This window comes from Oncorhynchus gorbuscha, unplaced genomic scaffold, assembly GCF_021184085.1.
Source record: "Oncorhynchus gorbuscha isolate QuinsamMale2020 ecotype Even-year unplaced genomic scaffold, OgorEven_v1.0 Un_scaffold_1431, whole genome shotgun sequence".
Lineage (NCBI taxonomy): Eukaryota > Metazoa > Chordata > Actinopteri > Salmoniformes > Salmonidae > Oncorhynchus > Oncorhynchus gorbuscha.
This window is the reverse complement of record NW_025746213.1, coordinates 40931-112571: the sequence shown is the minus strand read 5'-3', so window position 1 is coordinate 112571 and position 71641 is coordinate 40931. Positions and strand designations below refer to the sequence as shown.

Here is a 71641-nt window from a genome sequence, read left to right as displayed (position 1 = left end):
GTACCGAAGCCACTCCTGCGTTGTCTTGGCTGTGTGCTTAGGGTCGTTGTCCTGTTGGAAGGTGAACAGTCACCCCAGTCTGAGGTCCTAAGTGCTCTGGAGCAGGTTTTCATCAAGGATCTCTGTACTTTGCTCTGTTCATCTTTCCCTCAGTCCCGACTAGTGTCCCAGTCCCTGCCACTGAATAACATCTCCACAGCATACTTCCACCACGCTTTACCGTGGGATGGTGCCAGGTTTCCTCCAGGCGTGAGGTTTGGTATTCAGGACAAAGAGTTTAATCAAATCAGAGAATCTTGTGTCTCATGGTCAGAGTCCTTTAGGTGCCTTTTGGCAAACTCCCAAGCAGGGTGTCATGTGCCTTTCACTGAGGAGTGGCTTCCGTCTGGCCACTACCATAAAGGTCTGATTGGTGGGGTTCTGCAGAGATAGAGATCATTGTCCTTCTGGAAGGTTCTCCCTTCTCCCCAGAGGAACTCTGGAGCTCTGTCAGTTAACATCAGGTTCTTGGTCACGTCCCTGACGAAGACCCTTCTCCCCAGATTCCTCAGTTTGGCCGGGCAGCCAGCTCTAGGAACAGTCTTGGTGGTTCCAAACTTCTTCCATTTAAGAATAATGGAGGTCACGGTTCTGGTCACCATAGCAGCACCGACCCGTAGCACGCGCTCCAGCATGTATATTTCACTGGTCACCCCCAAAGCAAATAAATAAATAAAAATTAAATGATCACTGGAGCCTCATATCTCCCTCACTAACTTTAAGCACCAGCTGTCAGAGCAACTCACAGATCACTGCACATAGCCCATAGAACTACCTCACCCCCATACTGCATTTATTTTTTTGCTCCTTTGCACCCCAGCATCTCTACTTGCACACTCGTCTTCTGCACATCTATCACTCCAGTGTTTAATTGCTATATTGTAAGTATTTTGCCACTATGGCCTATTTATTGCCTTAACTCATTTGCACACACTGTAGACTTTGTTTCTATTGTATGTTTGTGTATTCCACGTGTAACCCTGTGTTGTTGTTTGTGTCGCACTGCTTTGCTTCATCTTGGCCAGGTTGCAGTTGTAAATGAGAACTTGCCTACCTGGTTAAATACATAAAAATAAAACATAAAATCACTGGAAACAGGATGCAGCTCCATTTGAGTTTCATAGCATAGGGTCTGAATCCTTATGGAAATTTGATATGAATTTGCAAAAAAAAAAAAAAAAAAAAAAAAAAAAAACTGTTTCCACTGTCATTATGGGGTATTGTGTGTAGATTGAGGATGCTTTTTTATTTAATCAATTTTAGAATAAATCTGTAACGTAACAACATGTGGACAAAGGGAAGAGGTCTGAATACTTTCTGAATGCTCTGAATTTAGTCATTTATTTTCAAACCAATGATGGGAAGTGAACACTGAGCTGGTGGGGATAACTGGGACATAACTCTCAATTAAATTGGCTGATCCCTCCTACTGACCTGGATGGCAGACGTGCACAGACAGGGTTCTACCTGCGCCTGAGCGCCTGTCTCTTTGCCCTCCCACTTGGCAGTGGTATAATTAGATTTTTTTTGTTTACAGTTTGTCTTTGTTGTTCTGAACCCACCGCCCCCCAAGTTGTGACATCTTCAAGTTCGCCACCCTGACCCTGGTATGCCCTGTACGGAGCTTGCGTGCCCAAACAGGCTTTGTGACAAGTGCGCCCTCGGTCAACACCCTCTGTTGGCCTACCTTATGACGACATCACTGGAGTCTATGAGGGCTCCGTAGTAGGAACCCTTGAGTTTCCCAGAGTTCCCCACCACAGCACAGCTTCCATGGCGCTCACGGCCCGCGTCCATGTGTAGGTCAGCATCAGGGATGACCTGGAACAACTTCTCCACCACCTCGCTGAATTTGGCTGTGCTATTGTCATTCTGGATTTCCTGGTGATAAGATGGTACTTCATTTGATTGCGCCAACACATGAAACACCAATAAATACACAATGGACAAGCAGCACAACTCAGATGACAATCAGAACGTCAGCCCAAACCAGACAGATCTGATGATGTATATTGTGTGATTTGTATATAATGATTTCATGTTCACCTGCCCAGAGACTGCAGAGGGAACTGAGCTGTTAAATCTGCTGCAATGCATCATTTCTGAGTATTCTGAGACTTATGTTTGGATTGTACATGGTCTCTGTCCAGAAAAACAGGTTATTGTTGATTACAATATAAGCGTTGTCAGTGACAACCCATGTATTGCAGCGTGTGAAAGAGCTGGTCTTGCTACATCACTTAAAGAAGCTTAAAAACAGAAGAGTGGATATTTATTTTTATTATAAAAAGGGCAAAACAAGCAAAACTGACAGCTAAAACTGTGGTTCACCAGCTGCAGTCACACAGGCAACCAAATTCTGACCTTTGTTCCACTGTGTAGTGTGACCAATAACATGTCTTTTTCTGAGCTAATCTGATTGGTCAAAAGACTAATTAGTGCAACACATATATATATATATATATATATAAAGTGGGCTGCCCGTCTAAACAGCTACCTTACACCCACAAGGATCTCTAAACACTGACACACCAGTTCATTCAATAATTAGGTCAGAGGGATCACAAGTGTTCAATTAACTAGCCAATCAGGATTCACAACCAATTAACATGGAATAGGCACAATTTACATTGTCGCTATAGTATTGCCTGGAATGACAAATGGTTCAAATGAAATGTTACCATGTCATGTGCTGAAGGTACAAACTCTGCCTCCCCGGTGGGCCTGGAGAGGAAATTCAGTGCACTATGCTGGTGAATCAGATTGCTCAAATGACCGAGTCTGCAGTAACGTAGCAGGCATAAAAGAAAGCTACGGCAAAATTGATACTATGATATTTCAAAACCATGACTAGATTGACACTCAACGCATACAGCAAAGAGCTGGTGTTTTATGAGTGAGTTCATGTTTCAGTTCTTACTCAGCTCTGTCAACACTTTGTATTCAACACTTATAACCAACGCTACATCAAGCAGTGCAGCAGTAATGATTGAGTATGAAGTGCATCTATAGGCTTGCGTTGTATTTTTAGCAAGTTGGGTCTTTAATATCAATGAATATTTCACTTTCTCTGTTCATAAGAGGAACAACATGAATTTGTACATGAGGCAGAAATAATGCGGTGAGACTCCAGTTTGGCCATCAGCTGAAACACGGTGTCTCTTTGTGGTCAGTGTCAGTGGAGGAAAGGGAGAGCAGAGGGATGTTGAGAGACGACCCTCAGTCTGCTGCTCTTTCTCTCCACTGAGACTGACCCTCAGCTGAAACACGGTGTCTCTTTGTGGTCAGTGTCAGTGGAGGAAAGGGAGAGCAGAGGGATGTTGAGAGACGACCCTCAGTCTGCTGCTCTTTCTCTCCACTGAGACTGACCCTCAGTCTGCTGCTCTTTCTCTCCACTGAGACTGACCCTCAGTCTGCTTCTCTTTCTCTCCACTGAGACTGACCCTCAGCTGAAACACGGTGTCTCTTTGTGGTCAGTGTCAGTGGAGGAAAGGGAGACAGAGGGATGTTGAGAGACACCCTCAGTCTGCTGCTCTTTCTCTCCACTGAGACTGACCTCAGTCTGCTGCTCTCTTGCTGAGACAGACCATCAGATGAAACACGGTGTCTCTTTGTGGTCAGTGTCAGTGGAGGAAAGGGAGAGCAGAGGGATGTTGAGACTGACCCTCAGTCTGCTGCGCTCTCTCTCCGCTGAGACAGACCATCAGCTGAAACACGGTGTCTCTTTGTGGTCAGTGTCAGTGGAGGAAAGGGAGAGCAGAGGGATGTTGAGAGACGACCCTCAGTCTGCTGCTCTTTCTCTCCACTGAGACTGACCCTCAGTCTGCTGCTCTCTCTCTCCGCTGAGACAGACCATCAGATGAAACACGGTGTCTCTTTGTGGTCAGTGTCAGTGGAGGAAAGGGAGAGCAGAGGGATGTTGAGAGACGACCCTAGTCTGCTGCTAAATCTCTTCCGCTGAGACAGACCATCAGCTGAAACACGGTGTCTCTTTGTGGTCAGTGTCAGTGGAGGAAAGGGAGAGCAGAGGGATGTTGAGACTGACCCTCAGTCTGCTGCGCTCTCTCTCCGCTGAGACAGACCATCAGCTGAAACACGGTGTCTCTTTGTGGTCAGTGTCAGTGGAGGAAAGGGAGAGCAGAGGGATGTTGAGAGACGACCCTCAGTCTGCTGCTCTCTCTCTCCGCTGAGACAGACCATCAGCTGAAACACGGTGTCTCTTTGTGGTCAGTGTCAGTGGGAGAAAGGGAGAGCAGAGGGATGTTGAGAGACGACCCTCAGTCTGCTGCTCTCTCTCTCCGCTGAGACAGACCATCAGCTGAAACACGGTGTCTCTTTGTGGTCAGTGTCAGTGGAGGAAAGGGAGAGCAGAGGGATGTTGAGAGACGACCCTCAGTCTGCTGCTCTTTCTCTCCACTGAGACTGACCCTCAGTCTGCTGCTCTTTCTCTCCACTGAGACTGACCCTCAGTCTGCTGCTCTTTCTCTCCACTGAGACTGATCCTCAGTCTGCTGCTCTTTCTCTCCACTGAGACTGACCCTCAGTCTGCTGCTCTTTCTCTCCACTGAGACTGACCCTCAGTCTGCTGCTCTTTCTCTCCACTGAGACCGACCCTCAGTCTGCTGCTCTTTCTCTCCACTGAGACTGACCCTCAGTCTGCTGCTCTCTTTCTCTCCACTGAGACTGACCCTCAGCTGAAACACGGTGTCTCTTTGTGGTCAGTGTCAGTGGAGGAAAGGGAGAGCAGAGGGATGTTGAGAGACGACCCTCAGTCTGCTGCTCTCTCTCTCTCCGCTGAGACAGACCATCAGCTGAAACACGGTGTCTCTTTGTGGTCAGTGTCAGTGGAGGAAAGGGAGAGCAGAGGGATGTTGAGACGGACCCTCAGTCTGCTGCTCTCTCTCTCTCCGCTGAGACAGACCATCAGATGTAACACGGTGTCTCTTTGTGGTCAGTGTCAGTGGAGGAAAGGGAGAGCAGAGGGATGTTGAGACTGACCCTCAGTCTGCTGAGCTCTCTCTCTCCGCTGAGACAGACCATCAGATGTAACACGGTGTCTCTTTATGGTCAGTGTCAGTGGAGGAAAGGGAGAGCAGAGGGATGTTGAGACTGACCTCAGTCTGCTGCTCTATAACCTCTACGCTGAGACAGACCATCAGATGTAACACGGTGTCTCTTTGTGGTCAGTGTCAGTGGAGGAAAGGGAGAGCAGAGGGATGTTGAGACTGACCCTCAGTCTGCTGTCTTCTCTCTCTCCGCTGAGACAGACCATCAGATGTAACACGGTGTCTCTTTGTGGTCAGTGTCAGTGGAGGAAAGGGAGAGCAGAGGGATGTTGAGACTGACCCTCAGTCTGCTGCGCTCTCTCTCTCCGCTGAGACAGACCATCAGATGTAACACGGTGTCTCTTTGTGGTCAGTGTCAGTGGGAGAAAGGGAGAGCAGAGGGATGTTGAGACTGACCCTCAGTCTCTCCGCTGAGACAGACCATCAGATGTAACACTGTGTCTCTTTGTGGTCAGTGTCAGTGCGAGAAAGGGAGAGCGGAGGGATGTCATAAGGTGAATGCACCAATTTGTAAGTCGCTCTGGATAAGAGCGTCTGCTAAATGACTTAAATGTAAATGTAAATGGATGTTGAGACGGACCCTCAGTCTGCTGCGCTCTCTCTCTCCGCTGAGACCGACCATCAGATGTAGGCACCATCAGTCCAGTAAAATAAATAGCTAATCATTTAAAATGCATGCTCACTCAGCTGTGCCTCACAAGTAATACAACAATAGATCTATTACCGGTGTGATCATATCATCCACCTCAAATTATGAAATCATCTCTTTTTTAAATGTCCCGAACAACAATGCATTCATTGGGAGGTAAATTCAAGCAAAGCCAGGATGCGGTGACAATGGCCTATAGTTTACTGCACAAACCTCATTGCTACAGTACTGTTTTTAATAGGTTATTGTTGCATAGGCTTAAATTTAAATAATGTTAATTAAAATCAGAGCGGTAGATCTCGGCATTCATTTTGACTCTGATATTGTCTCAAAAGGTTGGTGACCACTGGGCCAATCTATATTGGAGGCTACTGTGACAGATGATCAGTCTCATGGGCAAAAACTAGTTGAATAAATGTTTCCACATCATAGGTCTATGACCTTGCATCAAACTGGAAAATTGATTGGACTTGCATAAAATCAATGTGAGGGAATTGAGTCTTCACCCAACGTTTAATCTAAATCCAATGACATGGTATAATGTTTTGTTGATTTCACGTTAATTGACAGTTGAACCCAAATGTAAATCAAAACGGAAAAGTTTTAAATGATGTCTGCGCTCAGTGGGGTTGTTCTTTAGAGATGGGGTAAGTTAGTGCAATAAGGTGTTGAATAAGCAATCATTTACCCGCCACACGCCATTCTGGTGGGATCGTGGTATTTTTCCTATTTGTTGCTAGGGTCAGTGTATAGGCTATAACTTTCATTAATTATAGGCCTATTACCGAATGAGAACGTGTTGGACTTGCGCTGGAAATGATTTTATTTATCCAATGTTTGTCATAGCTTTTTGTTTTGTAACGACCATGGGTTTATAAACGCGGATATAGACTCTGCCGCTCGGGCATGCTTTTTTGAGGCACAGTCGATAACGCACTGGACTTCGGGCTAGAAGGTTGAGGGTTCGAGGCCTGCTCCCTGCCAGTTTCATTACCCTGGTGTCAGAAGTGATCGGACCTTGCATCCACGACAGTGCGTGTGCTTGGCCGGTGAGCGCGTTCCTAGAAGACGTTGAGTCGCAAACTAGCACGAAGACGCGCTCTTTGAAAGGAGGGAGTAGTGTAACGGCCCTGGGTGGATAAGCAAGGATATCGACTCTGCCGCTCGACCATTCTTTTGGGGCACAGTCGATAGCGCGCTGGATTTCGGACTATAAGGTCGAGGCCAGCTCTCTGCCTGTTACATTAGTTAAGACATATTTAAAAAAATATATATATATATTAACAAAAAATATATTTAGCCTACCCGCCACCACGTTCTGGTATCATTGGATAGTTTCTTGTTCTCTCTCGTCAGAAATGGTTTGATAGATCTGATGAAGCGCTTCTGAAACCATGGGTCGTCGTCCGGCGGTGGAGAGAAGATTCCGTCCAGCGGCCGAAGGGCATTTCTTAGAAAATCCACAAATGAATTGGAGGATTGCTGTCCAGAATAAAACACAATGATGGTAGTGATGCATATTAGAACAGTGGGTAGAAGGCATTTTCTAATCCTGACGCTCCTAATCATTTCGTAGGTGGCATAGAATCCTCACCACCTGTGAAGACATCAATAATGACTATGTGAAAACACTCCTAATAATGCTGGTTTTCTAAGCTTTCAAAACGACTGCGAACTTGGAAAGAAAAATCGTTTGATTCTTCTTCTATCAGGTTTAACGGCGGTTGGCATCCAATTTGTTGCATTACCGCCACCTACTAGACTGGAGTACAACTCCCTTTTACCTTGCTTGAAAAATACAAATGTACTAAATAAATACCCTACCATCTAACACTACACTCACTCATTTCAAAATTATACATTATAAATTATTATAATATTATAAATAAAATTAACACCACCCTACTCCATTAAATGTATTCCTACCTCATGCCATCATCCTGAAAGGTATGGGACATCACCACTTAACACACCCTGTAACACATTTACATTTAAGTCATTTAGCAGACGCTCTTATCCAGAGCGACTTACAAATTGGTGCATTCACCTTATGACATCCAGTGGAACAGTCACTTTACAATAGTGCATCTAAATCTTTAAAGGGGGGGAGGGGTGAGCACACCCAAATACCTCTTTGCAGCTGCCAACACAACCTCAATTTTCTGTGACTTGCTATAAATTATACAAATCTAATCTTATTGAAACTTATATCACTTTTTGGCCGATCCCTTTGTACTGGTATACCTCTACGACTCTCCCCACTCCTCCCTTTGTACTGGTATACCTCTACTACTCTCCCCACTCCTCCCTTTGTACTGGTATACCTCTACTACTCTCCCCACTCCTCCCTTTGTACTGGTATACCTCTACTACTCTCCCCACTCCTCCCTTTGTACTGGTATACCTCTACTACTCTCCCCACTCCTCCCTTTGTACTGGTATACCTCTACTACTCTCCCCACTCCTCCCTTTGTACTGGTATACCTCTACTACTCTCCCCACTCCTCCCTTTGTACTGGTATACCTCTACGACTCTCCCCACTCCTCCCTTTGTACTGGTATACCTCTACTACTCTCCCCACTCCTCCCTTTGTACTGGTATACCTCTACTACTCTCCCCACTCCTCCCTTTGTACTGGTATACCTCTACTACTCTCCCCACTCCTCCCTTTGTACTGGTATACCTCTACGACTCTCTCCACTCCTCCCTTTGTACTGGTATACCTCTACTACTCTCCCCACTCCTCCCTTTGTACTGGTATACCTCTACGACTTTAACCACTCACATTGACAACCTGAAAATCTGCTCAGCAAGGAAGAAGACACTGCTCCAGAACGGCCATAAAAAAAGCCAGACTACGGTTTGCTTCTGCACATGGGGACGAAGATCGTACTTTTTGGAGAAATGTCCTCTGGTCTGATGAAACAAAAATAGAATTGTTTGGCCATAATTACCATCGTTATGTTTGGAGGAAAAAGGGGGATGCTTGCAAGCTGAAGAACACCATCCCAACCGTGAAGCAGGAGGGACTGGTGCACTTCACACAAAAAAAAATGTCATCATGAGGAAGAGAATTATGTAGATATATTGAAGCAACATCTCAAGACATCAGTCAGGAAGTTAAAGCTTGGTTGCAAATGGGTCTTCCAAATGGACAATGGCCCCAAGCATACTTCCCTGACCTCAATTCTATAGAAACGTTTTGGGCAGAACTGAAAAAGTGTTTGTGAGCAAGGAGGCCTACAAACCTGACTCAGTTAGACCAGCTCTGTCAGGAGGAATGGGCCAAAATTCACCCAACTTATTGTGGGAAGCTTGTGGAAGGTCACCCGAAACGTTTGACCCAAGTTAAACCATTTAAAGGCAATACTACCAAATACTAATTGAGTGTTAACTTCTGACCCACTGGGAATGTGATGAAAGAAATAAAAGCTGAAATAAATCATTCTCTCTACAATTATTCTGACATTTCACATTCTTAAAATAAAGAGGTGATCCTAACTGACCTAAAACAGGGATTTTTTGCTAGGGTTAAATGTCAGAAATTGTGAAAAACTGAGAAATGGAAAAACGGATGATGACACCTACAGTACCACTACCAGGTAGAGATCTCAATCCATCTCTATGGTGGCCCACCAAACGGATGATGACACCTACAGTACCACTACCAGGTAGAGATTATCAATACATCTCTATGGTGGCCCACCAGACGGATGATGACACCTACAGTACCACTACCAGGTAGAGATCTCAATACATCTCTATGGTGGCCCACCAGACGGATGATGACACCTACAGTACCACTACCAGGTAGAGATCTCAATCCATCTCATGGTGGCCCACCAAACGGATGATGACACCTACAGTACCACTACCAGGTAGAGATCTCAATACATCTCATGGTGGCCCACCAAACGGATGATGACTCTACCAGGATGCTTTAATATGAACTTCCCCCTGACACATCCTCTTCATGAATCAACTATTGTGTAGCAGCTGCTGTGACGTCTCTTGCCAAGGAACAATAAGCCCACACATTGTTGTTAAAACACTGGTTTGCCTACATTTCTTCAGCTTGATGGCAGTCTCCCAATGCTTCTTCTCCCTCTCCTCTTTTCTGCTAAGACTTGGCTTACCATTTCTCCAATATAACCATCACATCATAAACATACTTTCAATCAACTGCTGTGCTACTGCTATCCTTATTTCAAATTTTTTATATATTTTTTGTTATTGTTGAATACTCGAAACATACAATATCCTTGCAATGACGCTGCATTCTATCTCTCACACAGCAACTCCACTCCCTCTTGTCTTCTTTTGCTGTTATCTTTGACCATCATTCTATCTCTCACACAGCAACTCCACTCCCTCTTGTCTTCTTTTGCTGTTATCTTTGACCATCATTCTATCTCTCACACAGCAATTCCACTCCCACTTGTCTCCATCTCTGCTGGCCACCCACTTCGGGTTTCTACCCAACACATATCTTTCAACTATCCTGTGATGTTTAACGTACAATTTCAATCTATCAAATAGAATAGAATCCACAGATTGCGAGTTGAAGATAAATACTTTTACTAAGAGTATTAGTATATTAGAAATTGACTCACCCGGTCTCTCCAGACCTTCTAACAGTACAATTTCTAGGGTCAATTTTAGATCAATGCTATGCATTTTCAAGCCATTCCTGAACCTGAGACCAGAAACAGGCTACCTGAGTGTCACGTTCTGACCTTAGTTCTTTTGTTATGTCTTTGTTTTAGTATGATCAGGGCGTGAGTTTGGTGGGTTGTCTATGTTCTTTTTTCTATAATTTGGGATTTCTGTGTTTGGTCTGGTATGGTTCTCAATCAGAGACAGCTGTCAATCGTTGTCCCTGATTGAGAACCATACTTAGGTAGCCTGGTTTCACCTTTGAGTTGTGGATGATTGTTTCCTGTGTCTGTACCACACGGGACTGTTTCGATTTTCGTTTGTGCATTCACGTTGTTATTTTGTATTTTTGTAGTGTTCAGTTTTCTATATTAAAATGGACACTTACCACGCTGCACATTGGTCCGACCTCTCTTACTCTTCCTCAGAGGAGGAAGAAGAAATCTGTTACACTGAGGGCAATACCAAAATGAATGGTCTATTGATTCTGTATCCTCACAACAAAATCTGCAGAGCTTCTATGATTTTATGCCACAAATATTCAACATTTCGTTGGTGGCAAGAATTCTATATAATAATTTTTGCTGAAAAGCATGAAGTCTTAAATCTCGTGTTTTATATATCAACTCATACACCCTGTACCATGGAATCAAAAATCTCTTCCCAACTATTTCGCAATCTGTATGGCACGGTTGTAAACATCCCGGTCCTCAAATGAAACTGGTATACTTTCCCATTTATGCTATTTTTATTCCTCCACTAGTTTTGATCCTTTATATTGGGTAGATAGACCAGTTCCCGACCTCCTCCCACTGCCACCCGCCTTCTTCGTTTTTGGGGCGATGCTGTAATCAATTGGTTGTACTCTTGGATTGAGCAGACCTTTCCGTATAATTCTGATAACTCCATTAAGGTCAGAACTCTACCATTACAATTTACAATATCATTTAAGAAGAAAATACCCTTTTCTAACATCTTTCCCATAAGTACAGGTATTTTATCAACCAGCACATTTGAGTTCAGCCGTAATATTTGTTCTATCTTTTCAGGGGGATGAAATTGAAATTGTAGCCAGCTCTGCAATGATTGTTTGAAAAATAGTTACTTTGAAAAAAGTATAATTTTCAATTAATCAAAAATGAGACATGGCAATCTGCACAAAGGCAAAAAGAACAATTTTAAACAATGGATGAGCTTTTCTTAGTAATCTACTTGAGAACCGTTTAGGGTTCAAATAAAACTTTTGAATGAGTGAAGCTTTTAGAGAGAGGTTTATTTTACACCTGGGGTTGCTATATATTATTTCTACCCATTTTATAAGAGAATTACCGAAATTGAAAAATCCAGGCATTTATAAATCAAATCCAGTCTTTATCAAATGCCCTTTCAAAATCTGCTATAAATACTATTCCTAGCTCTTGTGTGTTTCATGATGTTCCTTTATTGCTAGTAGTTGTTGTATATTATCTCCCTCGCGGCCGACCTCTCTGTCTGATCAGGTTGAACAGTACCTGGTAAAACCCTTTTAATTCTGGGGGTTGCCCCCCCTGTGCTTTGGCAAAGTGGGTGGGATTTATCCTTCCTGTTTGGCCCTGTCCGGGGGTATCATCGGATGGGGCCACAGTGTCTCCTGACACCTCCTGTCTCAGCCTCCAGTATTTATGCTGCAGTAGTTTATGTGTCGGGGGGCTAGGGTCAATTTATTATATCTGGAGTAATTCTCCTGTCTTATCTGGTGTCCTGTGTGAATTTAAGTATGCTCTCTCTAATTCTCTCTTTCTCTCTTTCTTTCTCTCTCTCGGAGGACCTGAGCCCCAGGACCATGCCTCAGGACTACCTGGCATGATGACTCCTTGCTGTCCCCCAGTCTACCTGGCTGTGCTGCTGCTCCAGTTTCAACTGTTCTGCCTGCAGCTATGGAATCCTGACCTGTTCACCGGACGTGCTAACTGTCCCAGACCTGCTGTTTTCAACTCTCTAGAGACAGCAGGAGTGGTAGAGATACTCTAAATGATTGGCTATGAAAAGCCAATTGACATTTACTCCTGAGGTGCTGACTTGCTGCACCCTCGACAAGTACTGTGATTATTATTATTTGACCATGATGGTCATTTATGAACATTTGAACATCTTGGCCATGTTCTGTTATAATCTCCACCCGGCACAGCCAGAAGAGGACTGGCCACCCCTCATTGCCTGGTTCCTCTCTAGGTTTCTTCCTAGGTTTTGGCCTTTCTAGGGAGTTTTTCCTAGCCACCATGCTTCTACACCTGCATTGCTTGCTGTTTGGGGTTTTAGGCTGGGTTTCTGTACAGCACTTTGAGATATCAACTGATGTACGAAGGGCTATATAAATACATTTGATTTGATTTGAAGATCCCATCGCATTCTGTCTCCTATTAAAACGTTTTAACCTTTGATGCAAGAGAGAAAGAGACAAGAAAGTAGTCAAGACAACTAGCTTGATTAAGTCTCCTCCATGCATATCTGACTAGGTCTGGGTTTTTTTAGTTTCCAAATATCCACTATTTCTAATGTGTCCATAATATTTGTAATTTCCCTAAGAGCACGGTGATGATAGTTTGTAGAGTGATTACCTTTAAGGTCCATTGAGGTACTTAATACTGTGTTATAGTCTCCTACCATAATGATTAGATCATTTGTTGCCTGTAAGTTCCAAAAATTGGTATAAATGTTTTTGAAGAAGTGTGGATCATCCTGATTTGGACCATCTAGATTAATGAGCCAAATCTCTTTTTCGTCCACTTTCTTATTCAAAGGATCCACCTTCCTTGCGATTCATTCCTGACTATTTGCACATTCAAATCAACATTTTTGTTCATTAATATCATCACACCCTTTGGGTTCCTTTGTCCATGACATAAAATTATTTCACCATGTAGAGTGAGTTTCCTGTAAACAATATATGTTATATTCCTTTTCTTTGAGCCACGTAAAGACTCATCTTTTTATATAATCTGCTAAACCAATTATAACTGGCTATACTTATTTCACCCCTTACCATAACTAGATACTATTCTCAGTCTAAATTGGCCATAATGAGTGCTTGTAAAGTTACTGCCATCAAGGGTATTATGAAGGTCAAAACTAGAGCTTTGAAATGTCTGATATTTACAATTCAAGAAATAGGTTCTAGCAATATTGGTTTTATTCCCTTGCCTGTTTGCCTGTGAGACAATGCCACAGATGGTAGAACATTGAGACAAGATATTATGTGTGTAACAAATCTGAGTAGGTTGATGTGTATGATATTGGATGTGATATAATGAGAGTGTGTACAATGTCTGTATAAGAGTAAGACTATAATGTGTGTTGTCCAAATAAATAATAACTCTGCCAATTTGCATGGTTGAGTGTCTATGTGTGTAACATGTAGTGCGTATTGTCGTGGAAATTTCCTCTATTTACCAAATCATGGGAGCAAACCACACACACACGTCAGAGTTAGTTATAAAAGTCCATCTTTAATTCTATGAGCTCTTATCACAATCCTGTGACTCTCAGATAAATTCAGTGTCTCCCCAGTGAATTTTCTCAGAGTTCCCTTACAATGCAACTGAGTTCCTTTAATAGCAAAGACACACATAGTCAAACAGCATAGACATAACTCATCATTCAGCTTTGTCTCCTTTCATAAACCAAATCCTCCATATCAACAGGCATATATCAAATTGTCATTTATATACAACTCACTCTAAACACAAACTCCTGGACAAACTCACGGAGAGGAGAGTGACCCTACAGGTCAACAAAGAGGGAGAATAGAATGATTCCACACACTGCAAACCCTCCTTTCCCCACTCGGAAAGGTAGGGAGTAAAAGATATGTTTACACATGATGACACTTTGACCTCTCCCCTCTCATGTGGCCCATGCAACTTAGTCCTGACATAGAACAGATAACTGCCAATGGCCACCACTATAGCACAACAAAATACATTCTTATGAGAAGTAACTTACACACATTAGATGAATATTAAACATCTTACAAATGTTACCAACAAATTCTGATAATTCCACGACAGTATAGCCTTAATATTCATGATGATAATTGTAATCCATATCGTATCCCCTTCATAGTTGCATCATAATTACCTTTAACATAACTGAAAAACACATCCCCAGCATTGCCATAGCAATTGACGTTTTACATGGTCATGAAAGAGACCTTGCATTACTCTAGAGACGGCTTCACTACAGTACAAATGTATTCCATACAATACTGTATGTTATTATTCCCCAATGCCCCTATTCTGATATCTTCCCCTTGCTGGTTGTAAAACATATATAAACTTGTAGACAAATACATATAAAAGATAGACAAACAAACACATTAAATTATAAAACTGTTCTCGACAATAGGGAGAGAGGGAGAGAAGAGAAAAGAAAGAGAGAGTGAGAGAGCAAGATCAGGTGTGTGTGTGTGTATGTATAGTCGTGGCCAAAAGTTTGAGAATGACACAATATCAATTTTCACAAAGTCTGCTGCCTCAGTATGTATGATGGCAATTTGCATATACTCCAGAATGTTATGAAGAGTGATCAGATGAATTGCAATTAATTCCCTCTTTGCAATGCAAATGAACTGAATCCCCCATTTGTATCACATTTTCACTTCATTTCATTACAGTACAACGGTTTGATTTGTTTGATCGTAGCTAGCTACTTAGCTAGCTACATAGCCGTCTTTGTATCAAAGATAATTGTGTAGTCTAGAGCGATTTTCTAGGTTCGCTAGCCATCTATTGTCGTTCTTTTAACGCAACGTAATGTAAACAACACTGCTAGCTAGCCTGCTAGCCCCCGAATAGCAACACTGCAGAAACTATTACACTCAACGGAACGACTTGATTAGTGTAGTGTCAACAACGCACCCACTGCCAGCTGGCCTACTTCAGCAGTACTGTATCATTTTAATCATTTTAGTCAATAAGATTCTTGCTACGTAGCTTAACTTTCTGAACATTCGAGACGTGTAGTCCACTTGTCATTCCAATCTCCTTTGCATTAGCGTAGCCTCTTCTGTAGCCTGTCAACTATGTGTCTGTTTATCCCTGTTCTCTCCTCTCTGCACAGACCATACAAACGCTCCTCACCGCGTGGCCGCGGCCACCCTACTCTGGTGGTCCCAGCGCGCACGACCCACGTGGAGTTCCAGGTCTCCGGTAGCCTCTGGAACTGCCAATCTGCGGTCAACAAGGCAGAGTTCATCTCAGCCTATGCCTCCCTCCAGTCCCTCGACTTCTTGGCACTGACGGAAACATGGATCACCACAGACAACACTGCTACTCCTACTGCTCTCTCTTCGTCCGCCCACGTGTTCTCGCACACCCCGAGAGCGTCTGGTCAGCGGGGTGGTGGCACCGGGATCCTCATCTCTCCCAAGTGGTCATTCTCTCTTTCTCCCCTTACCCATCTGTCTATCGCCTCCTTTGAATTCCATGCTGTCACAGTTACTAGCCCTTTCAAGCTTAACATCCTTATCATTTATCGCCCTCCAGGTTCCCTCGGAGAGTTCATCAATGAGCTTGATGCCTTGATAAGCTCCTTTCCTGAGGACGGCTCACCTCTCACAGTTCTGGGCGACTTTAACCTCCCCACGTCTACCTTTGACTCTTTCCTCTCTGCCTCCTTCTTTCCACTCCTCTCCTCTTTTGACCTCACCCTCTCACCTTCCCCCCTACTCACAAGGCAGGCAATACGCTCGACCTCATCTTTACTAGATGCTGTTCTTCCACTAACCTCACTGCAACTCCTCCAAGTCTCCGACCACTGCCTTGTATCCTTTTCCCTCTCGCTCTCATCCAACACCTCCCACACTGCCCCTACTCGGATGGTATCGCGCCGTCCCAACCTTCGCTCTCTCTCCCCCGCTACTCTCTCCTCTTCCATCCTATCATCTCTTCCCTCCGCTCAAACCTTCTCCCACCTATCTCCTGATTCTGCCTCCTCAACCCTCCTCTCCTCCCTCTCTGCATCCCTTGACTCTCTATGTCCCCTATCCTCCAGGCCGGCTCGGTCCTCCCCTCCCGCTCCGTGGCTCGATGACTCATTGCGAGCTCACAGAACAGGGCTCCGGGCAGCCGAGCGGAAATGGAGGAAAACTCGCCTCCCTGCGGACCTGGCATCCTTTCACTCCCTCCTCTCTACATTTTCCTCCTCTGTCTCTGCTGCTAAAGCCACTTTCTACCACGCTAAATTCCAAGCATCTGCCTCTAACCCTAGGAAGCTCTTTGCCACCTTCTCCTCCCTCCTGAATCCTCCGCCCCCTCCCCCCTCCTCCCTCTCTGCAGATGACTTCGTCAACCATTTTGAAAAGAAGGTCGACGACATCCGATCCTCGTTTGCTAAGTCAAACGACACCGCTGGTTCTGCTCACACTGCCCTACCCTGTGCTCTGACCTCTTTCTCCCCTCTCTCTCCAGATGAAATCTCGCGTCTTGTGACGGCCGGCCGCCCAACAACCTGCCCGCTTGACCCTATCCCCTCCTCTCTTCTCCAGACCATTTCCGGAGACCTTCTCCCTTACCTCACCTCGCTCATCAACTCATCCCTGACCGTTGGCTACGTCCCTTCCGTCTTCAAGAGAGCGAGAGTTGCACCCCTTCTGAAAAAACCTACACTCGATCCCTCCGATGTCAACAATTACAGACCAGTATCCCTTCTTTCTTTTCTCTCCAAAACTCTTGAACGTGCCGTCCTTGGCCAGCTCTCCCGCTATCTCTCTCTGAATGACCTTCTTGATCCAAATCAGTCAGGTTTCAAGACTAGTCATTCAACTGAGACTGCTCTCCTCTGTATCACGGAGGCGCTCCGCACTGCTAAAGCTAACTCTCTCTCCTCTGCTCTCATCCTTCTAGATATATCGGCTGCCTTCGATACTGTGAACCATCAGATCCTCCTCTCCACCCTCTCCGAGTTGGGCATCTCCGGCGCGGCCCACGCTTGATTGCGTCCTACCTGACAGGTCGCTCCTACCAGGTGGCGTGGCGAGAATCTGTCTCCTCACCACGCGCTCTCACCACTGGTGTCCCCCAGGGCTCTGTTCTTGGCCCTCTCCTATTCTCGCTATACACCAAGTCACTTGGCTCTGTCATAACCTCACATGGTCTCTCTTATCATTGCTATGCAGACGACACACAATTAATCTTCTCCTTTCCCCCTTCTGATGACCAGGTGGCGAATCGCATCTCTGCATGTCTGGCAGACATATCAGTGTGGATGACGGATCACCACCTCAAGCTGAACCTCGGCAAGAGGGAGCTGCTCTTCCTCCCGGGGAAGGACTGCCCGTTCCATGATCTCGCCATCACGGTCGACAACTCCATTGTGTCCTCCTCCCAGAGCGCCAAGAACCTTGGCGTGATCCTGGACAACACCCTGTCGTTCTCAACTAACATCAAGGCGGTGGCCCGTTCCTGTAGGTTCATGCTCTACAACATCCGCAGAGTACGACCCTGCCTCACACAGGAAGCGGCGCAGGTCCTAATCCAGGCACTTGTCATCTCCCGTCTGGATTACTGCAACTCGCTGTTGGCTGGGCTCCCTGCCTGTGCCATTAAACCCTTCAACTCATCCAGAACGCCGCAGCCCGTCTGGTGTTCAACCTTCCCAAGTTCTCTCACGTCACCCCGCTCCTCCGTTCTCTCCACTGGCTTCCAGTTGAAGCTCGCATCCGCTACAAGACCATGGTGCTTGCCTACGGAGCTGTGAGGGGAACGGCACCTCAGTACCTCCAGGCTCTGATCAGGCCCTACACCCAAACAAGGGCACTGCGTTCATCCACCTCTGGCCTGCTCGCCTCCCTACCACTGAGGAAGTACAGCTCCCGCTCAGCCCAGTCAAAACTGTTCGCTGCCCTGGCCCCCCAATGGTGGAACAAACTCCCTCACGACGCCAGGACAGCGGAGTCAATCACCACCTTCCGGAGACACCTGAAACCCCACCTCTTTAAGGAATACCTAGGATAGGTTAAGTAATCCCTCTCACCCCACCCCCCCTAAGTTTTAGATGCACTATTGTTAAGTGACTGTCCCACTGGATGTCATAAGGTGAATGCACCAATTTGTAAGTCGCTCTGGATAAGAGCGTCTGCTAAATGACTTAAATGTAATGTAATGTAAATTTCCACAGCATTTCAGCCCTGACACAAAAGGACCAGCTGACATCATGTCAGTGATTCTCTCGTTAACACAGGTGTGAGTGCTGACGACGACAAGGCTGGAGATCACTCTGTCATGCTGATTGAGTTCGAATAACAGACTGGAAGCTTCAAAAGGAGGATGGTGCTTGGAATCATTGTTCTTCCTCTGTCAACCATGGTTACCTGCAAGGAAACACGTGCCGTCATCATTGCTTTGCACAAAAAGGCCCTCACAGGCAAGGATATTGCTGCCAGTAAGATTGCACCTAAATCAACCATTTATCGGATCATCAAGAACTTCAAGAAGAGCTGTTCAGATGTTGTGAAGAAGGCTTCAGGGCGCCCAAGAAAGTGCAACAAGCGCATGGACCGTCTCCTAAAGTTGATTCAGCTGCGGGATCGGTGCACCACCAGTACAGAGCTTGCTCAGGAATGGCAGCAGGCAGGTGTGAGTGCATCTGCACCCACAGTGAGGCAAATACTTTCGGAAGATGGCCTGGTGTCAAGAAGGGCAGCAAAGAAGCCACTTCTCTCCAAAAGGTACAGGGATTAGACTGCTGCAGAAGCCACTTCTGCAAAAGGTACAGGGATTAGACTGCTGGGGACTTGGGTAAAGTCCTTTTCTCTGATGAATCCCCTTTCAGATTGTTTGGGGCATCCGGAAAAAAAGCTTGTCCGGAGAAGACAACGTGAGAGCTACCCTCAGTCCTGTTTCATGCCAACAGTAAAGCATCCTGAGACCATTCATGTGTGGGGTTTCTATACCTGCATTGCTTGCTGTTAGAGGTTTTAGGCTGGGTTTCTGTACAGCACTTTGAGATATCAGCTGATGTAAGAAGGGCTCTATAAATAGATTTGATTTGATTTGGGGTTGCTTCTCGGCCAAGGGAGTGGACTCACTCACAATTTTGCCTAAGAACACAGCCATGAATAAAGAATGGTATCAACACATCATCCAAGAGCAACTTCCCCCAACCATCCAGGAACAGTTTGGTGATGAACAATGCCTTTTCCAGCATGATGGAGCACCTTGCCATAAGGCAAAAGGGATAACTAAGTGGTTCAGAGAACAAAACATCGATATTTTGGGCCCATGGCCAGGAAACTCCCCAGACCTTAATCTCATTGAGAACTTGTGGTCAATCCTCAAGAGGCGGGTGGACAAACAAAAACCCACAAATTCTGACAAACTCCAAGTGTTGATTATGCAAGAATGGGCTGCCATCAGTCAGGGTGTGGCCCAGAAGTTAATTGACAGCATGCCAGGGCGGATTGCAGAGGTCTTGAAAAAGAAGGATCAACATTGCAAATGTTGACTCTTTGCATCAACTTCATATAATTGTCAATAAAAGCCTTTGACACTTATGAAATGGTTGTAATTATACTTCAGTATTTGTGTCATTCTCAAAACTTTTCGCCAGGACTGTATACGTCCGTATGTGTAAGCAAGCATGTAATTGAGTACGTGTGTGTTCATATCCACTTCATAATGTTCAGATATTTTTACACTTACCATACCTTCTTTTTTTCCGTAACCTGTAGTCCCTGTAGAATTTAGTACAGCCACTGTGTTATGGAGCTGTCTCAGAATAGCTGTCCATCTATAAAGAGTATGTCCACAATGATAAAGGCACGCTTACCATTCTCCCTTTGTTGTCTTTGTACCGGATACAGTCTCTTACGACGTTCGTTTACCTCCCTTGGAAATTGGTCATTGAGACAGAATTTGGTCCCTTCCTCTGCTTTTGATCAGCTCCTTTTGTTGGTAGTGTTCAAATTTTGCGATGATCGGTCGGGGACCCTTGGTCTTGTCGCTCTGAGCTCCAAGTATGTGTACTCGGTGGAAAGCCACCTTGTTTACAGTCTCCATAGGAAGTTTCAAGGCGGATTGTGTCAATTCTCTGATCGCAACCTCTGGATTATTAGATGCGTCCTCAGGAATCCAAGAAAAAAATAGATTTTCACGCATGCTATGACTTTGTATGTCTAGTAGCGACTCTTTCATCACCATTATTTCCCTGAGTAGACAATCCATGTTGGAATCGTGGATTTTTACCTTGGCTGTGAGTGTCTTGTTTTCTCTTTGGAGCTTGAGAATTTCTCCAAACTCCCCGTCAGCACTGCTACCTCCTCATACAACTTTTCCAGTGTTGCATGGATTCCAGCCAGAGCACTAGTCTCTACCTCAATGGTAAGTAAAATCATCCGTGTCTGTAGATGAATCTGTTTTTCTTTTTTTTTTTGTCGGGTTAAAGTTATTTTGTGAGGTGGTCGGATCTTTCCATGAAGGAGTATGTTGTTCCTCCATAGTGTAAAGCTGCTGGTACTCGTCGATTTCTCTCAGGATCTCCTTAGTATCCAGATTGTCTCTTTTCTGCAACCAGTTGTTTTATGAAAAGATAACAATGAGTCTTTCCCACGACGACGACAGCTGTCTGTAGTACAGCCAGCCAGCACTCGCGGAATCCACACAAAAAAAAGGAACACAAACTTAGCCGTAAAGGCTAACCGCGTCATGGAATCCATAGCAACAAAACTTTAGTTGGGACTAAAATGGATTTAATGAAGATGTTTTAATGTAAACAACAAACCGAGTGTAGACAGTACAATGTGCTTTGATGACTTATGATGAAAAAGGCTGTCAGGCTGTTGAGTATTAATCTTCACATGTATATTTGGTTAATTGATCTCTGGCTCTTACTCACTGTCTTAATCCTCGTCACTTCTGTTTCAGACATCACAAGTGCATGTTCTTTTATGTGAAATATTACAACTGTTAGGCGAACTACCCATGCCAGATATGGAAAGACATACTGTACTTCTGCACACAAGTACAGTATGGAGCAATGACTACCCTACCCACTGGGCACAGAAGTAAATTCAACGTCTGTTCCAAAGTTGATTCAACCAGTGTGTTCCCAGTGGGTATATTGAGATTGCAGTGCAGGTAGTAAATTAATAAGGTCAACTGATTTAAATAATAGAAGAACTCTAAAACATTGGATTTGGCTATATGCATTTCCCTTTTCAATTATGTGGGTGCTAGTTAGCTAACAACAAACAAAAAACACATGTGGATAGGGGCGGCATGTAGCCTAGTGGTTAGAGCATTGGACAAGTAACCTAGATCGAATCCCCAAGCTGACAATGTAAAAATCTGTTGTTCTGCCCCTGAACAAGGCAGTTAACACACTGTTCCTAGGCTGTCATTGTAAATAAGAATTTGTTCTGAACTGACTTGTCTAGTTAAATTTGAAAAATTACTATCAAGTGTTGTTTTAGATGAATAAGGTAGTAAGGAGTGGCGCCATGACAATAAACTCTCCCTCTACGCCAACAAAACTTAACAGAGAGGAGATGAGAGATCTGGCAGAGTGGCGCCAGGAAAATAACCTCTCCCTCTACGTCAACAAAATCTTAACAGGGAGGAGATGAGAGACCTGGCAGTGTGGCGCCAGGAAAATAAACTCTCCCTCTACGTCAACAAAACTTAACAGGGAGGAGATGAGAGACCTGGCAGTGTGGCGCCAGGAAAATAACCTCTCCCTCTACGTCAACAAAACTTAACAGGGAGGAGATGAGAGACCTGGCAGTGTGGCGCCAGGAAAATAACCTCTCTCTCTACGTCAACAAAACGAAAGGACTAACAGAGACAGCAGAGAGAGAACCCCCCATCCACAAACACCTTATGGAACAGCAGGGACTGTGAAGAAATTCCAACATTGGCACATACGCACTATATATACACATGAATTTAGTACTGTAGATATGTGGTAGTGGTGGAGTAGGGACCTGAGGACACACAGTGTGTTGTGAAATCTGTGAATGTATTGTAATAATTAAAAAATGTATAAACCGCCAATATCCAGCAACTTCGCACAGCCATTGAAGATCAGTGGAACAACATTCCCCAGGCCACAACCAACAGCCTGATCACCTCTATGAGAAGTTGATGTGTCACGCTGCATGAGGCAAACGGTGGTCACATCAGATACGGACTGGTTTTCTGGTCCACGCCACTAACTTTAAGGCATCTGTGACCAACAGATGCATATCTGTATTCTCATTCATGTGAAATCTGTAGATTAGGGCCTCATTTAAATTGACTGATTTCCTTATATGAACTGTAATTCAGAGCTGCACTGTCGGAGCTAGGGAAATGCAAGCATTTCACTGCACCAGCAATAGTTTCTGCAAATCTGTGTATACAACTAATACACTTTGATTTGATTGTGTGATGATTGTACAAAAGGTGAGGAGAGAAAGTGAGGGAATTTAATTGAAGCCGTGGAGGTGGTCATGTGATTTGTGATGGGAATATAAAACCACAGTGTCCTGTGTAATATTTAAACAAGAGGAGTTCCTGCTAGATACTGTACAAACATTTACCTTTCACTGAAACAAGCTACAGTTTATTCCCAAGTTCAATAACGGGTCATGGGTTTCTAATTAAGTGATAATGCCCGAGAAGTGCTCGGAGGATATATTTGCACGGGTGTTATTAGGCCTGAGACAAAGTTGAGGGCCGGCAAACTGCCAATATATCCTCCAAACACTGTTGTTGTGTCTTTGGCTATGCCGGATTAATTGCTATGACATGCTATTCTATAAAATAATATCACCTGATTGAGCAAATCATGTAAATGTAATTAACTAGAGAGTCAGGCACCACAAAGTAATATTTATAGAGCTGTTATCTTCCGAATAAACTCTAAAGACCTAGTAAAATTTTACATCAATAGTAGTAAACATTAATCCTTATTTTACTTCAGTCTCATAATCTGAAAGTTGTAAATGATTGGTTATCTGCAAGAATCCTGGCTAACAAGTTGAATCAGCAATACAAAATTGGGTTTAATTATTTATTTACTAAATACCTAACTAATCACACAAAATTACATTTACAAAGAATGAATTATACCTGGATAATTCTTTACGTCATAGGAAAACGTCTCTAGTGGGCGGAACAGATATGACAGCTTGTTACACAAAGGAAAAGGGGCAGGGTATGAGTGAAAGAGCGGGAAACTGGGGAACAAAGGGAAGAAGCTATGCTATCGTAAATACAGTATCTTATGCATTCTAAATTACCTCCCATTTGGAAAAGGAAAATGCAATAAATCTTTAGCTCTTTGAGCTGCGCTTCAGTAGGTTGGTGGTAGATGGAAGACCGTGTTGCCAAACCGAGTCCTTTGTCCTTTGAAGAATGTCTCTGGTGGTCACTTGAATAAATTGTAGTAACGTCGTTGTGTGGTAGATGGGATACTCTGTCTGTTCCTACCTAACCTGCGTTTGCAGCTGCGATCGCTAACTCAACGGCTAGGAGGTATCACTTCTGTTGTGAATAAGAGTTAAAAGTTCATACCATTCGCAACCAAAGCTCATGCTGATGTTGGCTTCTTCTGTAGTTTTATCTGAACCATTCTGACATAGGATCGTCATCCTACCTCATTGGAACAGGAAGTTATGTTGTCGTCAAGACTTTATATGGGAAGGGAGAAAAGAGGTGTGTGTCATAGTTTACAACCTCTGTCTCTTCACGTGGGCGGGCCACTGAGGGAGCAGCCCTAACTTATGAAAACCCACATTTTAGAAGCTAAAATCACATTTCATCACACAAATAATTTCATATTCAAACATTTAAATTGAACAATTTAATGTGAATCTGATAACTCTGATGTATAGACTTTCCACTGTAGAGTTTGTCATCTTATCATTGATGAGAATGTCTCAAATGACAACCGAACTGACATCATATTCATTAAGTACCACCGCATATGTTCAATTGTTCGGATTATCAGAATTTCCCCCCACATACTGAGGTTCCCAGAATCTCTATGTTAACCAAGTTTTTTAAATGTATTTAACCTCAGTAGGTTAGAGAAGGGAAAAGGGGGTAAGAGGTAGTTATGACTGTCATAAACCTATCCCCCAGGCTTTACTCAAATCCAGTGGTATGTCATTAGTAAAGATTGAAAAAAAGGAAGGGGCCTAAACAGCTATCCTGGGTAATTCCCCATTCTACCTACCATCCTGATTCTACCTGGATTACCACTGTAAATCAAATCAAATCAAATTTATTTATATAGCCCTTCGTACATCAGCTGATATCTCAAAGTGCTGTACAGAAACCCAGCCTAAAACCCCAAACAGCAAACAATGCAGGTGTAAAAGCACGGTGGCTAGGAAAAACTCCCTAGAAAGGCCAAAACCTAGGAAGAAACCTAGAGAGGAACCGGGCTATGTGGGGTGGCCAGTCCTCTTCTGGCTGTGCCGGGTAGAGATTATAACAGAACATGACCAAGATGTTCAAATGTTCATAAATGACCAGCATGGTCAAATAATAATAAGGCAGAACAGTTGAAACTGGAGCAGCAGCACAGTCAGATGGACTGGGGACAGCAAGGAGCCATCATGTCAGGTAGTCCTGGGGCACGGTCCTAGGTATCATCCAAGGTATTGTGTCTGCCAATGCCCCTGGGATAATGTACATTTGACGCAGCATTGTGACAACTCATTGTCACAATGGTAGGGATTAATTGAGCTGGTCTTGGGTCATTGAGAAGTCATTGTCTTAACGCAGCCTTGAAATGCGTAGACAGAGTCCAGGAGCCAAGATGATTAGGATGAACTCCGTCATTCCTGTAGAGTATCTTCTGTTTCCAGAAGGTGTCAAAGTTATCTATAAAACTGATTCCAACAGAGCTACAGTAATCTTTTCGCCAGATGTGTAATGCCAGTAGCCTGCTGAATCTTTCACACCCAGGTCAAACGATGGTACCGGACCAGAAATGACAGGACGCTTTTGAAATCTTTCAATGCTAGAATCAGTTTCTTAAAATGAATCTTCAGAAATTCCGAGCCAGCCCTCCTGATGTCGTTTGACCCCACATTGACTATTACAGCGTCAGCTCCCAGCATAGAATTGTCAGAAGCAGCCTTGTAATGTCATGTACACGTGCTCCTGTATAGCACAGGGGTTTTGTTTGCTCTGGGAACCGAGATGTTTCTCACCATAGAGCTGCCGATGATGACAGCTGGTGACACAGCCGGGGAGGTCCGGCCGTTCTTTCTCCTCGAGTGGAGGTCGCGGTAGGATGGGGAGGGCAGGTGAATTGGGAGGGGATGTAGTTTCCTGTCATGACTTCCGCCGATGTTGGTCCCTCTCCTTGTTCGGGCGGCGTTCGGCGGTTGAAGTCGCCGACCTTCTAGCCATCGATGATCCTCTTTTCATTTTCCTTTGGTTATGTCTGGTCTTGTATCAAACCTGGTTTCAAACCCATTCATTACATGTTGGGTATTTAACCCTCTGTTCATTGTCCTTGTCGGTGATTGTTTTGTTTGTAAGCGTTGTGTAAGATATATTCTGGTGTGCGACGGGTTTTGTACCCACATGTTTTATTTGTATATTTTGGTTGTCTGAGTTTTTGAGCTCTTATTAACCTCTTAAGTAGACCCTCTACTTTTTCGAACATTCTGTTAAAAATCGCGCAACATTTCAGCGCCCTGCTACTCGTGCCAGGAATATAGTATATGCATATGATTAGTATGTGTGATAGAAAACACTCAGACGTTTATAAAACTGGTTAAATCACGGCTGTGACTATAACAGAATGTGCGTTTCATCGAAAAGTGCAGGAAAATCTGATCACTGAAAATGGAAACATATATCCATGCGCCACTTCAACCGATTGATAAAGGCGGACCACATTAAATGCGGCCGAGGTTGCAATACCTACAGCTTCCACACGATGTCAACAGGCTTGTCATTTGCCTACGATTTGTTTCTTGGTCAATCGGACGCAAGGCAGAGCCTTTCTTCCGGTCTCCGACCGGATATTTTGGTTGAGATTTACCCGGACATTATTTCCAGACGTACCCCTATAGAATATACATCGCCTCGTGATCAATTTGATCGCTTATTAACGTTTACTAATACCTAAAGTTGCATTACAAAAGTATTTCGAAGTGTTTTGTGAAAGTTTATCGTCGACTTTTTCAATTTAAAAAAATGACGTTACGTTATAAGACGCTATTTTTTTCTGTTTATCACACAGTCTTCATAGATCGATATCTAGGCTGTATATGGACCGATTTAATCGAAAAAAATACCCAATAGTGATTATGGGACATCTAGGAGTGCCAACAAAGAAGATGGTCAAAGGTAATGAATGTTTTATATTTTATTTGTGCGGTTTGTGTAGCGCCGACTATGCTAATTATTTTGTTTACGTCCCCTGGTAATCTCTGGTAGTGAAGTGAGCTGTATCATAGTCCTGTCACTGCTTCACTCCCTGGCTATGCTGATGCTCTTCCTCCACGACAATATCCGTCTCTGCCTCCTCTTTGCCCTCCTCCCTGTACTCCTTTTTTTTCTTTTGGGGTGTTACATGCTATCAGATAATAGCTTCTCATGCTTTCGCCGAAAAGCATTTTAAAAATCTGACTTTTTGCCTGGATTCACAACGAGTGTAGCTTTAATTCAATACCCTGCATGTGTGTTTTATGTCATGCAGGTGAAAGAGGACCCAAAAGCGACTTAACAGAAACAGAGTTTATTTAAGTCCAAAACGGAATAACAGAAATCCTCTAGACTTGTAGAGGGGAAACAACTGGAGAAGCGGCCACAGACTGCAGGTCGCTTCGGGTAGGCGCAGGCCGTAGTCGACAGAGACACCTGCTCACACGCAGCATCTGATGAAGGCAAAAAACACGACAGGACAGGGCGATACACAATCACGGCAAAAACACGACAGGACAGGGCGAAACGCAATCACAGCATGGTGAATACAATACAAGGAACCGACGGGACAGGAACGGAACACAAAGGAATAAATAGGGACTCTAATCAGGGGAAAGGATCGGGAACAGGTGTGGGAAGACTAAATGATGATTAGGGGAATAGGAACAGCTGGGAGCAGGAACGGAACGATAGAGAGAAGAGAGAGCGAGAGAGTGAGAGAGGGAGGGGGAGAGAGAGGGCTAGAAGGAGGGAAAGAACCAAATAAGACCAGCAGAGGGAAACGAATAGCATGGGAAGCACAGGGACAAGACAAGATAATAAATGACAAACATGACAGTACCCCCACTCACCGAGCGCCTCCTGGCGCTCTCGAGGAGGAACACTGGCGGCAACGGAGGAAATCATAGATCAAACGGTCCAGCACGTCCCGAGAAAGAACCCAACTCCTCTCCTCAGGACCGTAACGAAAAACGATAAAAAGGGAAACTAGGGTACTACTCTAAAAAAAAAATGAGAACTAGGGACAGACTGAGACACAGCAAGGGCAGGGACAAGAACAGGAGAGATGCGATGGCAGGGAACAGACTGAGACCCAGCAAGACCAGGAGCAGAAGCAGAAAAAAATTACCAGACTTCTTCTGCGCGCAGTCTGAACACGCAGCCACGAAACGGCGCGTGTCACGCTCCTGAGTCGGCCACCAAAAGCGCTGGCGAATAGACGCAAGAGTGCCTCGAACACCGGGATGACCAGCTAACTTGGCAGAGTGAGCCCACTGAAGAACAGCCAGACGAGTGGAAACAGGAACGAAAAGGAGGTTACTAGGACAAGCGCGGCGACGCAGTGTGCGTGAGTGCTTGCTTAACCTGTCTTTCAATTCCCCAGACTGTCAACCCGACAACACGCCCATAAGGAAGAATCCCCTCGAGATCAGTAGAAGCCACAGAAGAACTAAACAGACGGGATAAGGCATCAGGCTTGGTGTTCTTGCTACCCGGACGGTAAGAAATCACAAACTCGAAACGAGCGAAAAACAACGCCCAACGAGCTTGACGGGCATTAAGTCGTTTGGCAGAACGGATGTACTCAAGGTTCTTATGGTCTGTCCAAACGACAAAGGAACGTCGCCCCCCAACCACTGTCGCCATTCGCCTAGGGCTAAGCGGATGGCGAGCAGTTCACGGTTACCCACATCATAGTTGCGCTCAGATGGCGACAGGCGATGAGAAAAGTAAGCGCAAGGATGAACCTTATCGTCAGACTGGAAGCGCTGGGATAGAATGGCTCCCACGCCTACCTCTGAAGCGTCAACCTCGACAATAAATTGTCTAGTGACGTCAGGAGTAACGAGGATAGGAGCGGACGTAAAACGTTCTTTTAGAAGATCAAAAGCTCCCTGGGCGGAACCGGACCACTTAAAACACGTCTTGACAGAAGTAAGAGCTGTGAGAGGGGCAGCAACTTGACCGAAATTACGAATGAAACGCCGATAGAAATTAGCGAAACCTAAAAAGCGCTGCAACTCGACACGTGACCTTGGAACGGGCCAATCACTGACAGCTTGGACCTTAGCGGAATCCATCTGAATGCCTTCAGCGGAAATAACGGAACCGAGAAAAGTAACGGAGGAGACATGAAAAGAGCACTTCTCAGCCTTTACGTAGAGACAATTCTCTAAAAGGCGCTGTAGAACACGTCGAACGTGCTGAACATGAATCTCGAGTGACGGAGAAAAAATCAGGATATCGTCAAGATAGACAAAAACAAAAATGTTCAGCATGTCTCTCAGAACATCATTAACTAATGCCTGAAAAACAGCTGGCGCATTGGCGAGGCCGAACGGCAGAACCCGGTACTCAAAATGCCCTAACGGAGTGTTAAACGCCGTTTTCCACTCGTCCCCCTCTCTGATGCGCACGAGATGGTAAGCGTTACGAAGGTCCAACTTAGTAAAGCACCTGGCTCCCTGCAGAATCTCGAAGGCTGATGACATAAGGGGAAGCGGATAACGATTCTTAACCGTTATGTCATTCAGCCCTCGATAATCCACGCAGGGCGCAGAGTACCGTCCTTCTTCTTAACAAAAAGAACCCCGCCCCGGCCGGAGAAGAAGAAGGCACTATGGTACCGGCGTCAAGAGACACAGACAAATAATCCTCGAGAGCCTTACGTTCGGGAGCCGACAGAGAGTATAGTCTACCTCGAGGAGGCGTGGTCCCTGGAAGGAGATCAATACTACAATCATACGACCGGTGAGGAGGAAGGGAGTTGGCTCGGGACCGACTGAAGACCGTGCGCAGATCATGATATTCCTCCGGCACTCCTGTCAAATCGCCAGGTTCCTCCTGAGAAGTAGGGAGAGAAGAAACGGGAGGGATGGCAGACATTAAACACTTCACATGACAAGAAACGTTCCAGGATAGGATAGAATTACTAGACCAATTAATAGAAGGATTATGACATACTAGCCAGGGATGACCCAAAACAACAGGTGTAAACGGTGAACGGAAAATCAAAAAAGAAAGAGTCTCACTGTGGTTACCAGATACTGTGAGAGTTAAAGGTAGTGTCTCAAATTTGATACTGGGAAGATGACTACCATCTAAGGCAAACATGGGCGTAGGCTTGTCTAACGGTCTGAAAGGAATGTTATGTTTCCGAACCCATGCTTCGTCCATGAAACAACCCTCAGCCCCAGAGTCAATCAAGGCACTGCATGTAGCACCCGAACCGGTCCAGCGTAGATGGACCGACATAGTAGTACAAGATCTAGATGAAGAGGACTGAGTAGTAGCGCTCACCAGTAGCCCTCCGCTTACTGATGGGCTCTGGCCTCTTACTGGACATGAATTAACAAAATGTCCAGCAACTCCGCAATAGAGGCACAGGCGGTTGGTGATCCTCCGTTCCCTCTCCTTATTCGAGATGCGAATCCCTCCCAGCTGCATGGGCTCAGTCTCAAAGCCAGAGGAGGGAGATGGTTGCGATGCGGAGCAGGGAAACACCGTTGATGCGAGCTCTCTTCCACGAGCCCGGTGACGAAGATCTACCCGTCGTTCTATGCGGATGGCGAGAGCAATCAAAGAGTCCACATCTGAAGGAACCTCCCGGGAGAGAATCTCATCCTTAACCACTGCGTGGAGTCCCTCCAGAAAACGAGCGAGCAGCGCCGGCTCGTTCCACTCACTAGAGGCAGCAAGAGTGCGAAACTCAATGGAATAATCCGTTATGGACCGTTCACCTTGGCATAAGGAAGCCAGGGCCCTAGAAGCCTCCCCACCAAAAACTGAACGGTCAAAAACCCGAATCATCTCCTCTTTAAAGTTCTGGAATTTGTTAGAGCAATCAGCCCTTGCCTCCCAGATAGCTGTGCCCCATTCTCGAGCCCGGCCAGTAAGGAGTGAAATGACGTAAGCAACCCGAGCTCTCTCTCTAGAGTATGTGTTGGGTTGGAGAGAGAACACAATCTCACACTGCGTGAGAAAGGAGCGGCACTCAGTGGGCTGCCCGGAGTAGCAAGGTGGGTTATTAACCCTAGGTTCTGGAGGCTCGGCAGGCCAGGAAGTAACAGGTGGCACGAGACGTAGACTCTGGAACTGTCCAGAGAGGTCGGAAACCTGAGCGGCCAGGTTCTCCACGGCATGGCGAGCAGCGGACAATTCCTGCTCGTGTCTGCCGAGCATGGCTCCTTGGATCTCGACGGCAGTGTAACGAGCGTCTGAAGTCGCTGGGTCCATTCCTTGGTCGGTTCCTTCTGTCATGCAGGTGAAAGAGGACCCAAAAGCGACTTAACAGAAACAGAGTTTATTTAAGTCCAAAACGGAATAACAGAAATCCTCTAGACTTGTAGAGGGAAACAACTGGAGAAGCGGCCACAGACTGCAGGTCGCTTCGGGTAGGCGCAGGCCGTAGTCGACAGAGACACCTGCTCACACGCAGCATCTGATGAAGGCAAAAAACACGACAGGACAGGGCGATACACAATCACGGCAAAAACACGACAGGACAGGGCGAAACGCAATCACAGCATGGTGAATACAATACAAGGAACCGACGGGACAGGAACGGAACACAAAGGAATAAATAGGGACTCTAATCAGGGGAAAGGATCGGGAACAGGTGTGGGAAGACTAAATGATGATTAGGGGAATAGGAACAGCTGGGAGCAGGAACGGAACGATAGAGAGAAGAGAGAGCGAGAGAGTGAGAGAGGGAGGGGGAGAGAGAGGGCTAGAAGGAGGGAAAGAACCAAATAAGACCAGCAGAGGGAAACGAATAGCATGGGAAGCACAGGGACAAGACAAGATAATAAATGACAAACATGACATTTTAATGAATGTTTGAGTTTTAACTAGTACTAATAGCATTTAGCGTAGCGCATTTGCATTTCCAGATGTCTAGATGGGACGCCTGCGTGTCAGGTAGGAGCAAGAGGTTAAACTGCTCCGTTTATACCAAGTTCGATCTCCTGCGCCCGACTTCCCTGCCACCAGCACGCACCCTTACATTTCCAGTACAGGTCGGTTGAAAGCCGAAAGAGCGGTAAGCACTACTCCAGGACACGGAGAGTCAAAAATAATAAATCCAAGTGCAGTTCAAGTTTGGCAGTAGTCCAAAAACATCCAAGGCACAATGTCAAGTGGAACAATGAAAGCAGCAGTAGGCAGGTGTCTGCTCAGATAATGCCCCAGTGCAGAGTAGGTGCCCAGATATATCCAAGTAGGCCTCAAAAGTTTCAGCAGACACGTTTTGTATGTCTCCCTTAAAACTCTGCATGCAATATTGCACTATTGTCCAATGTGTTCACAGACAGATGAAACAAAGGTAAAGTCCACAGTAGATAGTGTGGTTCTGTTGTCTGATGATTTTTGGCCTTATGTAGGAGGTAATCTGAGACAAAATATCCACAGGGAAGTGGTATTAGTCTGACTTTAAAGCTGCAATATGTAACTTTCTGGGCGACCTGACCAAATTCACCGTGCCTGAGGAAAAGTTGATAAGTATAGAACAGTGTTTGTCATATTGAAAGTGTACTGTGTCAATGTTTGATACATGTGATGTTTTATAGTTTTTAGTCAGATCATGAGACTAGGGATGAACCTTTCTGGTCATGGCTCACATGAACACCATTATCCCAGAAAACCTAGACCTACTCCAATTTGCATACCGTACCAACAGATCCACAGATGATGCAATCTCTTTTGCAATCCACACATGGACAAAAGGAACACCTATGTGACAATGCTATTCATTGACTATCGCTCAGCGTTCAACACCATAGTTCCCTCAAAGCTCATCACTAAGCTAAGGACCCTGGGACTAAACACCTCCCTCTGCAACTGGTGCCTGGATATCCTGATGGGTCGCAACCAGGTGGTAAGGGTAGGTAAAAACACATCCGCCATGCTGCTCCTCAACATGGGGGCCCCTCAGGGATGGATGCACAGGCTCCTCCTGTACGCCCTGTTCACTCATGACTGCACGGCCAGTCATGACTCCAACACCATCATTAAGTTTGCTGATGACACAACAGTGGTAGGCCTGATCACCGACAACGATGAGACTATAGAGAGGAGAGAGGAGGTCAGAGACCTGACCGTTTGGTGCAAGGACAACCACCTCTCCCGCAACATGATCAAGACAAAGAAGATGTTTGTGGAGTACAGGAAAAAGGAGAACCGAGCAGCCCCCATTCACATCGATGGGGCTGTAGTGGAGCAGGTTGAGAGCTTCAAGTTCCTTAGCATCCACATCACCAACAAACTAACACGGTCCAAGCACACCAAGACAGTTGCGAAGAGGGCACAACAATACATATTCCCACTCAGGAGACTGAGAATATTTGGCATGGGTCCTCAGATCCTCAAAAGGTTTTACTGCTGCACCATCGAGAGCATCCTGACAGGTTGCATCACTGCCTGGTATGGCAACTGCTCGGCCTTCGACCGCAAGGCACTACAGAGGGTAGTGCATACAGCCCAGCACATCACCAGGGGCAAGCTTCCTGCCATCCAGGACCTCTATACCAGGTGGTGTCAGAGGAAGGCCCTAAATTGTCAAAGACTGCAGCCACCCTACCTACATGTGCAAATTACCTCAAATACTTCAACACTTGTGCCCCCGCACATTGACATTGACTCTCTTCCGGTACCCCCTGTATATAGTCCTACTATTGTTATTTACTGCTGCTCTTTAATTATTTATTATTCTTATCTCTGACTTTTTTGGGGGTATTTTCTTAAAACTGCATTGTTGGTTAATTAAGGGATTGTAAGTAAGCATTTCGCTGTAAGGTAATATTTATTTGGCGCGTGTGACAAATAACATTTGATTTGATTTGAAATGAGCTGAAGCTAGTGTTGTCTGAGATGTTGATTATTGTGCCTGAGGTACAATGAGTCTTAACAGGCTCTGCTTGTCATGCCTTGGTCTTAGTATTTTGTGTTTTCTTTAATTATTTGAACAGGCCAGGGTGTGACATGGGTTTATTGTATTGTCGTATTGGGGTTTTTGTAGGCATTGGGATTGTGGTTGATTAGGGGTGTGTCTAGTATAGGCTTGGCTGCCTGAGGCGGTTCTCAATCAGAGTCAGGTGATTCTCGTTGTCTCTGATGGGGAACCGTATTTAGGTAGCCTGGGTTTCACTTTGTATTTCGTGGGTGATTGTTCCTGTCTCTGTGTAGTGTTCACCAGATAGGCTGTAATAGGTTTCACGTTTCGTTTGTTGTTTTTGTATTTATTAGTTATTTCATGTATCGTTCCGTTTTTTCTTCATTAAAGACATGAGTAACCACCACGCTGCATTTCGGTCCGACTCTCTTTCAACAAACGAAGAAAGCCGTTACACTGCTCTCTCGGTTGTCAATGGTATAATTATCGCTGTGTGCCCGTTCACTGGAATGCAGGTGTGCATTGAAGTATACTTGAACTCTGCTTCTGAACAGTTCTTAAATCCTGTACATACAATTCTATTCTGGTTCAACAGCCAAGTGTGACAAGAGCCTATAGAAGCCTTTCATGTGACTCGAGGCTAATACATTCTACGGTGTTTTGACAGCTCTTCCTCTGTGTGGGTGAGGGCTGCACTGACAACAACACCAACCCCTTCCACCACACCCACATCGCCCTGGCCTTCTTGACCACATTACTCTTCGCCACACACCTACCAGAGCGCCTGGCCCCCGGCAGCTTCGACTACATAGGTCAAAGTGTATGGTCTATCTGGAAAGGCTGCTTGTTTGATTCATTTCAGAATGATTTGTCACTGTATTGCACAAGACTTGTTGTAATACAGTGGATACTGATCAACACTGGCTTGACATTAGTGGTATGACATATGTAGCATTAAAACAACATAGTAGTCTTTATATCACTGCCTCTGGGTCTCACTGTGCCTTCCTGTTTCCCCTTTATGCTGTGGAGGCCAGTTCCTCTGTTGCTGGCCAGTTACAGTTCTCCTCGTTGAGTTCTGCTTCGTACCTCTCCTGTACCACTACTACTGTAGGTATTTAACCACAGTCCTTTTGCACCCTCTGCAGGTCACAGCCACCAACTGTTCCACGTGTTCGGCATAATCGGCACTCATTTCCAGATGGAGGCCATTGAGCAGGACATGGTGACGCGACGCCCGTGGCTCCTGACGTACTCTCTGCCCATCACCTTCACCAACACACTGGGGGCGGCACTGCTGAGCGTCACCCTCAGCCTTGGCATCATCTTCCTCTTTAGTCTGCCTCTGCTCTGGTCAGCCACCCGGGGAGAACACACTGAGAAGACACAGTCACATCCAATAGCCAAGGGCTGCCAGTACCACTAGCACTAGCCATTAGCCACATGCTAATGACAATGTATATGGGATGTAGGAACTGGAGGGTTCAGTTGGTGGAGCATGGTGCCTGTAATGCCAGGATTGTGGATTTGATTCACAGGGCCACCCACACGTAAAATGTATACAAGCATGAATGTAAGTCACTTTGGATAAGAGCGTCTGCTAAATGGCATATATTTGTATTATATTACTATGATTAAACTGGACACTGTGGTGGGGGTGGGCTTGGGAGAAGAGGTGAACAACTGAAGTGAACCACTATGGCTTCTTGGTGTTGGATAGAGGTGAAGTCCTGACAAGATACAATGCTGAAGGGGCAATGAACTGTTCTTCACATTGTCAGCACGGATGAATAAACTGGTAGCTAAACAAGAGCTCCATATATACTGCAATGAGGGACAGACAGAGTTAGTGGTACCTCTGGTAGTATTACATTGACTATAGGACAAGTACACAGTACTAAACACGTAGTCCTTGCTTTTGTTCGCTTACTTACCAACGCTACTGAGGAGCAGGAAGAGACTGGAGCAGTTGGAAGTCAAGCTGTATATGAAGAATCAATCCACTGAATGTTACATGAATCGCTCGATATCGCTTCAATGTTGCTTTCTTCCTTTTTAAACATTATTTGTACACAAAATATATTGATCACTTTATAATTTCTATACACAACAAAGGGATATGTATTACAAACACACAGTATATCACCTCACCTATATTATATCCACCGTCTAAGGCATTGTTTCCCAAACTAGGGGTGGCTTGATTTAAAGATGGGGTTGTGAGAGAGTTTGTCGCTTTTATAACAATAGTGGTAAACGGCACTGCGCAAATTTAAAAAAAGTTCAGAAAGATTGACATTGTGTCTGCAGCTGAGCTAATCCTGGATTTGAAAGATTTAACATCTGAAGAGCTACATATTACTGACTCGTGCAGTCCCACTCTCTCAGGCCCTAGAGCCTGAAAAGGGGATTTGAGGTTTCAAATGACTGAAGGAAAGGGAATATATATACAGTTGAAGTCAGAAGTTTACATTCACCTTAGCCAAATACATTTAAAAACTCAGTTTTTCACAATTCCTAACATTTAATCCTAGTAAAATAATTCCCTGTTTTAGGTCAGTTAGGATCGCCATTCTATTTTAATTATGAATGTGAAATGTCAGAATAATAGTAGAGAATGATTTATTTACGGTTTTATTTATTTCATCACATTCCCAGTGGGTCAGAAGTTTACATACACTCAATTATTATTTGGTAGCATTGTTTAACTTGGGTAAAATGTTTTGGGTAGCCTTCCACAAGCTTCCCACAATAAATTGGGCAAATTTTGGCCTATTCCTCCTGACAGAGCTGGTGTGTTGGCCTCAATGCTCGCACACGCTTTTTCAGTTCTGCTCACACATTTTCTATAGGATTAAGGTCAGGGCTTTGTGATGGCCACTCCAATACCTTGACTTTGTTGTCTTTAAGCCATTTTGCCACAACTTTGGAAGTCTGCTTGGGGTCATTGTCCATTTGGAAGTGTCACGGCCGTTGAAAGAAGAGGACCAAAGTGCAGGGTGGTGAGCGTACATTTTCCTTTCATTTAAAATGTCACCAACAAAACAATGCAACAACTGTGCCACTTACAGGGCTAAGTGCCACTAACAAAGATAACTACCCACACTGAAAGGAGGGGAAAAGGGCTACCTAACTATGATTCCCAATCAGAGACAACGATAGACAGCTGTCCCTGATTGAGAAACATACCCGGCCAAAACACAGAAATAAAGAAACATAGAAAACAAAACATAGAATGCCCACCCAAATCACACCCTGACCAAACCAAAATAGAGACATAAAAAGGCTCTCTCAGGTCAGGGGGGTGACAGGAAGACTCATTTGCGACCAAGCTTTAACTTCCTGACTGATGTCTTGAGATGTAGTGGGTTCGATCCCCGGGACCACCCATACGTAGAATGTATGCACACATGACTGTAAGTCGCTTTGGATAAAAGCGTCTGCTAAATGGCATATATTATTATTATTATTATGTTGCTTCAATATATCCACATAATTTTCCATCCTCAGGATGCCATCTATTTTGTGAAGTGCACCAGTCCCTCCTGCAGTAAAGCACCCCTACAACATGATGCTGCCACTCCCGTGCTTCACGGTTGGGATGGTGTTCTTCGGCTTGCAAGCCTCCCCCCTTTTTCCTCCAAACATAACAATGGTCATTATGGCCAAACAGTTCTATTTTTGTTTCATCAGATCAGAGGACATTTTTCCAAAAAGTACGATCTTTGTTCCCATGTGCAGTTGCAAACCGTGGTCTGGCTTTTTTATGGTGGTTTGGAAGCAGTGGAGTCTTTCTTGTTGAGCGGCCTTTCAGGTTATGTCAATATAGGACTCGTTTTACTGTGGACATAGATACTTTTGTATGTTTCCTCCAGCATCTTCACAAGGTCCTCTGCTGTTGCTCTGGGATTGATTTGCCCTTTTCGCACCAAAGTATGTTCATCTCTAGGAGACAGAATGCGTCTCCTTCCTGAGCGGTATGACAGCTGCAAATCAAATAAAATTTTATTTGTCACATACACATGGTTAGCAGATGTTAATGCGAGTGTAGCGAAATGCTTGTGCTTCTAGTTCCGACCATGCAGTAATATCTAACAAGTAATCTAACCTAACAATTTCACAACTACTACCTTATACACACAAGTGTAAAGGAATCAATAAGAATATGTACATAAAAATATATGAATGATGGCCGAACGGCATAGGTAAGATGCAGTAGATGGTATAGAGTACAGTATATACATATGAGATGAGTAATGTAGGGTATGTAAACAAGATGCAGTAGATGGTATAGAGTACAGTATATACATATGAGATGAGTAATGTAGGGTATGTAAACAAGATGCAGTAGATGGTATAGAGTACAGTATATACATATGAGATGAGTAATGTAGGGTGTGTAAACAAGATGCAGTAGATGGTATAGAGTACAGTATATACATATGAGATGAGTAATGTAGGATATGTAAACAAGATGCAGTAGATGGTATAGAGTACAGTATATACATATGAGATGAGTAATGTAGGGTATGTAAACAAGATGCAGTAGATGGTATAGAGTACAGTATATACATATGAGATGAGTAATGTAGGGTATGTAAACAAGATGCAGTAGATGGTATAGAGTACAGTATATACATATGAGATGAGTAATGTAGGGTGTGTAAACAAGATGCAGTAGATGGTATAGAGTACAGTATATACATATGAGATGAGTAATGTAGGATATGTAAACAAGATGCAGTAGATGGTATAGAGTACAGTATATACATATGAGATGAGTAATGTAGGGTATGTAAACAAGATGCAGTAGATGGTATAGAGTACAGTATATACATATGAGATGAGTAATGTAGGGTATGTAAACAAGATGCAGTAGATGGTATAGAGTACAGTATATACATATGAGATGAGTAATGTAGGGTATGTAAACATTATATAAAGTGGCATTGTTTAAAGTGGCTAGAGATACATTTATTACATCAATTTTTCCATTATTAAAGTGGCTAGAGTTGAGTCAGTATTTTGGCAGCAGCCACTCAATGTTAGTGATGGCTGTTTAACAGTCTGATGGCCTTGAGATAGAAGCTGTTTTTCAGTCTCTCTGTCCCTGCTTTGATGCCCCTGTACTGACCTCGCCTCCTGGATGATAGTGGGGTGAACAGGCAGTAGCTCGGGTGGTTGTTGTCCTTGATGATCTTTTTGGCCTTCCTATGACATCGGGTGCTGTAGGTGTCCTGGGGGGCAGGCAGTTTGCCCCCGGTGATCCGTTGTGCAGACCTCATTACCCTCTAGAGAGCCTTACGGTTATGGGCAGAGCAGTTGCCATACCAGGCGGTGATGCAGCCCGACAGGATGCTCTCGATGTGCATCTGTAAAAGTTTGTATGTGTTTTTGATGACAAGCTGAATCTCTTCAGCCTCCTGAGGTTGAAGAGGCGCTGCTGTGCCTTCTTCACCACACTGTCTCTGTGGGTGGACAATTTCAGTTAGTCCATGATGTGTATGCATGGTCCTATGGTGTTTATATTTGCGTACTATTGTTTGTACAGATGAACGTGGTACCTTCATGCGTTTGGAAATTGCTCCCAAGGATGAACCAGACTTGTGGAGGTCTACAATGTCTTTCTGAGGTCTTGGCTGATTTCTTTTGATTTTCCCATGATGTCAAGCAAAGAGTCACTGAGTTTGAAGGTAGACCTTAAAATACATCCACAGGTACACCTGGGAAGGACCCAAAGAAGCCATCAAGCTATCGACCAATAGATTATGGAATGTATGATTGCAGAGGGGCTAACGTACTTCCTGGAGAGCATGGGGTTAGTATCGCCACATCAGAGTGGGTTCCGGAAGGGGAACTATGGACCCAGTGCTCGGCTTTGAAGCAGAGGTCAGGAAGGCTCAGGTGAACAAGAAGACTGTTGTGGCTGTCTCTGTTGATGTGGAGAAGGCCTTTTATATGATGTGGAACAGTAGCGTAGCTTAATGATGACGGGCCCAGGTGCCAAAAACAATTACGGGCCCCTACCACCACCCATATTTCCCTTCAAATTAAAATCATTTTGTTGGTAAGGCTGTGTGTTAATATTGTGGGACGGATGGAGTCAAACAGACTTTTAAATCTGTTTGACAGCTGGTGGATAACGATGTCAACATTTCCTTTAAAGAAGTTGACTCTAAAACTACTCTCACCATCAGACAGTCGCTCATCCTTACATAGCTCATCAAAATGACGCCTCACCTTCCTTCTCCGAGTGTCTCAAATGCGTTCTGAGCTCCCCATTTGTCGACAAGGGTCTTTGCAGTGACTTTGGCCTTCTCAAAATCCTGTGGGAATCCGGACCTCTATAATGTCCTTGAGTAGGCTGACTGCTCTGTGCAGGTCTGCGTCTTTGGCCTGTAGCATTTTGGAGACAACGTTCACATTTGCTAAAACCTTAGTCTGCAGAACGACAAAAAAAATTAAACTACATTTTTCTGTTTTCTTTTTCAGTGCTGCATCATCCCTCTCATCCTTCTTGTCACTTAAAAGCACAATGTTGGTGAGGGCCTTCATTACGTCCACATATCTGTATCTCTGGGTGGCAAGGGACTCATATCTAGATGACCAGCGGGGGGGACACAGTCCTTTCAGAGTTACATTTTCTTTTGCTGATGCCAAATCAAACATACCACTCAATATTGACCATCTCTTTATGCTACAAGGTGTAGAGCAGTATCATAAAACTGTTTAATCTCTGGCACTGAGAGCCAGGTTAAGATTGGAAGCTGTGCAATGCACATAAAAAGCAAGCTTCTCTTTTTCAGATATTCTGGCCTGCACACCCGACTAGACCCCGTTCATGTTAGCCGCTCCATCATACCCCTGCCCACAACATTTTGAAATATCCATCCCATTATCCTCTTTGCTGCCCAGGATTTTATGTTGAAGCTCAGCTGCTGATGTGTCAGCAGTCTCCAGAAATCCCCGAAACGACTCTGTGATGGTCAGATCTGTGGTGACATTATTTGCATCCCTTATCACGCTCACATAGCGATAAACTTGACTTCTGGTCTACTTTGGATACATCCGGTGTCCCTAATAATAGAAACAAAAATGGGCTTCCTGCATCTCTCCCTGAATGTCACACTTCACTCGCTAGACTCAGATATAAATCAGCTCATTTTGGATAATGACTGAGATAGTTAACGGATCCTGCAGCGCGTTATAAAATGTATTTCAGAACTGGGTCGTAAAATGACAGCAGTTCAATTATACTGAGAGAATTCCAACTGTTGGCCTGCCCTAGCTTTTCACAGTGCCATCTGAACGCCAAATTACATGATGCAAGTGTGAGAGTTACATTAACTATGCGCTCCAACAACTGTCACCAGAAATTTTAAAAGGCCGTCTGTCCCACTTCCATCTGTTTCCTCAACCGCCACGATTCTAGCCTCGCCCTGCTCCTCTTCCTCCTCGCCCGGGCCGATACCTGACAACCTGTATCCTCCTCTGTCAAAGTTGCTTCTTCTGGCACGATGGAACAGCTTGGCCTTGGCTCACTTGACCTGCTGAAATCTGTTGCTGGTGATGACAAACCTACATCCTTTTCTGGTCCCACTACATTGCTTTCTGCTAGCAATGGCTGAACTTGAACTGCATTTGAAAAAGGAATCTAATTTAACTAATTTTGATATCTCCTTTGCGTTCTCATTTTTGGCCTTCTTCTTTTGGGCTCCACTTTTCTGTTGATTGCATTGCTGATTATTTTTTAATCCGTAATTTTCTATTCCCGACTTTCTCTCTTTATTTTTGATAGCTAGCTCAACTATTGCTTAAAACAATGACAGAAACAACAACGCTTTGGAGAGTATTTGCACAATGAATCCCAGAATGCATTTCATTATCTTAACACGGTATTGAAACTATTGAATATTATGATTTACTTAGCTAATTAATTTGATTTATTGTCATCAATACACTAAAATATCATGCTTTTGTAGTGGCAAAAAAAATTTTTGTTGGTGAAACCATCAGTGGGATCATTTATCATATAGCTTAAATTAAAGAAAGATCTTCTTGTCAAATTGTAAACGTGATGGACCCGCGTCAACAGTGCTTTGGCATGGTGGGGCAGTATTCAAATTACATAGGGGGCCCACAGCACTGCACATCCGGGCCCAGACGAGGCTATTTTTACAAGACGAAGGCTGGAACACAGCTGGTTGAATAAGACTCTAAATGGGATAGGAAAGCAGCCAACAGGAGAGTGTGAATATTGCCAGGAAATAGAGACCGTGGGGCATGTACTGACACAGTGTGGGTAGTATCAGAGGGAACGAGAGAGACTGACATCCAGTTTGAGGGAGAAGGGGATACAGGAAATGAGTTTAAAGAGGATATTGAGTCGAACGTCATTAGATACAGTCCCAAATATTTTGTTATCTTATTTTTAAAGGAAAACGGGACATGGCAGGTAAGATTTACAATAGTATCTGTCTTTGGGCCACACTCCAGTACAGTAGGTGACGGTAATGCACCATAAGGTTGGATGCCAACCGCCAGAAAACCACAGCAAAGAAAAAAAATAAGTGGCGTATTTTCGTTGCAGGATTGGAGGACATCGGGAAGAGAATGCAAGCTGCGGCACGGAAACGTCAAGGCAATGCACCTCGGTCGTCAACAAACCCCAGGTTTGAACAGTTTACTTGTGATTAACGTGTTTATATCATCGGCAAGTATTTAATGTGCCCATCTAGCGGGCCAGTGGTTGGAAGGCACCGTGCATGTCGAATAGTCTCCCTGATAAGCCGAAGTGTCTCAGGCATTTGTCTATCAACGAAACGTAAACTATAAAGACTAGGCTACTGTTAGCGGACTGTTAAGCTATTGTTATCACGTTACCGTTTCAATAATAGTTCATTCAAATACAACCACCGCCTGTTTGTTCATTGCTGTAAGACAGGGTTCTCCAACTGGCGACTTGGCCCACGAGTGTTTTTATTTGTCCCAAAAGCTTCGGGTGCTTTTAAACATGTGTACAAGGTGAGCGTTTCATAATTTAAATTAATGTTAGTATTGACCTAAGGCGAATTGATCTAGTCAGAGCTGGATTCCACAAAGCCTGGTCTCGGGTCCACTCTGTTGAAGTCTATCAGAAATCCTCCTTCACCGTGGAGTTTAGTCCGCTAGGCTACTGTCAGACAGTGTCAGTAGAAATATACTGTAAAGGCATATCAGTCTGCCACTCAAAACTGCCCCTTATATTCTAAACTAGGTTAGTTATTGCCTGTGCTTGCTGGCTGAAGTTCTTCTTGCCTTGGAATGTGCTCATGGTCAGTGTCATGTGACCAAGGACAGGAAGTTGTCAGCCTGTAATGCTTTCAAATGATGGCTGCTGTGAAGGTTGTCAAGCACAGCTATACAATACAGTGTATATTGGCTTTTATATTGCCCATTATTTGCAGAGAGTTAGGAACACATGGGGCCTGTACAAGGAATGCATTGGACTGTGTATAGACTGGCAAACAGCCCACTGAATAACATGCATCTTATTTATTTACATGACCTCGTCCACTGGCGTTAACCTCGGAGGTAGATCAAGGCCAACAACACAATAATAGTGATGAATAATACAGTAGGCTACATGAACAGAAAGATAATGACAATGTTATTCATGTGTATTTATATAGGTGTAGGCCTACCACAGCACTGTTGTGTTTCTACATATTGGCTAATGTCTTCTTTATACATTGTCATTCTGTATAATGTTGTTTTGGAGTTGGAATTCATACTTCATAATGTGTCTTTCTCTAAAGCCAACCAGAGTCCAAGCCAAAAGGGTCATCAATGAAGAGGCCACAGTTCCACTTTGACCTGTGGTTCTATCTCACAGTACAAAACTGGATACTGGACTTTGGAAGGCCCATTGTAATGGTATGGACAACCTGCTGAGAGATTCCATACCAGGACAGCTTGAAAACATGTTGAGTATCTCAGGTTGTTCTGGCATTTGGTCTCCCGAGTGGCGCAGCGGTCTAAGGCTCTGCATCTCAGTGCTAGAGGTGTCATTAGAGACCCTGGTTTGATTCCAGGCTGTATCACAATCGGCCGTGATTGGGAGTCCCATAGGGCGGCGCACAATTGGCCCAGTGTCGTCCGGGTTAGGGGAGGGTTTGGCAGGGGTAGGCCGTCATTGTAAATAAGATTTAGTTCTTAACTGAGTTGCTTAGTTAAATAAAGGTTAAATAAAACATGTAGTGTGTGGAGTAGGGAATTACCAGGGACCTCACAATACGTTATCATCACCATGCTTAGGTGCCGATACGATATGTATTACGATTCTCACGATTCTGCTATTTGATACACTATGTCTGCTGTGGAGAGATGAGAGAACATGGGAAAATGAGTTTTTATCAGTCATGGAAATAAGTGCTGAAAACATGTTGGCTCACTATTTAAAAAGATGGAGAACAAGCTATAGGATGAGTTTTGGTGAATTAGATTTTTACATTTTTAAAAATCTATACTTGTAATCAAAGTATTGATATATTGCCCACAATAATATTGTGATATTTTTATAGCCCCTATCACTAATACGGAGAATGTTTAAGTTCTGAAATTCAATTTGTCACATTAATTTATTCAACATAAAACTCATAAGTATCCTTTTTGATTTTCCTCATTGAAAGACATTGGTTGTAATAATATACTCTATAAGTACATCACATTTCCAGAGTTGGTTGTCTGCTAATTTTGAAGTTAAGATTCATTTTATTACCACCACCAACATAGTGAATGGGAAAATTGATTCAAATGGAACTCCCTCTGCTGGTGATTTGCTGAATGTGCAATCCTCAATGAGGGCTATGATTTATTGAAGACCTATGTCTTTTATAAATGGGTCATATCTTCTAAAGTACCAGAGAGCCACTCTAGAACTATAACCTGTTTTAAGAGTATATTGTTCCAAACAATGTCTAAAAATATGCTACATCAAAAAAGGTACATTGAAGTATTAATGTTTTATGTTGAATAAATGAATATTCAAGGCATATTCCATATTTTAAGGCACACTATAAGGCAGGCCTGGGCAACTCCAGTCCTCCAGGGCCTGATTGGTGTCACTCTTTTCTCCATCCCGAGCAAACACAGCTGATTAATCAAATCTCATTCTAAACTGAAGATCATGATTAGTTGATTATTGGAGTCAGGTGTGTTAGCTGGGTCTAGGGCAAAACTGTGCCACCAATCAGGCACTCAAGGACTGGAGGGCCCATTTGTAATGGTATGGACAACCTGCTGAGAGATTCCATACCACGACAGCATGAAAACATGTTGAGTATCTCAGGTTGTTCTGGCAATTGGTCTCCCGAGTGGGGCAGCGGTCTAAGGCTCTGCATCTCAGTGCTAGAGGTGTCAATGGCACTGAGATGTCTGGATCACCTACTGTTCATGGATCATAGGTTCTTACAGGAGGCACTTTCAACATGACTTTCAAAGAAAAAAAACATTGTGACGCAAATGTAAAAAGCATGTCTATATCATACTTCCTTCCAATTAAGTGTCTAAGTGAGAATTGCCATAAAAATCTGTGATACCTAAAATATTTCCGGGCTGTTCTGGCGTGGAACTACCCTGCTACAATAATATATTTGAGTAAATATCAAAGTGTAACAAACAAATAGCCTTTGTTATAGCAGCATTGAAGTCTATGCTATGAATGCAACCCTGTGTTGTATCCATGATTTAATTCAGATCATTCTCCCTCTGGACTGGTTCCCCCTGAACAAGCCCAGTGCCGGAGACTACTTTCACATGGCCTACAATGTCATCACGCCATTCCTACTGCTCAAGGTGGGTGACTGTCTGGAACCACCAAACACAAACTGCAAGGCTGGTTGATACCGTTTGTTCACAATTGCAGTTGCCCTATAAGCTACAGTGACAATGAAATGTGTCCAAAATAATCGCTTTTCAATATGGAATAAATTAATCCGATTAATTTGTGATGCTCACATGCTATACTAAGTGCATGTGTGTGCATGCACACTGACTGTGTGTGTTTACTTGCCTGTTAATGTGTGTGTGTGTGTGTGTTAATGTGTGTGTGTGTTAACATGCCTGTTAGTGTGTGTGTGTGTGTGTGTGTTTACGTGTGTGTGTGTGTTTACGTGTGTGTGTGTGTTTACGTGTGTGTGTGTGTTTACGTGTGTGTTTACGTGTGTGTTTACGTGTGTGTGTGTGTGTGTTTACGTGTCTGTTAATGTGTGTGTGTTTACATGTCTGTTAATGTGTGTGTGTTTACATGTCTGTTAATGTGTGTGTGTTTACATGTCTGTTAATGTGTGTGTGTGTTTACATGTCTGTTACTGTGTGTGTGTGTGCGTGTGTGTTTACATGCCTGCTACTGTGTGTGTGTGTGTTTATATGTCTGTTCGTGTGTGTTTACATGCCTGTTAATGTGTGTGTGTGTGTTTACATGTCTGTTAGTGTGTGTGTGTTTACATGTCTGTGTGTGTGTGTGTGTGTGTGTGTGTGTGTGTGTGTGTGTGTGTTTACATGCCTGTTAATGTGTGTGTGCTCTCGTCCCTCTGAGCAGCTGATTGAGAGGAGTCCCAGGGCCCTGCCTCGCTCCGCTGTGTACCTGAGCATCATCACCTTAGTGATGGGCGCCAGCATCCACCTGGTGGGCGACTCCATCAACCATCGTCTGCTGCTGAGTGGCTACCAGCTCCACCTGTCTGTCAGAGAGAACCCCATCATCAAAGACCTCAAACCTGCTACACTGGTAGGCTACACCTTTTTATTAGAGAAGATATACTTTGTTAGTCCATACGGGATGGAAACGTCTTCTGCTTTTCACCCAACTCCTTCCGATACAATATGACCAAATTCCGGAAGATTCTAGTTCTGGGTTAACCAGGATGAATGAACGCATGGTGCCTGATAGAGCTGAAATGTATGCTGTTTCATATCAACCAACAACAAAAATGCTGTTGATATTGTTTGAACATGTTTCTTATTTGATTTATTTTAGATTGATTCGTTTGAGCTTCTTTATTTTTATGATGAACAACTGGGACATTTGATGTGGTATGTGGTCATCGCTTTTAATGGAATATTCTCTTCTGCTTACAGTCATAACTAATAAAAATAATAATAAAATAATAAAAATGTCAAAGTTATTAAGAAATATTAGAACAAGCAATATCAGAGTCTGGAATATAAATATGTATGTATATAATGGCATGGATAAACAATGACATTATGGACAGTATGTGGCTAGAAAAGGTGTGTACAGCAGCAGTTCTATAGGATGAGTCTTGACTAGAATACACTATATACATATGAAGTGGGTAAACAGTATGGAAACATTTTTAAAGTGACCACTGTTCAGTATTTGCAATGAGTTTGTAATAAGTTGACATGAACTAGTTTTCAACTGAGTTCTCTCCTTCTCTCTACCTCCAGGTATATTCCTTTCTTCATAATCCTCTTCCTCTACTTCACTGGCTGCTTTACTCACGTCAAAGAGGAGAAGACGATGCCCCTGTCTGGTTGGCTGCTACTCGGACCCAGTGCCCTCTACTATTGGTCAGTCCCCTCATTACTTCCTTCTATTATGATGATGCTAGTTTGTGTCTGGTTGGCTGCTCCTCGGACCCAGTGCCCTCTACTATTTGTCAGTTCCCTCATTACTTCCTTCTATCATGGTGATGCTAGTTTGTGTTGGGTTGGCTGATACTCGGACCCAGTGCCCTCTACTATTGGTCAGTCCCCTCATTACTTCCTTCTATCATGGTGATGCTAGTTTGTGTTAGGTTGGCTGATACTCGGACCCAGTGCCCTCTACTATTGGTCAGTCCCCTCATTACTTCCTTCTATTATGATGATGCTAGTTTGTGTCTGGTTGGCTGCTCCTCGGACCCAGTGCCCTCTACTATTGGTCAGTCCCCTCATTACTTCCTTCTATTATGATGATGCTAGTTTGTGTTGGGTTGGCTGATACTCGGACCCAGTGCCCTCTACTATTGGTCAGCCCCCTCATTACTTCCTTCTTTTGACTTGAGAAATGTTTTCTGAGCAAAGATTTGTAAAACTTTTTAAAAACATTTTATTTTTATTAGACATATAAGACTGTAAAAACACCAGCAATTCACCTCCAAGTGATTTTAATTTGGGAAATTTGTAGCAAGATATGTGTGATTGTATACAAATCTAAGCAAGTTTTTGAAATATCTGTTTGGGCTTCTTGCAATCAATTTGCAGTCTACAAATGATTTGTAATTATGTTCCGGTCCTCTGACCATCTGCTCAAGAAAGAAATTGGCCTGCGGCTGAATCTAGTTGATTATCACTGTCATAGAGGTTTGCTGAATTCTAATTGATAAATGTACTCCATTATGGGATAGATGTACTCTGATTTATGTCGTACTGAAAGTACCTGAAGTAGGGGACATTTCACTGTGTGAAGCATAGCTCAACTCTAAGTATTTCCTTCTAGAAAGTGAAAGTATCTTGACTGCAGCTCTCACTTCTGTCCCTCTCACACCCTCTCAGGTACTTGGTCACAGAGGGTCAGATCTTCCAACTCTTCCTCCTCACCTTCCTAGCTATGGTAGCCACGGTGATCCACCAGCGGCATAAGGGCTCTGTCCCAGACGCCAATGGCCTCTTTCTGTTCGCCAGCTTCTCTGTCACCATGTTCCTGGTGGCCGTGTGGGTGGCCTGGCTGTGGAGCGACCCGGTGCTGCGTAAGAAATACCCCGGTCACCTGTACGTCCCCGAGCCCTGGTCCTACTACACATTACACGTTAAGGACAGCCACTGATAGGAGTGACAACAGGTGAGTGTCCAGTATGATACTAGTTTGTGTTAGCCTGGGTGTCAGTATGATGATACTAGTTTGTGTTAGCCTGGGTGCCAGTATGATGATGCTCGTTTGTGTTAGCCTGGGTGTCAGTATGATGATACTAGTTTGTGTTAGCCTGGGTGCCAGTATGATGATGCTCGTTTGTGTTAGCCTGGGTGTCAGTATGATGATACTAGTTTGTGTTAGCCTGGGTGCCAGTGTGATGATGCTAGTTTGTGTTAGCCTGGGTGCCAGTATGATGATGCTAGTTTGTGTTAGCCTGGGTGCCAGAATGATAATACTAGTTTGTGTTAGCCTGGGTGCCAGTATGATGATGCTAGTTTGTGTTAGCCTGGGTGTCAGTATGATGATGCTAGTTTGTGGTTAACAATTAGTTACCCAGGTTAGGTTTGCATGGAGTAAGGAAAGTTCTTATGAGCCGTCCTCCCATCACCAGCCTCCTGTGGAATGGACTAATACTGACTGAATGGATTCCATCAATATCTTGCATCCTGCTACAGATAAATGGTCTATCCGCTCCAGAATGACATCATCAGCAAGCGCCACATGGAGTGTGGATCGAGCACAGTTTTCTACAGTTGCACCCCACCACTCCCCCCATCCACAAGTCTACAGTATGACCATCTTACAGTATGCAATGTTACAGTATTAATTTAAAATGAGACAAAAAAATGAACTCAAAGAAAGGTCAGTGTTGGGTGTACTTGAACATCATTGTATTGCTTCAAGTAAGTTGTTTGAACAATTCAATATCAGATATTTTTAGTAATAAACGTTTTTTACTCCACTTTGCGTATATTGTGTTTATGAACTTTGAAGACATGCTTAATTGTACTTGCATATACTATATAACAGACATCATCATCAAGGTTACTCCATAATGAAGTAGGTCATATGTCTCCTATAGCAGATTTACATTTGACATTTCAGTCATTTAGCCGATGCTCTGACCCAGAGCGACTTACAGTAGTGAGAGCATACTGGTCCCCCGTGGGAATCGAACCCACAAACCTGGCACTGCAAGCACCATGCTCTAAGCACCATGCTCTACCAACTGAGTGGAATTCAGAGTACACGCCAGATGTAGTGGGGTATACACATACCAAATTATTATATGAAGTATTAGTACATGGCTGGATTGATAGACAGTGTCCTCTAGTGGTAATGTTATATATTGCAGCTACCTCAGGAAATGTATATATTATTCAGTGTCATCACTATCCTGTCATCTGTCCTTTCACTAGACATAAAATGGTATTGAATTGAAACGGGGGAGTTCTATTAGTTGAGCAAGATCAATCATACTTACGCCTACTTTTAATATAAACAAAGTTACTTATGTTAAAGAAGAATTTTACTTTTGTAATTAAACTATTATTTTAATATACTGTGACTTGTCTGCTAATGGCCACGCTGTGCAGTTTAACATATCCTGGTTGTCATATCAGATAATAAGGTAGTGACTAGTATCACAAGTATTTGATAGAAGAGAAAGGGAGAGGATAATATGATACCTTGGATCCACTATCTCAGTTTCCACAGCAACCGGTATTAAATAACATGTACTCTGTGGTGGACTTTGAACCGGCAGGCAGATGGGTGTGGAGACGGGTAAGGTAATCCATTGGTATTCCAGGAAGAGAGATCTCTGACTACAGACATGGTAAGAAAAAACAATTGAATTGTTTTGTTTACTCATTTCTGTACATGTTTAGGCCAATTCATGGTGTATTGTGTTTTTCCTCAGGCTAAATTCCTGTCAGGAACTCAGATCAACGGTAAGGTGTGCTATTTTGTTTGCTAGCTTTTCTTTTGTTGTGTGGGAGGTCACATGGGACATAAATGTCATTATTTTTCAATAAATTGATATTGAACAGTAGAGTAAAATGTTGTGACAAACTTTGAAAGCAATGGCATTTTAAAAAGGGCATTTTAGAAAATGGTCCCAATTGAGGTTAAAAGTATGATTTACTTATTTCTCTACACTTGTGAGACTAAGATTTTAATTGCCTCCTTGGAGAGGAGAAACATTGTAATATTCACTGTTTTTAGAATGGATTATCATGATTTGTTTTTTAGTTTCTTTTCACCCAGCACATCAGTACATTATTTGCCTGTTTTTCCTCTCCCTGTAGAGTTCAAGGAATGTTTCTCCTTGTACGACAAGAAGCGCAAGGGGAAGATTGAAGCCAAGGACCTGATCACAGTTATGCGCTGTCTGGGGACGAGTCCCACCTTCGGTGAGATCGACCGACACCTGCAGGTCCACAAGATAGGTACGCCATCAAGGGCCCCTCACTTACCCTGGGGACATCTCAGTAGTCTAGACTGACTTACCCTGGGGGGCATCTCAGTAGTCTACAGTGACTTACCCTGGGGGCATCTCAGTAGTCTAGACTGACCCTGGGGACATCTCAGTAGTCTAGACTGACCCTGGGGGACATCTCAGTAGTCTAGACTGACCCTGGGGACATCTCAGAGTCTAACCCTGGGGACATCTCAGTAGTTTAATGACTGACCCTGGCGGACATCTCAGTAGTTTAATGACTGACCCTGGGGGACATCTCAGTAGTTTAATGACTGACCCTGGGGGCATCTCAGTAGTCTAGACTGACCCTGGGGGACATCTCAGTAGTTTAATGACGGACCCTGGGGGACATCTCAGTAGTTTAATGACTGACCCTGGCGGACATCTCAGTAGTTTAATGACTGACCCTGGGGGACATCTCAGTAGTCTAGATTGACCCTGGGGGCATCTCAGTAGTCTAGAGTGACTGACCCTGGGGGCATCTCAGTAGTCTAATGACTGACTCACCCTGGGGGCATCTCAGTAGTCTAGAGTGACTGACCCTGGGGGCATCCTAGTAGTCTAATGACTGACCCTGGGGGCATCCCAGTAGTCTAGAGTGACTAACCCTGGGGACATCTCAGTAGTCTAGAGTGACTGACCCTGGGGACATCTCAGTAGTCTAGAGTGACTGACCCTGGGGACATCTCAGTAGTCTAGAGTGACTGACCCTGGGGGCATCTCAGTAGTCTAGAGTGACTGACCCTGGGGGCATCTCAGTAGTCTAGAGTGACTGACCCTGGGGACATCTCAGTAGTCTAGAGTGACTGACCCTGGGGACATCTCAGTAGTCTAGAGTGACTGACCCTGGGGACATCTCAGTAGTCTAGAGTGACTGACCCTGGGGGACATCTCAGTAGTCTAGAGTGACTGACCCTGGGGGACATCTCAGTAGTCTAGAGTGACTGACCCTGGGGACATCTCAGTAGTCTAGAGTGACTGACCCTGGGGGACATCTCAGTAGTCTAGAGTGACTGACCCTGGGGACATAATAATAATAATAATAATCTCAGTAGTCTAGAGTGACTGACCCTGGGGACATCTCAGTAGTCTAGAGTGACTGACCCTGGGGACATCTCAGTAGTCTAGAGTGACTGACCCTGGGGACATCTCAGTAGTCTAGAGTGACTGACCCTGGGGGACATCTCAGTAGTCCTTGGGACATCTCAGTAGTCTAGATTGACTCACCCTGGGGACATCTCAGTAGTCTAGATTGACTCACCCTGGGGGCATCTCAGTAGTCTAGACTGACCCTGGGGACATCTCAGTAGTCTAGACTGACCCTGGGGGACATCTCAGTAGTCTAGACTGACCCTGGGGGACATCTCAGTAGTCTAGACTGACCCTGGGGGACATCTCAGTAGTTTAATGACTGACCCTGGGGGACATCTCAGTAGTTTAATGACTGACCCTGGGGGCATCTCAGTAGTCTAGACTGACCCTGGGGGACATCTCAGTAGTTTAATGACGGACCCTGGGGGACATCTCAGTAGTTTAATGACTGACCCTGGCGGACATCTCAGTAGTTTAATGACTGACCCTGGGGGACATCTCAGTAGTCTAGATTGACTCACCCTGGGGACATCTCAGTAGTCTAGAGTGACTAACCCTGGGGGCATCTCAGTAGTCTAGAGTGACTGACCCTGGGGGCATCTCAGTAGTCTAGAGTGACTAACCCTGGGGACATCTCAGTAGTCTAGAGTGACTAACCCTGGGGACATCTCAGTAGTCTAGAGTGACTAACCCTGGGGACATCTCAGTAGTCTAGAGTGACTGACCCTGGGGGCATCTCAGTAGTCTAGAGTGACTGACCCTGGGGGACATCTCAGTAGTCCTGGGGACATCTCAGTAGTCTAGATTGACTCACCCTGGGGGCATCTCAGTAGTCTAGATTGACTCACCCTGGGGGCATCTCAGTAGTCTAATGACTGACCCTGGGGGCATAATATATATGCCATTTAGCAGACGCTTTTATCCAAAGCGACTTACAGTCATGTGTGCATACATTCTACGTATGGGTGGTCCCGGGGATCGAACCCACTACCCTGGCGTTACAAGCGCCATGCTCTACCAACTGACTGACCCTGGGGGCATCTCAGTAGTCTAGAGTGACTGACCCTGGGGGCATCTCAGTAGTCTAGAGTGACTGACCCTGGGGACATCTCAGTAGTCTAGAGTGACTGACCCTGGGGGACATCTCAGTAGTCTAGAGTGACTGACCCTGGGGGACATCTCAGTAGTCTACAGTGACTTACCCTGGGGGCATCTCAGTAGTCTAGACTGACTTACCCTGGGGACATCTCAGTAGTCTAGACTGACTTACCCTGGGGGGCATCTCAGTAGTCTACAGTGACTTACCCTGGGGGCATCTCAGTAGTCTAGACTGACCCTGGGGACATCTCAGTAGTCTAGACTGACCCTGGGGGACATCTCAGTAGTCTAGAGTGACTGACCCTGGGGGCATCTCAGTAGTCTAGAGTGACTGACCCTGGGGGGCATCTCAGTAGTCTAGAGTGACTGACCCTGGGGGCATCTCAGTAGTCTAGAGTGACTGACCCTGGGGGCATCTCAGTAGTCTAGAGTGACTGACCCTGGGGGCATCTCAGTAGTCTAGAGTGACTGACCCTGGGGGCATCTCAGTAGTCTAGAGTGACTGACCCTGGGGGACATCTCAGTAGTTTAATGACTGACCCTGGGGACATCTCAGTAGTCTAGAGTGACTGACCCTGGGGACATCTCAGTAGTCTAGAGTGACTGACCCTGGGGGACATCTCAGTAGTTTAATGACTGACCCTGGGGACATCTCAGTAGTCTAGACTGACCCTGGGGGACATCTCAGTAGTCTAGAGTGACTGACCCTGGGGGCATCTCAGTAGTCTAGAGTGACTGACCCTGGGGGCATCTCAGTAGTCTAGAGTGACTTACCCTGGGGACATCTCAGTAGTCTAGAGTGACTTACCCTGGGGACATCTCAGTAGTCTAGAGTGACTTACCCTGGGGACATCTCAGTAGTCTAGAGTGACTGACCCTGGGGGACATCTCAGTAGTCTAGAGTGACTGACCCTGGGGACATCTCAGTAGTCTAGAGTGACTGACCCTGGGGACATCTCAGTAGTCTAGAGTGACTGACCCTGGGGGACATCTCAGTAGTCTACAGTGACTTACCCTGGGGGCATCTCAGTAGTCTACAGTGACTGACCCTGGGGGCATCTCAGTAGTCTAGACTGACTTACCCTGGGGACATCTCAGTAGTCTAGACTGACTTACCCTGGGGGGCATCTCAGTAGTCTACAGTGACTTACCCTGGGGGCATCTCAGTAGTCTAGACTGACCCTGGGGACATCTCAGTAGTCTAGACTGACCCTGGGGGACATCTCAGTAGTCTAGAGTGACTGACCCTGGGGGACATCTCAGTAGTCTAGAGTGACTGACCCTGGGGGGCATCTCAGTAGTCTAGAGTGACTGACCCTGGGGGCATCTCAGTAGTCTAGAGTGACTGACCCTGGGGGCATCTCAGTAGTCTAGAGTGACTGACCCTGGGGGCATCTCAGTAGTCTAGAGTGACTGACCCTGGGGGACATCTCAGTAGTTTAATGACTGACCCTGGGGACATCTCAGTAGTCTAGAGTGACTGACCCTGGGGACATCTCAGTAGTCTAGAGTGACTGACCCTGGGGGACATCTCAGTAGTTTAATGACTGACCCTGGGGGACATCTCAGTAGTCTAGACTGACCCTGGGGGACATCTCAGTAGTCTAGAGTGACTGACCCTGGGGGCATCTCAGTAGTCTAGAGTGACTGACCCTGGGGACATCTCAGTAGTCTAGAGTGACTTACCCTGGGGACATCTCAGTAGTCTAGAGTGACTTACCCTGGGGACATCTCAGTAGTCTAGAGTGACTTACCCTGGGGACATCTCAGTAGTCTAGAGTGACTTACCCTGGGGACATCTCAGTAGTCTAGAGTGACTGACCCTGGGGACATCTCAGTAGTCTAGAGTGACTGACCCTGGGGACATCTCAGTAGTCTAGAGTGACTGACCCTGGGGACATCTCAGTAGTCTAGAGTGACTGACCCTGGGGACATCTCAGTAGTCTAGAGTGACTGACCCTGGGGACATCTCAGTAGTCTAGAGTGACTGACCCTGGGGACATCTCAGTAGTCTAGAGTGACTGACCCTGGGGACATCTCAGTAGTCTAGAGTGACTGACCCTGGGGACATCTCAGTAGTCTAGAGTGACTGACCCTGGGGACATCTCAGTAGTCTAGAGTGACTGACCCTGGGGGACATCTCAGTAGTCTAGAGTGACTTACCCTGGGGACATCTCAGTAGTCTAGAGTGACTTACCCTGGGGGCATCTCAGTAGTCTAGAGTGACTCACCCTGGGGGCATCTCAGTAGTCTAGGGCAGGTATTTTCAAACCCCCAAGGGGTACGTGCAATGACGTCAAGGGTACGCCAAATTAATTAGCACATTTTCAAACAGTCCATTTAGATTTTCCAACAGGGATATACATTTGGGTGAGTTTTTTTTGAGTAGCCTCGTTTCACTGCCAAAAATAAAATTAAACCATCTAGTGTTCAGCGAAATAACAACACAATGTCAAATACAGGTAGCCTTGTCAAATAATTAACATCCAATCACATTAACCGTTATCCAATCACATTAACCGTTATCCAATCACATTAACCGTTACTCTCTTGCAGGAATTCCACTAACAGTCCGTATGTAGCTACTGCTCATTCTGTTTGCTCGAAAATGGATTAATGGACAAAGAAAGTACGGCCTGCGTCCATAGACACATACCAGCTCTACTGGTTGTACTGCTACTACCAGCAGTACTGCACCTGCACCTGTCGACGACACAAGTTGTTCTGCTTCCACGAGCACATCCAATGCTAGCATCAGTAATTCTACATTTGTTGTTAGACCAGCTAGCATCAGTAATTCTACATTTGTTGTTAGACCAGCTAGCATCAGTAATTCTACATTTGTTGTTAGACCAGCTAGCATCAGTAATTCTACATTTGTTGTTAGACCAGCTAGCATCAGTAATTCTACATTTGTTGTTAGACCAGCTAGCATCAGTAATTCTACATTTGTTGTTAGACCAGCTAGCATGGACACTGACACTTGTGAACCTTAGCCGGGAAAGCACCGAACAACAGACAGGGACGTTGGACCATCGAAGAGGCGCAAATATGACGAGAACTACATTGATTTGGGGTTCACTTATATTGGGAGTAGTGCCTTTCCTCAGTCACAGTGTGTTATATGTGAAAAAGTACTTTCTCACAACTCGATGAAAACTTCACTCTTGCGTAGACATTTAGAAACAAAACATGCCAATTTGAAAAATAAGCAACAGGAGTTTTTGAGCGAGAATTAAGAGGACTTTCAAGTAGTAAGACATGTATAAAAGCAACAGATACCATTAATAAGAAAGAGCTAGAAGTGTCTTATATGGTGAGCTACTGAGTGGCTTGGACAGGCAAGCCCCATACTATTGTGGAGGAGTTAATTCTTCCTTCTGCCGCGGATATGACTGGGACAATAGGCCCAAAAAACTATACAGACAATGTCTTCATCAAACAACACCGTTTCACGATGCATCAGTGACATGGCAGGAGATGTTTTGAAACAATTACTGCTTCGCATACAAGCCAGTGGCGGGCCTGGCATATGTCCGTTGTGTTTATGGGGGGTCAATTAAGGAAGACATCCTCTTCTGCAAACCACTGGAAACCAGGACAACAGGAGAGGATGTTTTTAAAGTATTGGACAGCCTTGTGACATAAAATGGACTTTGGTGGTCAAGATGTGTTGATATCTGTACTGACAGGGAGACATAGTGGAGTGGGTAACGCGTGTAAGTAGTTGCTCCCAACGCCACTGGAGTACACTGCAGCATCCACCGAGAGGCTCTTGCTGCCAAGGGAATGCCTGACAGCTGGAAATACTTTTTGGACACTACAGTGAAAATGGTTAACTTTGTTAAATCAAGGGCCCTTGAACTCTCATGTATTTTCTGCACTATGCAATGATATGGGCAGCGACCATGTAACGCTTTTACAACATACAGAAGTGCGCTGGTTATCAAGGGGCAAAGTATTGACACGTTTTTTTTAAATTGAGAGACGAGATTAAAGTTTATTCCCTTGTCTGACCGCTTGCATGAGTTTCTCACACGGCTGGCCTATCTGGGTGATGTTTTTTCTCGTTTTAATCATCTGAATCTAGGATTCTAGGGACTCTCCGCAACTATATTCAATGTGCGGGAAGATTCAAAAGATTCGTTAACCATTTCATGCCCTGCCTCCAGTCCACATACCGATGTCTGAACAAGAGAGCCTCATTGAAATTGCAACAAGCTGTTCTGTGAAAATGTTATTTCATCAGAAGCCACTGCCAGATTTCTGGATTGGGCTGCGCTCAGAGTATCCTGCCTTGGCAAATCACGCTGTTAAGACACTGATGCCCTTTGCAACCACGTATCTATGTAAGAGTGGATTCTCAGCCCTCACTAGCATGAAAACTAAATACAGGCAGAGACTGTATGTGGAAAAGTATTTTAGACTGAGACTCTCTCTAATACAACCCAACATTGCAGAGTTAGGTGCATCCTTTCAAGCACACCCTTCTCATTAACCTGTTGTGAGTTATTCACAATTGTCAATGAACAAATAAGGTGTTATATGTAAGATGGTTAAATAAAGATCAAATGATTTATTATATGTGCCCTGGTCCTATAAGAGCTCTTTGTCACTTCCCATTAACCGGGTTGTGACAAAAACTCACACCCATTCTGTGGTTTAATAAATGTATCTTATAGTGGGTGTGTGGCAGGCTTACAATGATGGCAACATACAACATTTGAGAATGCACTGACCCTGGTGCTAGAGGGGTACGCAGCTGGAGGTTGAATGTTTGAAGGGGTACAGGACTATAAAAAGTTTAGGAACCACTGGTCTATAGCCCTCAAACTCAACTCTGGACCTCAAAGCCCGCTCCACTGCATTTTTTCATTGTTCCCCTCTAATCAGGTAAAGCAGAAAACCAGCAGGCTCCGGACTGGGTAGGTTAAGAGTTGAGTAACCCTGGTCGAGAGTGACCTACCCTGGGGGGAATGTCAATAGTCTACAGCAAGTCTCTCCAACCCTGTATCTGGAGAGCTACGGTCCTGTAGGTTTTCACACCAAACCTAATCTAGCGCACCTGATTCTAATAATTAGCTAGTTAATAAGCTGAATCAGGTTAGTTACAACTGGGGTTGGAGTGAAGAGTAGCTCTTCAGGAACAAGGTTGGGAGAGCCCTGGTGTAGAGTGACTTACCCTGGGGGCATCTCAGTAGTCTATAGCAGGGGTATTCAACTCTTACCCTACGAGGTCCGGAGCCTGATGGGTTTTCTGTTCTACCTGATAATTAATTGCCCACCTGGTGTTCCAGGTCTAAATCAGTCCCTGATTAAATGGCAATGATTAAAAAAACCACAGTGGAACTGGTTGAGTTTGAGGGTTCTAAAGGGACTTCCTCTCCTTCACCATGGCCTGTTTAAAGGGCAGGGCAGATGAAGGGAACAAGCAGGGAAGCGGAAGACATTAGAATATTGAGGCGGCTCTAGACACCTGTTGATCTAGCCATACTGTTTATGAATCGTAGTGAGGCTTTGGCTGTAAATTATTTAGTAGGCAGGCAAGCTGCTACTTGGGGGATGAGTAGAGGGAGAAGTTGTCACATTGAGTGTAACCTACACGTTAGCTGAAATCTGTCCCAAGCTTGTTCCAATTACATTTATTACATTAAAAAATATGTATCTTCTCTCAGCTCTTCATAATTGCTGCACTGAAATTTTTAACCTGGGGGAAGTACTGAGAAATATTCAAACCAATTAACTGATTTGGTAATGTGAAAAAGGCTAGAACACGTTTGACTCAACAGGATTTTTTCCCATCAATCCCCAACTTCCCGATTTACAATATTGAACAGAATGTTTTTCTGAGAGTCAAAAATTTTGCCTGCTCTGTTACTCTGAACTTCATTCCCATTTGCAGTTCATTATTTTACACATTAAACAGACAGCCCAATTCTGATATTTTTTTCACTTTTTTTTACCAATCTGATCAGCGCTGAAAAAGATGTGAAAAGATCTGATGTGATTGGTCAAAAGATCCATTAGTGGGAACAATATCAGAATTGGGCTGTCTGTGTAAATGCAGCCATATTGACACACTCCACTACCCTGGCGTTACAAGCGCCATGCTCTACCAACTGAGCTACAGAAGGACATCAGAATTGGGCTGTCTGTGTAAATGCAGCCATATTGACACACTCCACTACCCTAACAAGTTATTTTATTGAAGTAAGGAATAACCAACCATGCTCTGTACAGTTGTATGGAAATATACAAGTCGGCCATGTAGCAGATAACCAGTCACTTTAACAGCAGCATTTAGGCCTATTTTGGATCAATGGTGCCCTTTGCAGGTGATTAGTTCTACTAATATCCGTCCTTCTCCAGAAAAGAAGGGCGAGCTAGACTTCTCCACCTTCCTGACCATGATGCACCGGCAGATCCAGCAGGAGGACCCCAAGGCGGAGATCCTGGAGGCCATGAGGATGACGGACAAGCAGAAGAAGGGCTACATCCTGGCCTCGGAGCTCCGGGCCAAGCTCACCAAGCTAGGAGAGAAGCTGACTGATAAAGAAGGTAGCCTACAATGTGTTTCTATCACTAGGGGTTTTAGCTGTCGTGGATTAAGACAGGACTAGATATAATGCCTAATGGAGCCTCTATTGAAAATGCCGTTTAATGCAGGAGCAGTAGGTAGGCTTAATCTGGGTCCGGGAAACTGGCCCTGAAAGTGCAGCTCAACAGTCTGAATTGGCTCCTTCTTACAATCTCTTATACATCATCTGCACTGATCTGAACAGATGGTAGAGGTAAACAAAAACAAAAACGTCAAATATAACTGGTATAACTTTACCTGGTATTAGTTTATCAGTTCAGCTCTTTTAACCCTTTACGCTTGTACCCTTTACGCTTTACGCTTGTACCGCGCCAAATGTACGATACGTTTCCCTAAATTGCAATGTGAAATCCTAACACTTTCATGTCATATTTTATTACTTAGCTTGTCATGTTGGCAATAGAACAAGCTTTCACATGATTCCCATCTGACCCAGATTGCGATTTTCATAAAGGACCGTTCTTGGATTGCTTAAACAACAACCGTAATTGTGTGATTGCAGGGATGCAGGGTTGTGTTCCAAACAAAATAACTACACGTGTCCTCGCTCTAATTCCTCAACGGCACAGCTAGGAGCTCAAAAAGGCATCTTACAGTTGAAGCCTTTTCTTTGAGTCATAAAAGTGCATTGACATTTCTTAGGAAATGTGCACACTTTGGAGAGCAGTTACACCTCTCTCTCAAACCTCTTATTGTTCTGTCTTGTGTTGCAACTACAACACATTTTACAGGAATATTATCATGTTACTGAATGTATCCAGAGTATTTTCACATTTTCTTATGAACAAATGTGGCAAAAAAGTACATAATGTAAAATCCACATAAAATCAAGTGCTTGGATTCAGTCTTGTCAGGGAAACCGTTGTCCTCACCTGTTGGTCTAACGATCTCTAAACTGTTCCCTTTCAATTTGTACCATGCAAATGCATATTCTTTTCATATTTCTTCTGTAAGAAACATGTCAAGGTAGCCCTAACCAGTTCCATCCCAGGCTGTGTCACAGGCGGATGTAACCGGGAACCCCATGTTGCAGCGCACAATTGGCCCAGCATCGTCCGGGTTAGGGAGGGTTTAGCTGGAGGGGATTTCTCATTGTGCTCTATCGACTCCTTGTGGCGGGCCGGGCTCTGACACATTGGTGCGGCTGGCTTCCGGGTTAAGCAAGCAGTGTGTCAAGAAGCAGTGGCGGCTTGGCAGGTAATGTTACGGAGGATGCGTGGCTCTCGACCTTCGCCCCTCCCGAGTCCATTGGGGATTTGCAGCAATGAGACAAGATTGTAACTACCAATTGGATATAACGAAAAAGGGGGTACATTTTTTAATTATGTGGCCCTATCCATAGGCCAATTCACAGGAGTGTAAAGGGTTAAATGAGTGCAGAAACAAGGCCACTTTAGACTGTTGTGATGCCCCAAGTGACTCCAAGAGAAATTGAATTGCTATCTGTCCCAGTGGGTCAAGTCATCCTCTTTCTGCAGGCTCTAGTTTTGTCTAATCTTGATTATTGTCCAGATGTGTGGTCCAGTGCTGCAAGGAAATACCTAGTTCAGCTGCAGCTGGCCCAGAACAGAGCGGCATGTTTTGATCTAAATTGTAATCAAAGGGCTGATATAAATACTATGCCAGTCTCTCTTGGCTAAGAGTTGGGGAGAGACTGACTGCATCACTTCTTTTTATAAGAAACATTCATGTGTTGAAAATCCCAAATTGTTTGCATAGTCAACTTACACACAGCTCTGATGCACGCACTTATGCCACCAGGGGTCTTTTCATAGTCCCCAAATCCAGAACAAATTCAAGAAAATGTACAGTTTTATATAGAGCCCCTATTGCATGGAACTTCCATCTCATATTGCTCAAATAAAAAGCAAGCCTGGTTTCAAAAAACAGATAAAGCAACAATTTGTGGCACAACGCCTCTCCCCTATTTGACCTAGATAGTTTGTGTGTATTGACATGGAGGCTACGTGGTGCCTTTTTAAAATGTATGTAGTTCTGTCCTTGAGCTGTTCTTGTCTAATGATGTTCTGTATTATGTCATTCTGTGTTATGTTTCATGTTTTGTGTTGAACCCCAGGAAGAGTAGCTGCTGCTTTTGCAACATCTAATGGGGATCCTAATAAAATACCAAACACCAAATGTGTCAACACATACATTAACTGATTCTTGTGTAAATTTGCAAATGATAAAACACATCATTTGAATGGAGTTAATTTTTTTACGTTTCTACCTGCTGACATACTTGTTGTTGGTCCCAGATCAGCGAATTAACATGAAGTTGTTTCCCCTCTAAACTTTGCAGTGGACGAGCTGTTCAGAGAAGCCAACGTGAAGTCTAATGGCAACGTGCACTACGAGGAGTTCACCAGGATGGTGACACTACCGTCAGTGGATTACTGAGGGACAGGAGGAGATGACGTCCTTTATGACAGGGAAGCATGGTCACAGCATGGTACATCTTAAAAGCACCATGATACACTGTGTCCAGAGTTCAGGTACTTGCTAAGGCCTGCATATAGGCACTATAATCTAGCACCGATAACAAAGTGCTTTGAACAAGATCCTTTCTGACTAACATTGAAAAACAAGTTTTGTTCCTAAAAGAAAAACCCAATTTCAACTTCAGTTCTCTGGTGAAGTTATCAATGTGCTGTTTAAAATTCAGCTTTTCTTCTAACCAATTCCCAAGATACTTATAGGTTATCAGTTTCCTGACTTTTTAGAGTTGAAATGTGCAAGTGACTCCATGTGTTTCCTTTCAAAGAGAAAACCATTTCCTTGCACAAGTTTAAATTCAAACCGCATCAAAAGCCAACTGTAAATCCTGAAAAGCCTTCAAGATGTACAAGAATAAATAATTATGTCATCAGCATACGGTCTTCGCTGTATCATTTATATGCATTGTAAAAAAGGATCCTTTGAAGCTCAGATGTATCACCCTCTGTGCTACACACTGTATGCTGTCAGAAAGGTCGTTTTGGAACCAATCCAATGCTTCAACACTTAAACCAACCTTTTTTTGTCAGGGATTGGTCAACAAAGGCCTTTGATAAGTCAATAAAAAATTAAACACAGTGATGTTTCTTGTCCTGAGCATCTAGGACATCACCTACAACCTTAGTTACTGCAGTAATTGTACTTGGCTCTAAAACCCGACTGGAATTTAGATCAAATGAGATATTATACAGAAAGTCTTTCAACTGTGAGTTCAACCAGCTTTTCCAAAGATGTTTCCAGTGCAGACAGTTTACAAACGGGACTATAGTTATCCAACGTTATCCAATTGACCCGCACAACACATTGCCTGAATAGATCAATCGACCAAGATGTATAAGGGTGACGTAAGCTGCTTTCCAGACTTTTGTAATCGTATCACTCGCCAATTAAAGATTGAATATATGCGTGAGAAGGACAGCAAAGATATCTGCACCAATTTGGGGAAAATAAATGTTACATTGGTCCGGGCCGGTCGATTTCTTAATATGAATAGATGTGAGTGTCATTAGGATTTCTGAAAGTGTAATCTCGGTCAAATGAAGTAGATAAACGTAGGCCTGCTTCCGGAGTTGGCAACCTTCTCAAACTCTCTATATGAACGAAGAAAATACACATTCAAATATGCGTATCTTTATTTATAAAGTACTGTCTACTTGCAATCCATTATATCGTAGCAGTTACAGCTCAACTTGTGCGGCCTTACGCATTAAGTAATCTCCAATAACGCATTGAATATCTTCAATCGACTATTTCTCGACATCTAATGAGTTTTAGTAATTGATATCTAGCTAATTGACCCACACAACATATTGTCTGAATATATCAATCGACCAAGATGCTTAATTGATATTCTCTTTATTTCACATACATTGCAATGACCCTTTTACATTCAGCCATATATCCAGATACCACAACAGAAGCACTGATAACATATTAATAAGATCACATTTATTTCCATTTTCATGTCCCAAAAATGTGTGCATTGTCTCTGAATGGCAATGTGTGAGCTTGAATGGAAGACAGAAGAAACATCTCAACATTCCAACACAGGGCATAACATCCACAGGGAATATGGACTTCGGTTTACTCTACATTTCTGACTCTCTTATCTTAAAATCAACATGTAATCATTGCGCGCAAAGTTTACCAAGTACATGTCCTACCCATTCCAGTGCGTGCCAGGGACGCACCAAATTTCCGTAAATACAGCTTTTCACTCCGTTGGCCTACTCTGCGCAATTTGTGCCTCGTGGGTAATGACCACATTGGGAACTCAAGAACTCTGTCATTTATAGTTCCAAAATGCATGCGTAATTACAGCAAGTCGTTTCACAAAGTGAATTATGTCTGGTGGATGCACTGTGAATCTTCAGGTGCCATTCCGGGTAGACCCGGTATTGCGGGAAGATCCGGTCGGTCAATAAAGGATAGTGGACATTGTGTGGTGTCTAGAACATTCAAGGGAATAACCCCTTGGTTGTCGTCGTGTGTTACACGTGTGTTGCACGTCCCCGTAAACGTACGTATTGTACAGGCTTTGGAGATGGCTGGTGAGGAAATTCTCCAAAACAAATCCTTCAGCATCTTTCTGAATTCTCGTCGCATGAGACAATACAGAACTGGGTTCAAGCAGCTATTGGCATGCGCGAGGCACACAGTCACCGGGAATACATAGGTGTGGACCAAATAGTAGGATTTATCCCAATTGACAGCGTTAAATTTCACCAATACACCCCAGAATGTGATGGCGTGATTTGGCATCCAGCAAAGAAAGAAGGAGAGGACGACGATGGTGACAGATTTGGTCACCCTCGACCTCCTTTTGGGGTGGTTGTTGTTCATGCTCCTCAGACGGATAAACCGTAAGAGCATCAGATAGCAGACGGACACTATCAGCATGGGTATGACGAACGCTATGATGATTTTTTGGAGATGATAGAGCGCGAGCCAGTCATGTCCCTCGGGGAACCTGATGAGGCAGAGCTTCTCCCCGGCCACTATGGTCACTGAGGAGAAAATGGTAGTGGGTGCTGTGGCAATGGTTGCGGAGACCCACAGCACCGCGCACACCAATTTCACCGAACACGACCTCTGTCTCGACCGGTTCTTCAGAGCCGAGGCGACAGACCAGTATCTGGTCACACTCATAGCAGTCAGAAAGAACACGCTAGCGTACATGTTCATAACTGTTACGGAAAGGATGATTTTACACATGGCGTCTCCAAACGGCCAGCTGAAGTCGAGCGCGGTGTCCACTGCCCAGAACGGCAGAGTCAACACAAACTGGAAGTCCGTCACTGCCAAGTTGATGATGAAAAAGTTAATACTCGATTTCTTCCGGCCCTGTTTTAACCTCATTAGGAAAAAGACTAACAAGTTCCCAATTAACCCTACCGCGCAAACAATGGAGTAAACAACGGAGATGATTATCCTTAGAATCGGAGTGCCGTCCGCGGTCACGTCAATATCCTCCAGACTGCTGAATTTGTCATCATCCATTAAAGTCCTGTTCAATGCCAAAATCCCGCTGTGGTTGAGTAGCTCGCCCATCCTCACAGATAAGAATGCAACACCGGTGCTTCCAGCATCAGGTCGCTTCTCGATGGCCTATCACAGAATAGTCCTCGCGCTCCATACAACTGAGTGCTTATTTTAGCTGTTGATTTTATGTCATTGAAGCTTGTATGATAAAAGTTATCGTGTCTACAGTCCTTTATAACGCCGCAATCAATGTGAAACTTTGCATCTTGCATCTTGACTGGAGTCTTATACAGGTGCGTAGTCGTGCGTGTTCACAGCGCCTGCCCCTGCATCGCGTGGATTGGTCGTTTGAGACGTGATGGACCTTTCTGTGATGGACCTTTGTGAATAAACTGCTGATAGGTCTCGACAAAAATATGAATTTTCAGATACCAAAATAAAATAAGTTACACTATATGTATAAAAGAATGGACACCCATTCAAATTAGTGGATCCAGCTATTTCAGCCACACCCTTTGCTGACAGGTGTATAAAACTGAGCACACAGCCATGCAATCTCCATAGACAAACATTGGCAGTAGAATGGCCTTACTGAAGAGCTCAGTGAATTTCAATGTGGATGCCATCTTTCCAACAAGTCAGGTCGTCAAATTTGGAAACGTCTAGGAACATTAACGGCTCAGCTGGGAAGTGGTAGGCCACACAAGCTCACAGAACAGCACTGCCGAATGCTGAAGCGCATACAAATCATCTGGCCTTGGTTGCAACACTCAATACCGAGTTCCAAACTGCCTCTGGAAGCAACAACAGCACAAGAACTGGAGCTTCATGAAATGGGTGTCCATGGCAGAGCAGCCACACACAAGCCTAAAATCACCATGCGCAATGCCAAGAGTCAGCTGGAGTGGTATAAAGCTCGCCGCCATTGGACTCTGGAGCAGTGGAAACATGTTCTCTGGAGTGATGAATCATGCTTCACATCTGGCAGCCGGACAGACTAATCTGGGTTTGGCGGATGCGAGGAGAATGCTACCTGTCCCAATACATAGTGCCAACTGTAAAGTCTGGTGGAAGAGGAATAATGGTCTGGGGCTGTTTTTCATGGTTCAGGCTAGGCCTCTTAGTTCCAGTGAAGGGAAAACTTAATGCTACAGAAAACAGTGACATTCTAGATAATTCTGTTCTTCCAACTTTTTGGCAACAGTTTGGGAAAGGCCATTTCCTGTTCCAGCATGACAAATTCCCCATGCACAAAGCGAGGTCCATACAGAAATGGTTTGTTGATCTGTGTGGAAGAACTTGACTGGCCTGCACAGAGTCCTGACCTTAACCACATTGAACACCTTTGGTATGAATTGGAACGCTGACTATGAGGAATCTCTAATCGCCCAACATCAGTGCCCAACCTCACTTATGCTCTTGTGGCTGAATGGAAGCAAGTCCCTGCAGCAATGTTCCAACAACTGACCGCCCTCTTCCGCTAGAGGGGGCAACATGATGGCTCAACCAGCAGTAGATCAGTGAAGGACGCTATGGGGAACATGTCAATCTTGTTCCACGGAGGACCGTGTGTCTGCGAGTTTTTGCTCCTCCTTTGTACTCGATTGATTAAGGTCACTGATTAGTAAGGAACTCCCCTCACCTGGTTGTCTAGGTCTGAAAAAAAAAAAAAAAAACAAACAGCAAAAACCCTAGGTGGAATGAGGTGGAATGAGTTTGACACATCATTTCCATAGGGGGATACACAGTATTCTGAGCTCCAAGATGAAAATATAATTTTCAAAGGAAACATAATGCAATTGATCAGTCGTGTTTATGATTTCCTTGGAGTTTGGGGCTCCTCACAGTGCATAATGCACACAGGTCCCGTTATGCATTGGTGCTCTGCGCAGTAACCATGCGAACGAGATTATACAGTAGGCTAAAGTGTCTCTGTAGGCATAATATATACAAGCAATGTTATTTAATATGGTGTTACAATCGTAATATTAGCCTTTATTGCGTGTCGGGATTTGCGTGCCTATTTGACATCCGGTTAAATGTGTCAATTCGATTTTCCTCAACTATCCCACTTTATTTACAATTGCACACCATACGTATTTTAATTTTAACAGGCAATCCAACTAATGTAATGTAATAGTTTCTCCATCACCTACCATCCCCTGGGCTACTACTGAAAGGCATTCTCTCAAGTCCACCCACTAAACTGTATCGGAGAGGGAGGTTCTTCAGCAAAGTTTGGCTTGTTAGGAAAGTTCCTAACTGTCAGGGCTGTCGAAGGGGCCTTGATGGAAGAAAGGAGGACATCGTCTTGTCAGCAAAAAACACTTACAGTTTGCAATTCTTGGAACGCAAAAGACGCGTGTGAAAATCACTGAGGAAGGATACAACGTCGTACAGAAGTTAATTAAGTTTATATCGCCGGCGTCACGCTTTCTATGTCTAAAGTACATGGTTCTAGCGGGATATAAGTGTTTCACTACAAAATGGAAAGTATTTGAAATGACAGTCGGTACAGTGAGGATAAAGCATAATAACATATTGTCTTTCTTTACCTTCCAACAAGATGATTTACTTACACTGCGGACTTGCACAACCTTTCTCTCCAATTTACTTTTTGGTTGCAGCGGGGATCTTGGCGATGTTTAACAACAGTAAAACATTTGGATTTGAACAAGAGACGGGTAAGCCAGCCTCTTTTATTGTAAATAGTTTTATGCAATAGTTCAGCTATGCTGGCATTTTAAAATGTCAGTAACAAGGGGACCTCTGCAGACTATTGGCAACTGCTCAGCTCCACATAGACTCAACTCACACACACATAGCCTAGCGATGTGACTGATCTCCACACATAGCAGCCTCAACTCACACACACACATAGCCTAGCGATGTGACTGATCTCCGCAGCCTCAACTCACACACACATAGCCTAGTGATGTGACTGATCTCCGCAGCCTCAACTCACACACACATAGCCTAGCGATGTGACTGATCTACGCAGCCTCAACTCACACACACATAGCCTAGCGATGTGACTGATCCTCAATGTGACTCACACACACATAGCCTAGCGATGTGACTGATCTCGCAGTCTCAACTCACACACACATAGCCTAGCGATGTGACTGATCTCCGCAGCCTCAACTCACACACACACAGCCTAGCGATGTGACTGATCTCCGCAGCCTCAACTCACACACACAGCCTAGCGATGTGACTGATCTCCGCAGCCTCAACTCACACACACATAGCCTAGCGATGTGATGTGACTGATCTGATCTAATACGCAGCCTCAACTCACACACACATAGCCTAGCGATGTGACTGATCTCCGCAGCCTCAACTCACACACACACAGCCTAGCGATGTGACTGATCTCCGCAGCCTCAACTCACACACACACATAGCCTAGCGATGTGACTGATCTACACACACACATAGCCTCAACTCACACACACATAGCCTAGCGATGTGACTGATCTCCGCAGCCTCAACTCACACACACATAGCCTAGCGATGTGACTGATCTCCGCAGCCTCAACTCACACACACATAGCCTAGCGATGTGACTGATCTCCGCAGCCTCAACTCACACACACATAGCCTAGCGATGTGACTGATCTCCGCAGCCTCAACTCACACTGATCTCCGCACACACACACAGCCTAGCGATGTGACTAATCTACGCACCCTCAACACACACAGAGCTAGTGATGTGACTGATCTACGCAGCCTCAACTCATGCAAACATAGCCTAGCGATGTAACTGATCTACGCAGCCTCAACTCACAAACAGCCTAGTGATGACTGATCTATGCAAGCAGTTCACACACATAGCCTAGGGAAATATTTACACTTATAAAGGTTATGTTTTCCCATTTTATGCATTGAATGTGACTGATCTCCGCAGCCTCAATCCCATGAGCACATGACTGACTGATCAAAACAGCCTACGTGTGATGTTCCCAGGCTCAACTACCTATTTCCAGCTAGTGATGTGAACAGCTACAGTATTTCAGGGTTTTTTTACCCCACCAGAGAGATGCATAATTGAGCCGCCTCTAACTCTTCAGGCCACCAGAGCTTAGCGATTCTAGTAGCCTAGCTGTAGTTTGCTACCCTTTGCTACAACTTTACTTGGGTCATGCCTGAATATGTCATATAAACACGCTCATGCTTACCTACTGTGTCTGTACCTCACAGTGATAGTCACATTCATTCCACTAGTCAATTTAAACTGCCCTGCAAACAACATGATTGAATGGCATCAGGATTAATTGTGTTGAGTTCTTTAAAGTATTGGCTCCCGTTAGTCCAATAACTCATGCTGTGTTGGGATCAGTGGAGGCTGCTGAGGGGAGGACGCCTCATAATAATGGCTGGGACGGAGCGAATGGAATGGCATCAAACTATGTATTTGATGTATTTAGTACCATTCCACCTAATCCATTCCAGTCATTACCACAATCCTCCCCTATTAAGGTGCCACCAACCTCCTGTGTTTAGGATACTAGATACAGTAGTTAACCTAAAGTTGGCCTCTGAGCTGAAGTGTCTTGGTGTGAGAAAAAAGGGGGGTTGATTTAAAAAAAAAGAATACCAGTACTACACTTACTTTTGAACAAATATTCAGTTGCGCATCTCTCTCTTTCTCTCCCTCTTCTCTCTCTCCTTCCACTTCTCTCCCCTTCTAAACTCTCTCCTTCACCCCTTCTCATCTCTCCTTCACCCCTTCTCTCTCTCCTTCACCCCTTCTCATCTCTCCTTCACCCCTTCTCTCTCTCTTCACCCCTTCTCTCTCTCTCCTTCACCCCTTCTCTCTCTCCTTCACCCCTTCTCTCTCTCCTTCACCCCTTCTCTTCTCCTTCCCCTCCTTCTCTCTCATTCACCCCTTCTCTCTCTCTTCTTCTCCTCCTCCCTTCTCTCTCTCTCCTTCACCCCTTCTCTCTCTCCTTCACCCCTTCTCTTCTCCTTCACCCCTTTTTTCTCTTCCTTCTCTCTTTCTCTTCACCCCTTCTCTCTCTCTTCCCCCTTCTCTTCTCCTTCACCCCTTCTCTCTCTCCTCACCCCTTCACCCCTTCTCTCTCTCCTTCACCCCTTCTCTCTCTCCTTCACCCCTTCTCTCTCTCCTTCACCCCTTCTCTCTCCTTCCCCCACCCCTTCTTTCTCTCCTTCTTCTCTCTCTCTCCCTTCACCCTTCTCTCTCTCTTCTCTTCTCCTTCCCCTTCTCTCTCTCTCCTCTCTCCTTCACCCCTTCTCTCTCCTTCACCCCTTCTCTCTCTCTCTCCTTCACCCCTTCTCTCTCTCCTTCACCCCTTTCCCTCTTTCTCCCTGTGTTCTGTCACCCCTTAGTGAACCTTTGTCTCTCTGGATCTGTATCAGCTTTAGTGAACAAGGGAAAGGCCTTCCATAAGCAGTCTAGATACACCCTTGGGCTGTTTGACACTCTACCATCCATACAAATCAACCTTAATGGGTGCTCTGGGGAGCCAAGGCTAAGTGTAATGGGTTTGCGAGGCGATGGACTGACACAGGGGAGATAGCTTGGTACTGCAGCAGTGGCATTTGGGATGGCACTTGACACTACTGGTGGGCACTGTCATCTATCAAAGGATTCAACAGTCTCAGGGTTGGCATAACACATTCCCTGTGAGAGCGACTCTTATTAACACCCCAAATCAAAGAAAAAAAACAATCACTACCCTTCACCTCCTATATACCTCCACCGCATCTCACCCATTCAAAGCAGCTCCCTGTTTACTCCTGTGAGACAGACTGGTCTGACTTTTGAAGTGAAATCTGTTCTGAATTACTCTTTGAATTTTAGGCAGAAATAAAGATGGCTTACAGATCTTTCTGTTAGGTCTGTGTTTTATAGAGTGTTTTATAGAGCACCACTAGCATACTACTAGGGCACCACTAGCATACTACTAGGGCACCACTAGCATACTACTAGGGCACCACTAGCATACTACTAGGGCACCACTAGCATACTACTAGGGCACCACTAGCATACTACTAGGGCACCACTAGCATACTACTAGGGCACCACTAGCATACTACTAGGGCACCACGGCACCACTAGCATACTGCTAGGGCACATCTAGCATACTACTAGGGCACATCTAGCATACTGCTAGGGCACCACTAGCATATGATTAAAGTGCTGTGAGGTGCATGCTGCTATTAAAATTCATACCGTTCTTTGAACGGTGCTTGTGTGCGCGTGTACGTTTCTGTCTGCGTGTAAGTGAGGGCCTTAAGCCTCATTCGCTCATTGAAGGTGGCACAGCGGGCCAGCACGCCGCCGATCACCGTGATGATGCCCCCCTGCCAGGATCCGGGTGTAGGCAGACATAGCGTAGGAGAGTACAGCAGACTGATCGACACTCCAGTCAGCTTCTATAGTAACCCGAAGCCCTAGTTAGTTAGCGCCCGTTGTGAGACCTCATCCATGACTCCACATGACTATTGCCTGCCATTGGTGGATACTGGGTCACATGCTCA

General features: G+C 44.5%; 5 protein-coding genes across 6 annotated transcripts in view; 3 read left to right on the top strand and 2 right to left on the bottom strand.

The window, feature by feature from the left end:
* Positions 1-7448, bottom strand: part of LOC124022803 (CMP-N-acetylneuraminate-beta-galactosamide-alpha-2,3-sialyltransferase 1-like) — an 11668-nt gene extending 4220 nt beyond the window's left edge. The window contains exons 1-2 of the mRNA XM_046337487.1: positions 7060-7448; positions 1727-1920 (exon numbers count right to left, since the gene is read on the bottom strand). Of these exons, the coding sequence (XP_046193443.1) occupies positions 1727-1920; positions 7060-7323 (458 nt within the window). The 5' untranslated portion in view covers positions 7324-7448. The remainder of the gene's footprint in view (positions 1-1726; positions 1921-7059) is intronic.
* A 26767-nt stretch (positions 7449-34215) lies between these two features.
* LOC124022798 (membrane progestin receptor gamma-B-like) lies at positions 34216-35663 on the top strand. The gene is made up of 3 exons (XM_046337480.1): positions 34216-34221; positions 34374-34518; positions 34855-35663. The coding sequence occupies exons 1-3, from the start codon at positions 34216-34218 to the stop codon at positions 35130-35132; spliced, it is 429 nt and encodes a 142-aa protein (XP_046193436.1). The 3' UTR covers positions 35133-35663.
* Positions 35664-41790: 6127 nt separating this feature from the next.
* On the top strand, positions 41791-49347 carry LOC124022800 (ceroid-lipofuscinosis neuronal protein 6 homolog). 2 transcript variants are annotated; one of them, XM_046337484.1, is made up of 9 exons: positions 41791-42161; positions 42297-42378; positions 43504-43621; positions 45443-45541; positions 46287-46475; positions 46725-46780; positions 47159-47281; positions 48248-48533; positions 49061-49347. In XM_046337484.1, the coding sequence occupies exons 1-8, from the start codon at positions 42155-42157 to the stop codon at positions 48516-48518; spliced, it is 945 nt and encodes a 314-aa protein (XP_046193440.1). In that variant the 5' UTR covers positions 41791-42154; the 3' UTR covers positions 48519-48533; positions 49061-49347. The 2 variants fall into 2 exon arrangements, with proteins under 2 accessions (XP_046193440.1, XP_046193439.1); XM_046337483.1 differs by having other exon boundaries at positions 48997-49347.
* A 768-nt stretch (positions 49348-50115) lies between these two features.
* Positions 50116-62528, top strand: LOC124022801 (calmodulin-like protein 4). Its single transcript, XM_046337485.1, has 5 exons — positions 50116-50223; positions 50308-50338; positions 50696-50836; positions 59428-59616; positions 61959-62528. Exons 1-5 carry the CDS (start codon positions 50221-50223, stop codon positions 62054-62056), a joined length of 462 nt encoding a protein of 153 aa, XP_046193441.1. The 5' UTR covers positions 50116-50220; the 3' UTR covers positions 62057-62528.
* Positions 62529-63492: 964 nt separating this feature from the next.
* Positions 63493-65432, bottom strand: LOC124022805 (relaxin-3 receptor 1-like). The gene has a single exon (XM_046337488.1). It carries the CDS (start codon positions 65201-65203, stop codon positions 63995-63997), a length of 1209 nt encoding a protein of 402 aa, XP_046193444.1. The 5' UTR covers positions 65204-65432; the 3' UTR covers positions 63493-63994.
* Between the last annotated feature and the right edge of the window lie 6209 nt (positions 65433-71641).

Coding starts and splice junctions, on each gene's coding strand:
- LOC124022798 (XM_046337480.1), top strand. Junction 34,519..34,854: donor CGGCAGCTTCGACTACATAG/GTCAAAGTGTAT, acceptor CACCCTCTGCAG/GTCACAGCCACCAACTGTTC.
- LOC124022800 (XM_046337484.1), top strand. Junction 45,542..46,286: donor CGCCATTCCTACTGCTCAAG/GTGGGTGACTGT, acceptor CCCTCTGAGCAG/CTGATTGAGAGGAGTCCCAG. Junction 46,476..46,724: donor ACCTCAAACCTGCTACACTG/GTAGGCTACACC, acceptor GATTTATTTTAG/ATTGATTCGTTTGAGCTTCT.
- LOC124022801 (XM_046337485.1), top strand. Junction 50,339..50,695: donor GTCAGGAACTCAGATCAACG/GTAAGGTGTGCT, acceptor CTCTCCCTGTAG/AGTTCAAGGAATGTTTCTCC. Junction 50,837..59,427: donor CCTGCAGGTCCACAAGATAG/GTACGCCATCAA, acceptor GTCCTTCTCCAG/AAAAGAAGGGCGAGCTAGAC.
- LOC124022805 (XM_046337488.1), bottom strand. CDS start 65,203: ATGGGCGAGCTACTCAACCACAGCGGGATTTTGGCATTGAACAGGACT.